Source organism: Saccostrea cucullata, unplaced genomic scaffold (assembly GCF_032062105.1).
Source record: "Saccostrea cucullata isolate Sc308-1 unplaced genomic scaffold, CSIRO_AGI_Scuc_v1 ctg908, whole genome shotgun sequence".
NCBI classification, from domain to species: domain Eukaryota; kingdom Metazoa; phylum Mollusca; class Bivalvia; order Ostreida; family Ostreidae; genus Saccostrea; species Saccostrea cuccullata.
This window is the reverse complement of record NW_026940973.1, coordinates 52051-124139: the sequence shown is the minus strand read 5'-3', so window position 1 is coordinate 124139 and position 72089 is coordinate 52051. Positions and strand designations below refer to the sequence as shown.

Genomic DNA, 72089 nt, shown 5'->3' with positions numbered 1-72089 from the left:
TGCATAAATAAATAGCCCAATGTAAAATGTACTTTTATCAAATTGTCAGTGGTCAGTTTTAAAATGTATTTATTTGTCAGTCGTACACAGCATGCTTTAAGTATTGAATAAACTTCAAAACATCATTTGTTGGTCTTAATTGAATATTATAATTTGTATGTAAGCCCATGTGTGAATCATCCGTTTAATTCTTTTGAGAGGATAAATAGTTCTCCCTTAGCTTTTCAATGCATGTATAACAGGTTAAGACCCCTCACACCAAAGGGAAAATAATAGCCTGTTTGGGATATTACATTCTAAAGATTTTCTTTTTAATTTTGGCAGTAAATATCACAAATCCGCATCAGTATACTTAACGGAATAACTTTTGGAAAGCATTTTTTTTCTGCAACCCTGAAGTTTGTAAGATTGATCCCCGAGAAGTAAAAGAACTTCCGAGGGATCAATCTCCTAAACAATGGGCATACAGAAAACCTTGTTCACTAAAACTTATTCCTTTATAAGTATCTCGATGCAGATTAATGATACTTATAGCCCTTTTTTATTTTTGCACTGTAAATTTATATCCTGTATGGAATATTATATCCCAATAAGGATAAATATATTCTATTAAGGCGAGTGGTCTCAATCTGTTTAAGTTAAGAAACGATAGGTCAATGATTTTTATGACAAAATATTGTTAAAATTTAAAATAAGATTATATCCCATTTGTCTAAAAAAATTGATATATTAAAAATTTTTCAGCTATATAATTGAGAAAAATGTTATTTGCAAATTTGATATTCCAGCAAATTGTCTAATGAATATCTCTTAACAAAATGTAAATAAACTGAACAAAAGAATAATTTCTAAATATTTTAATTATCTAGCACACGCTAATTTTTACTTATTTACAAACTGAAGAAAGTCAGAGAAATATACGTCTGTAATTATTAGAATTCGATTGTAACTGTTCAATAGGTGGCGAACGTATGGATCATTGGGAACTAATCGGGAATGCTTCCTTTATCCATTAGCAGAGCAATATTACCTATCACAGCAAATTGACGAAGATTACTTCTATTAGGTTTCACCACATATAAAATATTGATTAAAAATATTCCTATATCGGACTAACTTAATGAATAATTATCCCAATTCCTGAATCTTTATGAGATTCATCATGCCTTATTTCATCGGTATTCAGAAAGAGTTAATAAATACAAAAGTAGGAAGAATAATGACCATCTTATTCAAATTACCACTAAACCGAGAGAATATTAGTCAGAATCTTCAGGCGCTTGGTGATGGTTTACTAATTTTTTTTTTTCCATTATCGACACAACCTTTGAAAAGGAACACTGACCAATATTTCAAATATTTCATTTTCAAAAACATTGAGTTCTAAAATTGTTTAAATGCACAGCCAAAATTGTCTTAAGGACTGATACAAACAAAAAACGGATGCCTGGATTGGTAAATATTTTTTTTACCTTATTTCATAGCAAATGATGCAAATAATAAATTACTAGAATATAAAGAAATTGTAAACCTTCTGTCGTAATCAAAACTCTACTCGTCTGAAACCATCCTTATTATTCTATACAAATATTTTTTTCATTTCAAAGTCCATATTTATGCAACTTTGAATTAAAAATTAAAATATTGAAAACTTAAGTGAAACTTATTCATTTTATTCATTAAAACATGACCCAAATTGTTATTTTTAAAATTGTTGACAAAAGTTTGTTTATATGATCTGTACTTAATTATAATTACATGTAAAAACACACTATAGATATCTTCTGTTATAATTACATGTAAAACACACTATAGATATCTTCTATTTTATTCAAAGAAATGAAAAAAAAGTTGGAAGTTCTATGTATCCATTTCAATGCATACATAAACTTACTTTGCAGTTCAAAATGCGCTTGTTTTAGTGTAATATCCAATGCCTCAAATTATTCATGAAGAATTGTTATTGTATATGTAAGTATCAATACGATCTTTAATTTAAACAAGTCGAAGACAATAATAAATTACTGCTCTTATACTTCTGTATGTTCAAGTCAAATCAAAGTTTTATATCAAACATTCATTTGATCACACTCAATCTCGAAATAATAAACTAACTTGCATCCAAGACTGATGAAATTAACCATTATACAGATTCATTGATTCATAAGAGGTAAAAGACAAAAAAATTCTGACTTTTATATTCGAATGTTATTAAAAGATTGTGAATAAACCCAGTAAAATTACCGTTGGAGGTCCTGAAAATCATATAAATTCCAATCCTCCTCTTGTTTCTGTAAGAATGGTACTTTACTGTACTTATAATAAAAATGAACGTCGAAGCAACAGATATCACAGATAGCGGGAATCTTTATGATATATAAGCTGAAAATCCGCGCCATTTTAAGACTCGCCGAAGACTGACTGTTTATCGCGTTTTATTGTTGTTTGATGAGCAATTCTTATTCATGAGATAATGAAAATGATAGTATCGTCAGTGTTAGGTATTTATCATTCAATATTTTATTACTTATTAATCCTGGCTTAAAGCAAGTTGCAACGCCAGCACACTATTTTATGACCTTATTCCGCTCCGCATGAAATCTAGGTAACTATATTTATAATTTAATCAAAGCTCTATAATATTTTTTTATCTCTTCCTCCATTTTTCAAACAAAAAAACTAATTAAAAGCAAAAATCAATAAAATGTTTTGTTGTGTTGTAAGGGTTTAATTAAAAACTTTGAACAACCTGTGTATTGAAAGCATTCTACATAACACATTGCTAAAGTGAAAAGATTAGAAGAAATGGTTTATTCTCAAAAATAAGGTCTTTCTTTAATTTGATATTACCTCTACGCAAACAACATTTCTCTACTCGAACGCACATTTCTCTAAGTCATTTCAAGAGGAAAATCTTCGTTGTGATTTTCTCATGAACACCTTCATTGTGAAACTTACAAATCTCTTTCTCTTTCTGATAAATACTTCTGCAAAAGTAACTTTCATTTAAATAAATGTCACAAAGTTTAGGATAGAAAGTCTACACTTAAAGTGATTAAATGCTCAAAGTCCATCCGTGTTATGATCAGAAAGTTATTAATTGATAAATTAAATTTACATGTATATGAATTAAAGATCAAAACCTGAATAATATTCCTTAAACAACTCTAAATGCTGTTGACAATTCAGAAAAAAATATCCTTCAGAGATAAAGATTTATTTGCAAAGAAATTCTGGCTTCTTTCAGAAATCGTGACAATTTTTTAAGCTATGCATATGTTGAAAGTGTGATGTTCTCCATCCGTCTTTTCAGAATACTTTACATAAATCAATCAAACAACGTTCCCTCTCATCCACTTAACATATTCTCTTTTCAGATGATGTGAGCTCTATACGTACACGCTGGAACCTTATTGTTCAAGACCCCTGTATCAGAAGGAAAGGAACTACTTCTAAGTAGCTGACAAGCATTGTAAAGAGAAACTTGTTTCTTTATTGTTTTAGAAACACTGAAATAGACATAAATTGCCTATCAATGACAGTAGTCATCCAAAGAGACGGGTGTTATTATCTACGGAGAGTCAGTTGTCAAAGAGCAAGCCATCTCTCTTCCTCGAGTCATAAAATGGTTTTAATTTGGAGCATCAATTAGTTTTTATGAAGGCAGGGAAAGTAATGGGGGTATCAAAATTAATCGGCGTCAAATTCACTGATCTGACGTTGAAGGATAGAATTGAAAGAAAGGTATTTACAGAACAATACGATACAAAAATGTATCAAAGCGCCAAGTATAAATCAATAAACCAGTGTATCTATTTCAAATATAAAGTGCTGTTCTCTCTTTCTATCTCTCTTGCTCTCTCTCTCTCTCTCTCTCTGAAAAATGCTGTAAAATCTCATACTTTCGTGGGTAAAAATTTTCGAGGTTTAAGGAAAAAATATTGTTTTGTGAGGACTAGATTTCGTGGTTGGAGAATATATAGTAGTATTGCATATACTTATACATATGGGTCTCTCCATGTTTCTAAAACAGCAAAAATAACCCCTCTCGTGATTTCACAGCATCTGAGGTAACCTGGTAACCCTTACAAAACATTCCTTATAGTGAAGTATCACTTAAAATTAAGTTTATTATTTTTTTTATAATACCAAAGCGATTTTTTACCAAGTGAAAAAAAAATCAAGGCCAAATTAATATTATATAAAATTTTATTAACCTCCTACGTTCAACAGAGAAAAAAATGAAATGAAGATAAGAAATCAATAATTTCTATTAAGAGTTAACTCTTTTTTTCCGGTAAAGGACACGGTTATAAAGATCTAATAAGATTGTAGAATTTATATGGCACTAGGTGATAGATTAAACAACAAAAAGCATACAGACATGTCAAGAGCATTTGAAAGTATTACTGCATGTAAAATAAATATATGTATTGAAATATAATACTTGTTATACAAATGTGACACACGGATGGAAATTTTAATGCGCTTTTGCTCATTAATCATTTTTAGCGTTTCATTGAACTGGATATTTTAAGTCTATAAATGATGCTTACTTGTAAAATATTGCTGCATTAAAAAGAGTGTCTGCTTAAACGTATGTATTAAATTTACATATATTGAAATCATTCACTTATAAGATGTAGATATTAAAATTTCTCTCAAAATTTTATTTGGGGGGATGGTGGTGAATGAGGGTTATATCTTTGTTTGTTTTTTGTTCATTGAAAATAAAAATGTTTTCATAGAACATTTAACTGATATTTTTTATGAAAATGTTTGGCAAGTAAAGATTTTGAAAAAAAAAAATCTTTAAGTATGGTGGTTATCCACAAAAGTGTAGTTCTCTTGAAGGACCTAAACGTAAGACATAATTTCTGGCGTGAAAAGACACTTTAGTTATTAAACAATGTAATTGAAATTCGGTATATCGGTAAATTATGATCAACTCAGAACTTCGGGAACATATGTAAAAAAGTATCCTTACAGCTTAGGAAATAGTATAATTGTATGAAGGTAGAGATTTATTAGGATGGGAGTACACAGCACTATAATCCATATACTAATAACTCAAATATATATTTTAACAACCATATAAAAAATGCCGAAAAGATATTATTTTGATTGAATGACACAGTTTTAATCTGTTATCTAAAATAATAAAATGTGCAGAGGTTGTACTTGATGTAAACATTTATTCTATGAGTTTGGTGGACAAATTAAAAAAAAATTGATTTTAAAATAAATGTGTTGGGAAAAAAGTAGGATCTTTGGAGAAAGCTATTATGAATTCCAACTTTGAAGAATAAGTGTAAAGAATCTAAAGAGAATACAATCTACATAAAGTTAACTTCTAACAGCTGGTTTTTCCTGTTATTGTTGTAATATTTGCGTCCTCTCATCATGGCTAAAACTTTATTTAATTAAAAGCAGGTGTTTAAAAAGGTGCTGATCAAATTAAAGCATGGTCATGAATTTGACAATAGTATATTTAAACGTTAACATAATCAAAATGTCTAAGATGTGCAGAAAAATACAAACATCGATATTTCGAATGCTTCAAGCACAATATCATATAATGTTATGACAAAGTTTTTAAAAAGAGTTTGACTGAAAATATTTTATTTTCTCACCTTCTTTGAAACCTCATTGTTGTTATGTAGTATAAATAAATCCCTCACAAAATATTTTATGTGGTTTTAAATACTGCAACAACAACCAATAAATTCCCTGTCGATTTGAAATCTGATTTGTTCTACAGGCAATGATAACCATTCTAAATATAATTTCCAGAGGTAAGTCACGTGACTTGGCGGGTGTCAGTTCCCGCTTATTCTCTCAATAGAAATATATTATGTATTACCTGAAAGCATATTATGCACGAATATTATGATGAGTTAAGGAACAATACAGTTTTTAAAGCCAAAAAATAATAACAATAGTAAATATTCGAGACTGAGTCAAACAAAAGAGATATAAATTATTCAATATTAAGTAATTAAATTTCACTGTTATCCACCTGCACACAAATGAACTAGATTTAAAAGCATTTCCAAATATAACTTCATATTTTTTAATTTCCCGACTCAAAAAAATAATCAGGTAAGAAAGATAACAATTTCTAGAATATAAAGAAATTGTAAACCTTCTGTAATGTTTAAAAGTCTACCCTTCTGAAACCATCCTTATTAATCTATACAAATATTTTTCACTTTAAATTCCATTTTTGTCGAAATTTGAGTAAAAAATTAAAAACTGCGCGGGGAAAGTTATTCATTTTATTTATTTAAACATGACCCAAGTTGTTATTTTCAAATTATTTGACAAAAGTTTGTTTGTGTCATCTGTCCTTAAGCATCCCTATTATAGATTCCTTTATGTTGCGTGCTTTTTCAATCAATGAATTATATACAATGACGATCATCAAGGTAAAACAATACTTAACATACCGAAACATTTTTAATGATTTTCATACAAACCTTAATAAAAACAATAAAATGTTCTTTTATTTAAAGTATCAGAATTGTTTTAATATAAGTTGCGGAAGAAAAAAAAACCCTACATTGCATACATGATTCATATCTGGTAATTTATTCCCCATAAAATAACTCAGGATTTTCCGCAACTTTAAACGTCTTATTATAACTTGAAGGTAGGTTGTGGTGATCTTAAAAACAAAGCAATTTTCTTCGCTAATGTAATTGCTTGAATTAACCATCTTTCCCTTTGTTGGAGGGGGTGTGAGCAGATGAACAAGATAACTAATTTTTTATCAATAAAATGCATTGTAAAAATCATGTCTAGCAATTCAATGCTTTAATGAACGTTAAAGCTGCACGCAAAATCTGCCAGAGAGAGAGAGAGAGAGCGAGAGAGAGAGAGAGAGAAGGCTTGTACACTGTGGAGATTCAGAGGTTTTTTCTCCATCTGACAAACCACCTGACTGTGTGTTCCGTGATAAGACTTCATAATAGCATAAAATACTGTGGAGTCAATGTTTGAGGGGATTCAATGTTCGTGAAATTCATGGACCACCCTTCTACAAAAATTACATGATCTACACGAACAATTGATTGTTGGACCACCCTTATCCACGAACAATTGATTGTACGCATATTAATTAATTTCATTTTCTATATAACTGAATTACCCACGAAATATTGTGCCCCCCCCCCCGCGTATCAAGAAAACTTTGCTTGTCCACGAACGTTGACCCTCACTTATTAAAATGATTCCACAATAGATACGAGGGTTTTCTGGTAAAATCATGGACAAAGGGTTTTTCTCGGAAAACAAGGATAACGTTTGCTCTGCTTTCAGAAAAATTTCAGAAAACAGAAAGGAAATTTTATAAAGTATAATATGTTATATCTAAAATTGTTCTAAATGGATAAAATAACCAAGTTTTAACTCAAGATCAATTTAAAAATTTAATATTTTATAATTTGAAGAAAATACAGGAACAAAATTCGATAAATGGTAATGCATAGGAAATTTGGACGAAATTTTTAATTATTCATTTTTGTTCAAAACTTTTTATTTCTTGCAATATCGATTACAATGTAAAGGTAGAATGTATCTTTCAACACCATTTTACAAATATTACATGTGTTAAAAGTCATGAATTATTTCTAATAATTAAATGCTATGAAACATAATTCAAAAATATGAGCAGTAACCATTCTAGAAAACATATTTCAATAATTTGATCATTGACCTTACATAATATCAATACCATTAGAATAAGGGCAACAAAAGTACCCGAGGCTATAAATACATGTAATTTAGAGTTCTTATCTTTCAGATTTTTGTAATATTCAATTAAAAATGGGAAAAAATAGAAAACTGACAGAGGAAAATCGGACTTAAATAATTATTAAAAAGGAAGATAATAGTCCAATATTTCAATAAGCGCCTTTGTAATAGATACTTAGCACAAACGTCTTCCTAGATGTCTTGCTCTTATAACAAAGATACCCGACACAAAATTTACAATGAATTACAATATTTTTTTACCTTTGTATTAGGCAGGAATTTTTAATAACAAAAGATTCTTCTGAATCAATATTTGTTCCATATAAGCAATTAATGGTTTTATGACACATCACAAAGAAATTTTGTGGTTAAAAATAGACTGTAAATTTAACTACAATTAAATTATACAATGAAATTGCTGATGAGACAATTACCATCAGTGATTGAAACATTAATTGTTCCTCTCATGGCCGAATGTTTTTGCTGTTAGCTTTTAGTTTTGAATCGGTCTGAAAAACTTAAAAACCAAAGGTAACGAAGTACTTTTTTATTCTATACTGTTTAGCTTCATATTTTACAATATAAATCCAAGCAAGATGGCAGACCATTCTGGAGAGTATTATTTTATGAAGCATATTTGACCTTTCTGTCGTGAAAAAAGCTAATTTACCCTTTTCTTTTTAAATTAAAAATAAGAATCTATACATGTACTGGTACTAAAGATAAATTAATGAAGGAAAAGATCAGCTTAATAATCTAACAAAAAGTTCTTAATGATATTTTATTTCTGCAAAAAATTTTGGATAATCCGAAGTGATGAAGATGGATGATAATGTGTTTTTAAAGATAGTTACCTGTTATTTCCCTAATAACAACTTCCTTCCTTGGAACACATTTCAGGAGTGTTTCTTTCTGTAGTTTTCGTGAATCATTTTGGTCTTCCTGTCAATCATGAGAATTGAAATTATTTTTTTCATTCTTATTTGCATATTATCCATTAAAAGGAGAAAAAAAACTAACAAGTGGAAAATAGTACCTTTATATCTGTCATCTTTTCTTTTAAAAAATATCTTTCTTGGTCTATTTTTTATCCAGGACTGACTTTGAGTCAGCTAATTAGTAAAATTCAAGTCGTATAAGCCAATGAAATTTTTGGATAAAATGGACATATGACAATACATCGACAGGAAAATAGGTTTGGTTATTGGGGGATTCACGGACTATAGAATCAGGACTATTTTGCCTGGAGGATACTTACATCAGACTTGGCTGTCAGTTTCACTCTAAGTAGCAGAATTAGCTAGTTAAAACATAGGTGGCGGATAGTTACATTGTCAAAAATGATTGATGCCAGGAAATTACCCTGTAAGGTTTTAAAAGAACGAAATCTTTCAAAGTCGAAAGATAGATCAAAACATTTCCCATGTCCGTCACGTAAACTGTTCTAACTAGATATCTAGTACGAAAGCCCAGAAGGCTCATTCCGAAATACGAGATTCAAAATTCGAGATAAAATTCTTTCGAAATTCAAGATCCAAACTAACCAATCGAAAGCGGGTTCAACTTTTGATTACTTCCCTTTGTTACGTTTTTACTATTACGAAATCGTTGAATATATTTATAACAAATGGATCATTTGCTAAAATGATAATGCAAGAAAAAATGTTTTATGTATTAAAACAAAATAAAAATAAAATTTGGATTACATTTTGAAAAATACATCAATAATCTTATTTTTCTAATTTAACAAAGTAGTAAATACGTATATATATGGAATATTATATGATCTTATCGTTGATTTGATGAAAATGTAGGTCAACTAATTTAATTATATCAGATCATTGCTGATGGAGAATGTTGCATTTAATTATTAGATATGAAATATTATGAATCGTATCTACACTGCACAATAATTTAAGGGTATATATTTCATTACATTTATAAATGGTACATTTGTGCAGTGAGACTTGACTTCTGTATCGAACTGTTGCGTTATATAAGGTTTTAAAAGAGTATAATTTAGTCTTTGGCCATAAAGCTTTGGCCAGAGACTAAAATATATAACACCATAACGCTATATAGTTCTGCATCTAATTTAGACTCATCTACTATTTGATATAAGATAAAATAAATGCCGCATTTATTTCAATTCATATCGCCAAGCTGTGTTGTAGATATAATTTTAATTAATTCAAGAAATCAAAGCCTTAGATGAAGATAAGTAATTAAATACTTAATTTTTATGTAGTTCCTCTATCAGGAAAACGAACGGGATTTTTCTTTATTAATACTACGTCGTCTTTCAAGTTTCAATCCTTTCAGTGTGATTGGAAAAATGGGCAGGCGGAGTGAGTAGGGGTGGGGTTATTGTTAACCTTTAGACACTTGCCACGTATTCATAACTTTATTTATGTGTCATCAACCCCGTAAACAAAGTAGACAATACAAAAATATATATATTCCTGATATATGTATTTTATTTAATATTTAAGAAGCTATAACATAAATTGAAGTATATCTTGCTGATCAAAAACCCAATGATTATTTAAATTTCCTTCTTATATAAATAAAACTCTTTCTTGCATTGTAATTTTATTAAATGACTTATTTATCATTTATATATTAAACGATTTCTTGATAGTAAAATCATAATAAAGGGGAGTTATCAAATCTTGAACCCGCTTCTGATTGGTTAATCTGGATCTTCCTACTTCGAATTTTGTATTAACCTTGAATCTTGAATGAGCCTTTTGGGAATTGGTTAATCATCTTGAATCTCGATAATTTCGAATTCGAATTTCAATCTCGTATTCCGAACCTTGAATCTCGAATGAGCCTTCTGGGCTTTCGTAATCTAGCTTTTAAGTTTCGATAATTTTTTGGCATAATTTTGCTTTAAAAACACAAACGTGAAACACACTGTATGCTAATGACAAAAGATGCAATAGTTCAAAAAGGTAGTTGTACTAAGTCTTCTGTTTTTCAGGGTGATTTAGTTCTGTACGATTAATACAATTGTTCGCACCATTGTGGAGGCTCTACTTTTAATAGAAAAATACCTATTAGACTGTGTAGATGATAACTGTGAATAAATTCAAACAAGCTTTAAGTCCCTAAACTCGTACTGTAAATCATTCGAGTTATATCAAGCACATATCCCAAAGGTGCAACATATATACAAATTAAATCATTATCACGATTAGCCTTCCTACTTTTTTGTATTAAAATAGAAATAACAGGATATGAATTATTCATACTCAACAATCCCAGCCTTGTCTTGAACAATGATAGCTGAACTTACCCTTTATCTTTGCATCAGGTTCGACATCATGCACGAGTCTTGTGACATTGTCACCCGAATATTTTTTTCCTCATCTCGCTTCATATCATGATCATTTATTTTAATAACGCTTGCCACCTCAATTTAAGTTTAACTAACAATACAGTTATCCCATTTTTTTATGAGTCATAAACGTAGAGGTAATAGAAAAGTATAAATTTTATTGCCTTTTTACGACTTAATTCTATAGAAGAGATTGCGTGATGTCTACTGGCATCGTTAGGAACTGTGCTAATCTGGCATAGTCCAAAAAATAAAAATAAAATCAGACATCGGACTCTTCTGAATCTGAAAATCTGGATGATAATACAAAGTTCTTGTAGATAGAGAGAACAATATGCAAAATAATTGTTAATCGTTTGTTACAAATGTGGCAAACTTCCTGGTGACAAAAATGTATACCTAGGAATTCGACATTTTCTTTACAGCTGATACTTACACTGAAGAAAACATACTAGCATTTAACAACTTAATGGTAAAACAACTTAGAAAATTATGTAAATGGGAAACACAAATTGTTGACATTTTGGAGATAATAAACATTAATCAAGCTCAAAAACAAATTTGGAGCAAAGCAATCAAAGACCACTAAAATATCAGAGTAGGATCAGATACCAATAGGGAGTAAGCACCCCCTTTCGAACCGTCACAATCGCATTGAACTCCCTGTCATGATCAGTCATTCGGAAAAATCCGCCAACATTTAAATCTTTAAATAGTGACCTAACAGTGTATATGAAAACTGCCATTCAGCATTCGACTAAATGATAGATTGAATTTTCTGACAACGTCATTGAATGGAGCAAAGAATTTTTCCTTCAGTTGACTTTGAAAAGACTGTTGATATCCTCAACTTATTTGTCAATAATTGGTCTTGCTTAAGAAATTGCTCTTATGTAGGACATGTTCTTGAGTATCAAAACAATCAGGAAACATTAACCTCATAGATGAGAAAGTTATATTGCAATATCTGTATGGAAAGTTGATGATAGAAAAGATGAAATCATCACGTTTATAATTAACTTTTATTTTTAAGTTAAGATTTACGTCTTTTCCTGGTAACATATATATTATATTTCAAAGTATGCTCTCCACGCCATGTAATATATTTCTGTTTTACCTCAGACGTGAATAAAAGTATATATATATATATATATATATATATATATATATATATATATATATATATATATATATATATATATATATATATATATATATATATATATATATATATATATATATATATATATATATATATATATACTATTTATTCTGTTTTTAACCTTTTTAGCGCGCATTGAATATAATTGGAAAATATAAAACATTGATATCAACCTTATCTGCATCATACTTAAAAACATTTGTGAAAAGAAAAAGTGCCTTGGTAATTTATTCTTTAGTAATACAGTAGCTGTATTTTAAAAACACGTCAACTATTAATGCTTAATGTATTTTGCCTATTTGTTTATTTTGCGTTTAATGGAAAAGAGCGGAAAGAGATGTAAATAAAAACAATGTCAATACTTTACAAATCATTAATCTATGAACTTCTCTCTAATAATCTTACTATAAATATTATTTAAAGAGATATTTGAAGTATGCTGATTACTTTAATAGTTACCTACAGCAAATACGTGCATAAAGAATGCTATTATACTCAGCCAATCGTTTTTTAATTGCTTCGCAGTTAAATAAACATGAAACTTAAGTGAAATTGAAATAAGCATGCAGTTTATGCATGAATTCTTTGTTAAAAAAATCTGTACTTGCATAAAAAGCAAATGTATTTATATGTATATTTTTTTAATTAAAGGTCAAATATCAAGGAAATAGATACACTGTATACTTGTATATAATATATGTTGTAAACAATGGTTAAAAAGAAGGAATTACAAATTTCGTTTAATCTTAAACCTCGTTGTTTTCTTTATTTACCTGTTCAATTATCGCTAAAAATAACGTTCATCAATAAAGTTACTTCCCCTTTTTGTGACGTCATTAGAGACACTCGACAAAATCTAGTTACATAAGTATAGTAAAAAGTGCTCGTGATTCAGATTATCTAAAATTATGGCAAATTTTGGGGAACAGAAATGTTGATATATCAGAGTTATGCGTAGATATGTCTGTTAAGAATAGGCTTTGTATATTTGAGTCAAGAAAGTACGCAAATTGATTATTCTTCTTCGACCAATTCTGTTTCGTCCGAAGCAGGTAAGCATGGTAAGGGTGAAAGTGGAAATTAAAATAACACAACTGACAAGGGATCATCGCAGAAGCTAACGAATGTACATACATTTCATTTGTATTTAATGCCTTTTACTGAGTGTGCTCAATATTTCCGCAAAAAATATTTAACTGCGGAAAATTGATTTTATGTGTTGTTTCTTATCCATCATATAGGACCAGAACTTTTACATAGTGAAAAAGTATACAATTCTTTTTTTTACATTGCATAGCCGTTTGAACCGGGCACACGGCGATTATTTATGTTCAGTATACTATAATGAACAATGAACAGAACAACAGAAATTATGTCATCGTCGGATATATATCATCTGTGGGAATCCGAAGATGTAGCTATCACAGGTGCTTGGAACCCCCCCCCCCCCTCCTCGGTAATACCCCAGTGGGTTTTTTTACTCAAAATAATATTTTTCTATGATATATTCATTAAGTATTACAACCGAAAAATCCAAAATTTAAGGGGAAAGAAGGCTAGTTTAAGCCTTTTATAAATTCATACCCTCTGATACTAAAACAGAACGTTCTGTTTTAGTATCAGAGGGTATGAATTTTCCCCCGTCCCTAAGCACCTGTGGTAACTAAACATTTGTCTGGAACCGTTTTAATTTATGTGTAACAAGTAATTTTTATTTGCCCCCCCTCCCGAAGTAACATTTTGTTGTCCCCCTCAACGGATATCAATTGCTTCATACAGGTCTGAAAATCTTTGTCACATAGCGCTTTCACTCTAAAAATATTTTAATATGAATTATTTCACCCTAACTTAGTTTAGAAAAAAGAAAACAAAATTATTTTAAGCATACATTCTGATTTCATATGCTCTTGTTGTAACTATGTCAAGACGCCAGCACACGAGAAAATAAGTGCTGGAGGAAAACAAAACTGCGGGCAGAAAATTGAGGATCAATCACTTGCGTGAATGAACACTGAGGTTTTATTGTTTGAATAAATATGTAATGGGAACAATTTTAATATAAAAATTTTCTAGAAAAGGGACAACTGGAAGTAAATGAACGCATTCTTGAGTAAGTATTTTCTGAGGCGAATTTAGAGGGGGGGGGGGGGGGGGGGGGTCGGGACATACCGCATTCCAACTGAGATTTTTTATTAGACACGATATAACTTGGCAGATAATCAATTCCTTGTCTTTAATACCACACCCTCCGTTTTTTGTCAGTCAAGTTTTAGAGATTGTTCCTTCACAGTAGCCTATATGAAAATTGCTAGTATTTTTTTTACTCCAGCATGTTAGAGGTTTACGCCGAAATGCATGTACTTTTGACTTGGCGCCGCGTAATGTTCAGTCATGTATATATACAGAGTGCATGCTCTAATGTAAATCATTGGTGGATCCAGAGAGGGGGTACCGGGGGTTGGAACCCCCCTTTATTTTTTACCAAATGGAGAAAGAGAGAAAGAAGGGGGATAAAACGTTTCCCGAGAATAAGTATTTGTACGTCTAACTTAAATATGTATTGAACAGATAGATTCTCACACATTTAGTTTTTCCATTCACCTTCACTATTACTTTTTATGAGTGAATGGTAGAAAATATTCTACTTATTTTTATATATATCTAATATATGATATGTAACATGCGAGGTTAAATTTGATATTAGATTCCCGCAATCTTAATTTGGCTGTGTTGGCTATATACAAGAAGGTGCCGTTTTTTTTTTAAATAAATCTTATGCAGGAACTAAAATTTAATTCATTGTTTTATACCCAACCCAAAAAGGATTTTCAATTTCTTTAAGAAAATTCATTCTACTCTTCGGAAATGCTGCAAATCCATTCAATTTTAAGGCTTCAGTAGTTTTTTTAAATGTGTTAATTTTTTTTTTATACGGACTGGGGGTACCTTTTCAAAGAAAAAAGGACGTAGAACAAAGATATTATTTTTCACAATCTTATATTTTTCCATACATGTGTGTGTGAATCTTTGCCTGAGAGTGTGTAAGGGGGGGGGTTAGAGGGACACACCCCTGGAACCCCCCCCCCCCCCTTTCAAAAATTGCTGGATCTGCCCCTGTAAATGGCCAATCTCTAAAACTTGACAAAAGCGGAAAATATAAAATATCGAAGTATTAATTATTGGTATGACGGACAAAGAATTCATGTATATTTTGCTTAGTTTTATTTTCAGTAGGGGGGAAGGGGCAAAGTACATGAACCAATCGTCAGGTACTTGTGATCTTGTTGAGTACTGTAACTGAAATAAAAAAAAACTTTCCCTCAAAACAGTATTGCAGATATAAATACCTAAACTGTCAAATTGAAAAATGCAATTTAAATTTGAAATAAAACCGAGAAATTCGTGAGATAATTTATAATTAACTAAAATGTAGCCTAAACTGGTCTATGTAAAATGTCGCATATATTTATAACGTTTCGTGTTTATTGGGCTCAAAACCATCTCTTTTTAAATTGAATGTCCATATTTCCCTCAATTTCAGGTGCGTAAGAATTTAAATATATACTCATGTCTTGTTCCTATTTATTGGTGCAGTTAAAAGCCCACATGCACTTCCTAACTTCCTATTTCACGCTGTCTCTGATGACGTCACGCAACAAGGGAGATAAGCGATTTACAATAAATGATGCACTTGTCACACAGGTAAGTTTGAACGACTATTAGTGATGGAAATTGGTGACAAAAAAATAAATAGACCTCAGAATGTCATTCATATTGCTCCAGAGGCTGAAAATAATGAATAATTATGAATTTTCACAAAAATATTATACTTGACCTTTAATGATTTTACTTGAAAAAGACGTTAATGGTAACCTAACAGTTATATGATAAACGTGACGACTTTAACTTTTCTATCGTCAACTTTTCTTTACTTATGCAGCAATTAACCTTCATCACCTACATACAGAGTGTATATATCTCAGTTGATTCGATACGCAAGAGCATGCTCTACGTATGAGCAATTTCTGAATCGAGGTAAATTACTGACAAACAAGTTGATGAAACAAGAGTGTCAACAGTCTCGTTTAGAGTCATCATTTCGCAAGTTCTATGGTCGATACAATAACCTTGTCAGCAAATACAATTTATCATTGAGTCATTTGAAGACTGACGTTTTTCATACCAATTGTTAGTCCATTATTTATACCCTGAATTGACGACAGATTTTCCGTTATTTCACGATCATGACAATGAGCACACGGCGGGTGTGACCGGTCAGCAGGGGATGCTCACTCCTCCATGGCACCTGATCCCACCTCTGTTGTTTTAAGTCCGTGTTTGCTCTGATCCTATTTTGTATTGTTTTATGGGCGAATATTGTTCGTTATCCCCATGTTTCATTACCGGTCACGGTAGCATAGTGGTAGAGCGTTCGCTTCGTGGTCGGGAGGCACGGGTTCGATACTTGTTCGCAGTGCTGCGTTATACCTAAGACGTAAACATAGGTAGTGACTGTTCCTCTCCAAGCGCTCGGCACTAGAATTAAGTGAAAGTCACCGGTCTTTCGGATATGACCTTAAAAACGTAGGTTCCGTGTCACGGTAGGCGTTGGCACGATAAAGAACCCTCACTGCTCAATGGCCCTGAGTGCCGAGTATAGGTCTAAATTTTAAGCCCTTCACCAGCATACGGTGATGTCTCCATATGAATGAAAAATTCTCGAGAGGGACGTTAAACAATATATAGTCAATCAATCCTTGTTTCATGCTGATTATATTTCACGTTACGTCATAAATCTTCTTCATTGTTTTATTTCATTTCAGTTGTATAATGAAGATTATACTTAAGCATTAAATCTTTTTTAGCAAAACATAGTCTCAACTAAAATAGTGTTTCCAAACAAATTGAATAACATGCGTTTGCGTGTTTTAAAAATTTGTTTGCACACACACGTGCACCGTAGCGGTTATTAAACTTAAACGTAGGCTTTTTCATTTGCTGATACGTTGTCTTTATATTATATGATACTTCTTCCTAACATTATGATACTCTGACATTATATGATTATATATGCTCCTTCATAAAACTGATGCATTTTTCATTATATGCCGATACGTTTTTATTACATGAAGATAAATAATCATAATGAACATTATGTGATGATGCTTCGCTATTATACTGATTAGTCTTAAGTTTATGCTGATACTTTGACATTATATGTTGGAGTTTCTGTATTATTACCACAAAATAATATCAGTATACAATACACAAAAGCCAATACATCTTGAAAGCTTATATTGTCAAACTATCAGGGTAAAAAAGGGGGGTCAGCAATTTATATCAAAATATCTACATATCTACATACAATAAAAAAAAAAAAACAAAACAAAAAAACAAAACAAAACAAAACATTGTATTGGCGTTCATAAACAAAATGTCATTATGTTAAGAAAAAATACACTGTATCAACAGAAAAAAAGCAAATAATGAAGATGTATCAACAAAAAATAAAGAACAGTCCATGAAAATAAGAATATAGCATGTAATGAAGAAGAATCAGCATGAATTTAAGTAATTATATCTTGTGATCAGCGGATAATGAAGAATTTTAACATGGAATGAAGTTTATAATCTATAATATGGATATAAAGAATGAAAGGGTAAAATATATAATACTCGAATAGTATAGGTAACTTCTGTCTACAATACTACTTGGTAAAGCCTATTCATAAATTGCTTATGAGATGCATTTCTAGATTCGTTTGTCCTCACACAACTCATTGAAACTGGCAGCACATAGATATCCCAAGAGACCGAAGGTTTTGTCATATTTGTAAATCATGCACAGATATAGATTGATTGATTGTATATTGTTTAACGTCCCCCTTGAGAATTTTTCACTCATATGGAGACGCCACCACTTGCCGGTGGAGAGCTGCAAATTTTGTCCTATACTCGGCACTCAGGACAGGGAGGGATCTTTTTCGTGCCAACACCTACTGTTACACGGGACCTTGGTTTATACAGTATCATCCGAAGGACCGGTCTCCACGTCCCACAGTGGGATTCGAACCTGATTAACTCCTTACTTTGCGACTCTAGAGCAGACGCTCTAACCACTGCGCCACGCGGGCGACCGTACAGATATAGAGAAAACATGAAATCATTTTAAATACATAATTTATCTCTTAAATATTTTTAAATATTATTGGAGCAACCCCTCATATTGTATTTGTTACATTAGTAAAACTATATATTGTGCATTATTACTGTTGTATTTTTCCACATCCTCATTTTTTTCTTTACATGGCCTGGATATCGAATATCTGAAACTTAATCCTCCGTCATGTTCATGTTCTTCCTCAACCTATATCTATAGTCCTGCTGGATAAGTATAATTACTTGTGACATAAAATTAATATCGGTAATAATGGGGACCTTTGATCACTAATTTGAAAAGGTCCTAATAAATATATGGAACCCCAATCGTTCAACTGGTGTCGGAATTTCATAAAACATTATGGATACTGTAGAAGATTACGCCAGGTGATGGGCCATGTATAAAAAAGAAGACGTTGACACTTTGTCAGAATGGATTAAATGTTTCAGATCTATGTTACAATCGCGCATTAAAAGATCGAGGGGCAATATGAAAGCCATCTATCCCTCTGTATTCAATAATCCAGAAGTGAAAAAAGTCTCATTATATAAATTGTATTTAAGAAGAACTTGGATTTAATTCTACAAGTGGTAATCCAACTTTTACCTATAGTTCCCCTTCTAAGAAAGAAATTCTTCAAAACCACATGTCAGTTTTGAATTGATTTTACATTTCAAACAAACAAAATAAATTTAAATTATAATATCTATAACGTAATGGATTCCAAAACCACATAAAAATCCCTACAATGATACATGTATATAGCCAGTTCCAAATATTCAACCATTAGTACTCATATAACTTCTCACGAAGATATACACAGAAGTGAAGGAGAAACTTCAAGAGTACTGTGTAACAGTATATTAGAAAAATTATGTAAATAAGATGTGAGTACTTCAAAATTCCAAAGAAGTTTTGGATAACTTAAAATTAAAAAGTTTTACAAAATCAACAGATTAAAAACTTACGACTTTTCAACTTTATACACAATCATTCTTTACGATAAAATAAAGTCCATGCTTTTTGAAGTTATTGACAGCTGCTTTCTTTTCAATAAAAATGGAACTTGTAACTTACTTACCTTATCATTAAGCATTTTCAAAATCATTCTGATTGCACACACAAGTACTCTGAATTTATCAAAAAGATGCTTGAGTTTCTGATTGAAAATACCTATGTAGTTTTTGAAGACCATGTCCTCCAAAAATCTATTGGAATTTCCCTTTGGTACCAATTGCACACCGCTATTAGCAGACCTATTTTTGTACTCATATGAAGCAGAATTTATTCAAAATCTTCTACATGTAAGTGAGAAGAAGAAAACCCATGCTGTGTCCTTTTACTTGTGACGATATTTAGATATAATCAAATAATTTAATTTTGTTTGTATTCTCGCCTCTCAGTGGTTGATTTCCAAAAAGGAACGCAAAACATTTTGTATAATCTGGTTTGGTATGGGAACACACCCCCTTGACGACCAGCTTAATCGTCATATCCAATTTGCAATTCCCTCATTTCCAGTTTGAAAAATCCATGGAAAATTCCAGATTTAATTTTTAAATGTACCTTCAACTTTAAACAATTATTCGTTCTTACCTTATGTAAACAAACATCATGGCTGCTAGATCTATGTATCAGTTATTACCTCCCCTCGCTTTTTGACAAATCACTTCCGTTGCATAAAAATGTATTACTCACATGGAAAGAAATATAAAAAGCAACACAATTTTACTTTTGTGAAAAGTTGTTTAATTATCTTAAAATTAAATTATGCACAGAACGGTGGTTTTCAAAATCTTGGCCAGGACAAATTTAAAATATAATCAACATTAAAACCAAATATTGTTTCTTTTATGGAAGTAATTCAATTAGTTCGCGAACTTTTTGATCACCCCTCGTATTTTTGTACTCATATGAAGCAGAATTTATCCAAAATCTTATATGTGAGAAGATGAAAACCCGTGCTGTGTCCTTTTACGCTACATTTAGATATATGGACGACGTATTGTCAATCAACCATGGTTATTTCCATGCATTCTAATGTCGATACGATATATACCGGTGAGTTTGAGATAAAAGATATCACAGAGTCAGACACATCTGTTTCCTATTTGAATACTAGTATTAAATGTTAAATTTCTAAAACGAGGTACAGTTTTGACAAACAAGTTGATGAAAGAAGAATATCAGCAGTCTCGTTTAAAGTCATCATTTCGTAAGTTCTTTGGTCGATACAATGACCTTGTCATCGAAAATATACAATTAATTTATCATTGAATCAATTGATGACTGACGTTTTTCATACTAGTTGTATGGCTATTATTTCCACACTGAATTGACAACAGATTTTCCGTTAATTCCCGATCATGACAAAAAGCACACGGCAGTTGTGAGCGGTCGGCAGGGGATGCTCACTCCTCCATGGCAATCTGACCTCAACTTCTGATGTTTTAAAAGTCCGTGTTTGCTATGCTTCTATTTTGTATTGTTTTATTAACTTTTGAAGTTTGTTTTCTCCATATATTACACTTCATATACTAAGTATTTCATTTCATTACTTAAAAAATATATGTTATTCGTATGTAAATATATTTGTAAAGTTTGTAATATGCAATAGGATGTTTATCCTGAAAATAAATAAATTACAAATTACATGTATTGCTTTCTTTAAGAGCAAAGCTTTCGGATGAGATGACATTTTATAGGTCTAACAAAAGTTAATACTAGTAATTCAAGATCTGACAGAAAATGTACACAGGCACTAGAGAGAGTCCCGTCATCGCGAATATTTCTCGCTGCGAACCGGTCATTAAAGTCTCTGTGTCTATTAAATCAAGATCCAAAAAGGCGAAAATTAATCGTCGCAAACTAGTTAATCCCCGGTAAATCGCGAAAAAAGTCATCCTGAATAAAAGTTGGTTTACAGTATGTATGAATGAGTATCAGCGGAAAAGGTTACCCAGAATTTAAGTTATCGGTAAAAAGTCTCAGTCTTTCTAGTCGTTTAAAGTTGTTTTATTCTAAATCAGCTGATACAAAAAAGACAATGACTTGTTTTGGGGAATCGTAAGAGAAAACTGTCAAAATGTGAAAGAGGATTAATCTTATTTTAAAAATTTCTTTCCTAGAAAAATCATTGAGTATTTACCTTATTCAAACAGTTGATCACCTGACTTGGTTTAAAATGCGTTTGAGGCAAAATGGGTGTTGCTCATAAGAAGCTTTTAATAAATTATATTAAGACATTTCTTCTTCAGTGAATAACTCCGAGTTTCTGCGATTGATAAAAGGAATCTTTCCAGATGTGTATTTGTTTAAACAATTTTCTTGTAGATATTGGCACATTAATTCACAAATTCAGACAGGCAATAAAAAACAAAATTTATGACTAGGATATTAGTTTTGGTGTAAGTTTATGTTCGTCAGCAAATCATTAACTTGCTAAAGTCAGCTTTCTTATCATGAGTTCTGTGTAAACAATCGTACCAAAACATGTTCTTCTTAATATTACCACAAAGATCACTTAGAGACTTAATTAAATCGCTTTAAAAAACATGCTTTTTATTTTTCCAATCACATGTATTTGTAATTGCTCGCATGTCATAGCAGCGGATCTTAGTTTTGTTGAAATAGTTATTCGTCTTGGAGGTAGGCTAAAAATAACCCATAAGATTAGAACATTATTCTGGAAATTCTTGCAGGGAAATATGGAGATCGAGTCTATGTTTTTTTAAAAGAAACAACAATCTTTAAAGCTGTCTTCAAAAGATTGTTTAGGTAAAGATTATAAAAGGCAAAACAATTTTGCATTCTGTACATATATATACATGTAAATATTTAATTTAAAGTAAGACATGGTTAATAAATATAAAAAAACGTTGTTTTTTTAAAATTTCAACACTCAGTTGTTTACCCTGCTTATATGCATACATGTATAATGAAATAAAGGAATACTTTTGATGCAATCAAAAGTGAAAGAGTTCTTAGCATGTTAATTACACTCACTTCAATATATACTGCATACTGAAGGAACAAAATTATATGTATTTATAACATCTGGTGAAGGGTAATATACAAGGAATTGCACTTCTACTGTATCAAAGAGAGGTGGTATACTTATCAATTTTATCAAATCGTTAAGTAAAATTAATAAAAATACGCGTACGTAATACATGTATTTAAGTAATAACGCTATTTTTTTAATTTAAAATTTCAGTAAAATTTATACGTATTCCAACTCCTGTGCTACAATGTATATTCATTATGCTATTACCTTCATTTGCTTCACTTGAGGGATTCCCACACGCTTTTTTTCATTTTTTCTTTTAAAATTTAGGATCGATACAACTTTTTCCTGTGTTTAATTCTAATATGCACAATAATGCAACTCTTTTGTCTTTTAAAGCTGTTTTTGATATATTTAATGACTTTACCAAGCAATTTTTATTGATACAATATTTTAAAAATTCTTTTTTAAGCCACTTGCAATAGTTTACAATTTTTTTAAAACAAGGTAATGGAAAAATTTTGTTGATCCCAGAAAGAAAAGGTTAGAAGTTAAAAAAAGATAGTATTTCCATTGAAAGACCGATTCAAAAAGAAAAAAAAGAGAGAGAGTAAAGGGGTCTTTAATTATGCTATTTAACAGTATACTGATAAATGTTGCGTCTTCCAGATCAATATCGCTGGGCTCACGGCGGGTGTGACCAGTCGACAGGAGTAGTTACTCATCCTAGAACCTCTTATGCTACCTCTGGAATTTCCAGTGTATGTGTTTAATGCCCAGTTTACCTGTTCACATATTTACTCAGTATTATTTTGGAGTTTTTTTTCTGATATCAATAACTTTTCGTTATCTTCACCTATTTCATGTTACCTATCACTTGTTTCCCCCAAACAGTATACATGTACATGTGCAAGTGAAATTACATACATGCATGAATGTTCCCTTCTTTAGAATCCAATTCACATGAAAAACATAAACAAGTTGTAGTCTTACTTGTACATGTAAAAAAAAAAATATAATGCAAAAAAAATAAATTTCAGTACAAAAATATATATGTAGTAATGTTTTATTTATTTTTTTCAAAGAATATAAATAGTTCTAAAAGAACTAGATTTCCAAAACAATTATCTAAATCATAAATCTAATCACTTTTATTTAACACTTGACATATATTACTTTAAAGACAATGTATATAGTTCTGACCGAATTATTTGGGGCGTTGGGAGGAAAAATCAATGAAAGTTCCTCAATCTGACAGACAAAATGGATCATCATTGTATAGTTTGTCTTTTCAAATGGTGCCTGTAAATTTTGAAAGGCGAGGATTATAGTTTGATTTTTTATATTTACATCCGTTAATTAAGTATATTAAGGTTTTGCATTCTATTAAGAAAATAAGGATATCTATATGGATATTTTATGAAAGCTTAAAATAAATTATGATAACAAATTAATCATATTTAAAAGTTTTTTTTTAATTAACATCAATTAGAAAAAAAAAAGAAATAAAATTTATTGCAGAACAGTAAAAGAAACGCCATAGCTTAAAATGATTTATTAAATTGACCTAATACATTAGAAACCTTATACTTGTACTTTTCTTTATAAAAACACTCTAAAATGAAGCAAGCTAGTACTTTGGCCTTGCTTGCCTTTATTTATAGAAGACATCAGGTGTTAAGTTAGACTTTAAATTAATTTCAATTAAAAGACGTTTGAAGGAAGATCCTTTGAAAAGCTCCTTTTTCTTGTGTAACAGATATTATAATCTCAATCTCTCTCTCTGCGAAAGAAGTAAGTTTTGATGTACCAATTTACAACATTTGCATTCTACGTGCACAATTTGAGCATTATTAAAAAAACCATAAATGACATGCATTTACTTTAAATTATTTTGAAAGCTATGAATGTCACATAAACATGTGCGGAATGAGAATTTTCAACTCATTATCAAACGCAAATGTGTTTTTGCATTTATTGCCAAGAACATCAATGTTGAAGTTGTTTTCTTTGAATCTCAATGCTTGATTGCTTTAGTCAAAATAAACATGTTTTTTGCATACTCGAAAACGAGAAAAAAATATTATTAATTGAACCATGCTGATTTTCCCTCAACCACAGCGAAACGAGAGATAGATAAAAATTCTCTTTGACTAGAGAGGAAAGTATTATTTTCATAGCATATCCATTTTACTTAATTTTAGCTTAAAGTTTTACTAACTCGGTCGTTAAATGTAACCACGTTTAGTATCAACACAAAAAAGTTATTGTCAGAACCGATTAATTTAGTCGCTAGCTTCCGCAAACAATGGCAGTTGAGTATAATTTTTAGAGTTTTTATTGTTTGTTTATTTCTGTTACGTGTTAACTATTTATTACTCATTTCAATTAAAGATGCACCGATGAAAGGAGATAAAATATAAAACAACACAGACATTATATTGATTGTTATGGCTAACAGCGCATGTTTTTCATCCCAAACGGCAGATGCATGAACAGTTCGTTACTGAAAAGTCAAAATTCTATGAAACGAACATTTTAACGTTTCCATGATTGACTCCATGTTAAAGATTCTCTTCTCTTCATGGCATTCTATTTTTCATTTTTAGTTTAAATTAATAATATTTTGGATGAATGCTTTTTAATAGGTGTACTGATAAATATTGTAATGTAAAAGACTTTTAAATAAAAATATATGTTTTGTTCATTTAATTAATCAATTATTCAATCTTTAGAAAATGTTGACAAGGGCAATAACTCCTTCTCAAAGAGACTCAAATTTTATGTTTTTAAGGAAGTATTAAGGAACATTCAGCATTAGAAGTATGCATTTTAACCAGTTTTTAAAATATTTCATATGATACTGTTTGCAAAAAAATGTGCAATTTTTCTTTGTCTTATTATTTATGTCTAAATATAATAATTTTTTGAAAATTTATATTAAATGAAAATAAATACAGTTTTTGATTTTCATTTTCTCTTTCACCTTTTTAATAACAATTATCCTTTTATTTATCAATTATATTTTTCTATACAAGATCCACATTTGACGTCAAAACAATGTTCTCTCATTAGCACCATACTTCTTTCAAAACAACCAACCAAACAAGATTTGCCTCCATGTACGTATATGGTTAAAGATTCTCAAATAAAAGTTAAACTCAAGGGTCAAGAGATCAAAAATGTTGTTTCCAACGGAAAGGACTTGTCCCTATGAATAAACATGTGGAATATGAAAGCCCAAATGTTCAAAAGTTATGGCCAAGGTCAAGGGTTATGATCAATGATACTTAGGGGAGGAACTTGCCACAAGGAAAACAACCCAATTTTCATTCTTTTCTTGACGTACATTTACGAACTCGTAACTATGAATAGTCTTTCCTTTACCTATGTAATCCCATACTTTCCTATACCACATTCCTAAAACTTATGACAATGCTTTTTGTAAAAAAAAAAAAAAATCCAAGAGAGTTTAGTTTATCTAATTCTTTCAATTTTGAATCCAGAATAATATTTATTTATAACAATTTTGTAAACTGTTTTCTTTAGATGAGATAAAGTTAAAATCCTTTGTAAATTTGCTACAGTGAAGAAAGAAATGTTCTTCATTTACATGTGTTTTGAGAAGATATAAAAAAGTGTTAATATCTGTACAAAAAAGTCTTCTTTCATATTTTTCTTAATTAAGAAAAAGAGTTGTTAGCTAATGATTACAAATAAATATACTAGAAAAAAAATTTACTGGCAGCGGTGGGATTCGAACCCACGCCTCATTGAGACTGGTGCCTAAAACCAGCGCCTTAGACCGCTCGGCCACGCTACCTTACACTTATAAATTATTAATACTGTACAGAACAGTACAAAAATTTATTACAATGTTGAATGTGATATAATGCAGAAAAATTAATAAAACTCTCATTACTGTAAGTAATAATTAAACAACTAATGTAATGATGGAATTCATTTTTAAAATACCTTGTTCTTATTTAGTTGTTCGCCTTCTTTTGCGACTAACAAAAGAAAGACAACTCCAGGAGAATTTTTGTGTTGGCAGTGTATAGAGCTTCCTAACTGTGTAAAACTAAAATACTCACATTAAAAAAAATAATTATACATTCATTAGTTTAATTTATAATCAGATAATTATTTGAAATGTTAAAATTAGAAATTGTTAGCCATATTGATTATTTATAACTCGTATGATTTAGTTTTAATGATATTATCACTACAATAATATTTACATTTCCAATTTGTCTTTAATTAAGATAGATTCTTGAAAATATAAGGAAAATGCTCATGAACTAAGTACTGTGGGATGAGTAACAATACTTCCTTTGCGATGTAAATAAAGCTGATAAAAATTGTACAATCTTTTTTTTTTTTCAAAAAAATTGATGAATGACAAAAATATTCGACAAGTCATCTGAAAAATAATTTAAATAAATGAAGTGAATTTAGTTATTTATTTATTTATTTTTTTTTTTTTTTGTGAAAATTTGAGGTATGTAAATTTCAACGCTGCATATTTTTCAAGAAGCAGTACATGTATGATGCGCTTCATTAAATATGCAGGCGAAAATTAAGCGTTGAAGTTCATCCCTTCATGAATTCTCAAAAATTAGATCTAAATTCATTTCTTATAAATAAGGAAAAATATGCCAATGAATTAGTAAACGACATTGCTCATTTCAACAATAATCTTTCAAGCATAGGCCTAATCATGCATATTAGAAAAAAATTAATACGTCATCACATTCATAAACTTAATTGTAAATATCAAAACCCTTTCCTCTATTATAAACAGTAAACTGCAAAATATTGCGCAGCATGTTTGTAATCAGTATAACTTATATAAGTATATGAATATAACATTACAGAAAATACATCAAGAATCCATCCCCACATTTAAAAAAAAATACAAATAAATACTCAATTGCTCCAGAGATTAGGCTAATTAAAATATTTTTATTAAAAAATTCTTTTTAAATTAATTTAAAGTAAGTGTTAGTATATATAAAGATTTTCCCTGCCTTCAGGATATTCAAGTTTTGAATTACGTACATGTACGTGATATACACAAAGTGTATTCGAACCAATACATAGGACTTTTTTTCAAGGATCATTCTGTTGACGTAATAACACAATGCAATTATTTATTACATTTTCAATGGTGAAATACTTAAACATTTATTGAATAAAAGTAAATAATATCATGGAAAATGTAATATCTCTCAGTGTGAGAAAATACTATAGTATTTTAGTTTGGCTAAACTCTCGACTTTCGTACCTTCCATTCCAACGAATCGGACACTTGGCTATAGCGAAGATGCCTTGAAGTTCCTTCACATTAGAGATTCTTGCTGCTGTTCATTAAAGGTTGATATAGCTACACTATGAACTATTTTATTAATTTTGTAAACGGTTCATTTTGCATGAAAATTATTATGTGTTATGTTAAGGAGAGGAACGTAGTCTTGTTTATTGATAGAACTTGTTATTTTTATTTGGCAAAAAATGTTTTCAAAACTTGAAGCTAGTATACATGTACATTGCATGTTTCTGTAATAAAGGCTATAATTATGATAAATTATATAGTCACTAAAAGAAACTGTCAAGGATTATCATTGTATCATCATCGTAATAAATTGGCTGTTATACACTACTGTCATTTAATATATAAATTTTCTTTGTTTCCGAATTTCAATAGATATAATCGTACATTGAAGTAGAAGAAAGAAATAGAAATATACAAGAAGACATCGGGCCACCACCTTTTAGCTATAAATATTATTTTTATGTATTTGTATGCACATATATCATTTTTGTATGAACGGTTGACAAAATAAAGACCACCATGTAAGTAACCTAATCTATTGAAGTTTCATGTACTTAAAGACCCTTTTGACCCATCCATCCCCTCCTCCAGCTAAATTTCCCGACTTTTTTTTTTTTAAAACAGACCCTTCTTTGTTGCGAGTATTTCATATAAATGCTAACATCTAAACATTTAAACACAGGAATATAAGTGTACGTAATACTAATATAATTTCATTTTTTTTAATGCTTTATTTCCGTGCTTTCAATACAATCACATGTAAATACATTTATCAAAATTGCACAGAAAATTTTTCACACCCACTCATTTCATAACTATTAACACAAGATGTTCTTGTGAAACACTGATGTCCCCTTATATAGGACAGCTTTTAGGGAGGTTTGAAAGTTCTCTGATGCAATTGACACTCCAAGGTCAAGGAAAAAAGTCACAATCGTCGGTATCCAAAGGTCTTCTCACAAGGAACACACCAGTCTGTGAAATATGAAAGTCCTAGATATAGTGCTAACTGTTCAAAAATATGGCTAAGGTTAAAGATTTTACAAAATAGGTAAAACACTAATGTAAAAGTCAAAAGGTCAATAACACTGAATATATATATACCCTTTGAAGGACTTGTCACAATTCATACACATGAGAAGTATGAAAGCCCCAACACTAATTGTGTAAAGTTATGACCAAGGTTATTAAAGTTTGGTAATTTTTATTGGAAAAGTGGGTCAAACCCAAGATCAAGGTAAAGAGGTCAAATTTAGTGGTACCATAAGAAAAATCGTGTCACAGGAAATAGACCTGTGAAATATGAAAGCCATATATCTACTCACTCAAAAGTTTTGGGCAAGGTTATAGATTTTTATTGACGAACAGACGAACAGACAGCTACAAACACGGACAGACAGGGTAAAAACTATAATACCCCCCCCCCCCGAAACTTCGATTGAGGTGGCCTAAAAATCTATTTAGACGTCAGTTTATGGTTAATTGCTGATCTGTCATGATCTATTTTAAAAAACAAAACAAATTTGAACCTTTTACATTGTACTCAGGGTAGCGAGGGCTCTTCATCGTGCCAACACTTGCCATGACACGGGGCTTCGGTTTTTAAGCTTACTTTCACTTCAAAGTCCCAAGTGGCGAAGGATCAGTTACCTCCTATTTTTTTTTATAAATCAATTCTGGCCAGTCGCTACCGAGATTTGAACTCACGACCTTCCTAACAAGGAGCAAGCGACCTACATGTACCAACTCAGACACCGTGACGGTTCAGGATGCTTAAAATGAAATATACGGAGATAACAAAGAGCTAGTTTTCAAGCTCAAAAACCCATTCAAACAATACAATTCTAAAGCAGAGCAAACACCAGAAGTGGAATCAGATGCCTTGGAAGAGTATGTATCCCCTGCTGACCGGGCAATTCGACGTGTGCTTCTTGTCACAATCGGGAAATAACGGAAATCCATCGCAAATTAAGTGTGTATATAGTGACCTAGCAATCAGTTTCAAAAACGTCAGTCAGGATTTGAATTTGCTGACAACGTCATTATATCCATCATAGAACTAACGAAATAATGACTTTAAGGACTAATTGCCCTCTGCTCTAAATTTCACAATTTATTTTTAGACTGCAGATATTTTTGTTTTAAAAATGTTACCTCATTTTAGAAATTGTTCATACGTAGACATGTTCATGTTGAGCATGCTCTTGCGTATCAAATCAACTGAGAGATATAAACCTCATACGCAGTTGATGAGGGTAAATCGCTGCATAAGTAATGGAAGTTGACTATAAAAAAAATTGAGTTACCACGTTTATCATAAAGCTACCTTATACCATTAACGCCTTTTTCTAGTAATATATCAAGATATGAGAAACAGCTGTCTCAGTCTCAGTGGTATCTTTAATTTCAAGCTCACTTGGATATATAATGTGGATAATAATACGTCGTCGATAAAATCTAAATATCGATTCGTATGCCACGGGAAATGTTTTCTCTCCTTCTCATTTCAAAGATTTTAACTATTTATTAATAAAACCCTTTCGAAACACCATTATTAAAAGGACTTGATACATGACACTAAACACAATCAGTTTCGTATGATTCTGTAAACACAATGAAATATGTGATGATAACGAACAGTATTCAAGCTCAAAAGTCCATTAAACAATCCCAGTTTAAGAGAAGAGCAAACACATCAGAGGTGGGATCAGGTGCTCCACAAATGTTCCACAAAGAAATTTACCAGAAAGAATTAAATCGTGGGATCCCACTAAATCGAATGAATTCTGTAATAACATAAGTGCACTAGAACTGCTGAATATTGAGCAAACTGTAGACAACAAAAAATCAGACCCTGATAATATTCATAAAAGCGATGTAGATCTTCTGTTTAATTGCACGGCTGATCTATTACTATCCTCGGCAAAAACTACATTTGGTACATTTTTACCGCGCACTTTTGATACAAATAGAAACAAGAGATCTAAACAATGGTTTAACGATGACTGTTACAAGGCAAGGAAATTTTGTAGAAAAACTAAGCGTAGATACAAATTATATGGATCTAATATTTTCAAACAACAATTGGAAGATGCCCAAAGAAAATATAAATCTACTCTAAATAAAGCATACAAAGATCATAGAGCTAAATTGCAACGTAAAATTAAAAAACTAAGAAGTTCAAACCCAAAAGAATATTGGAATATTGTAAATGGTAAAGGACCTAAAGAGCACCACAACATAAATATTGTAGATTTTTATAATTATTTTAAGAATGTTAATGAAAATGAACACGAATCAGAAGGTTCAGATGACGAACTATACAATCATATTGTGGAATCGTTTGCTGATAGTTCCTTTATTAATGACCCTATTACCCCAGATGAAATTCTGAATGTGGTGAAGACAATTAAAAACAATAAATCTCCAGGACCTGATACTGTTATAAATGAGTACATTAAGGGGGGACCTATGTCCGGAAAGTCTTTGTGTGAAATTTTCAAAACTTTGACATTTCTTTCATGGCCACTAGGTCTTAATTTTTAGGTATTAAAAACAATACCTTTATATGCTTATTTTTACACAGGAGCACGTGCAAAAACAGTGTGAAATGCTAAAAATAGATTATTTTCAGACATTACTGTTCTGCCCCAAATATGCGCTAAAAAGAATCAAAAATGTCAAATCACATTTTAAATCAACAGGTATATTAATTATTTGACTTGTATCTTTAAAATAAAGGTAAATTAATTGTAAGTAATCTCGCATGAAACATTATAATGGAGCACAATGTATGTATTACCTCATTTTTCTTCTCGTATTTTTTACAATTCCGACATGCATAATAGGTAATATCTTAAAAAGTCTTTGTGTGAAAATGTTGTAACTCATATTTTTTAAAAGAAATGAATTACCGCTTTATTTTAACAAAGAAAAAAGTATACCTTTATGATAAAATGAATGAGAAATATGAAGTTTTCTTTTATTTTCGTACTCTTGTGTCATAAATTTGACCTTTCTGCACTAAGGCAAAGGTAAGGAAGCACAGGCAAATATCTGAATATAAAACTCTTTTGCGGAAAACAAGTATTTTGATTTGATTATTAACAATTTAGACTGATTTAATCTGTTCTTTTTCATTCCAATCATTCTGTTTCTCAGCACCCCCCCCCCTCTTCCCCGTCAACAACCACCACCCCTCAGAACCAGGAATGACTTTATACAATTAAATCTAAATGTACTAATCAATAACCAAATATAGGTACAAGTACATTTCTTACTTTTTCTTAGTTTTATCGAGAGAATACAATTAATGGTAAACATAAAATTAAACATATTTCCCTGATTTAAGCCGCTTTCTTTGCTGAATTTTATCTTATCTTTTTGTAATTATATTAGCATATTATTGAGGTATCTTTTCATAACTAAAATTGCTATAAATTATCAACCAAAGGAAGAGAATTCTAATATTAACAAACTTCATACTTCAAATAAAACTGCTATTAATGATGTATAAATTTTCTTTTTGTAAATTGTGTACGTTATTGATATGTTAAGCCTATATCACAATTGCAAAAGTCAACAGGTAAAAACTATAACGTTGCTATTATGACGTCACATAACGCTGCTTTGACGTAGAACGACATAGGTCCCCCCTTAAGTCATCTATTAACGTTATGGTGTCATTGTATGTAAAATTGTTTAATCTAGTATTTGATACAGGTATTGTCCCAGAGGCATGGTTAGCTGGAAATATAAAACCAATCTATAAGAAAAAAGGTAGTTGTACTGATCCACAAAACTATCGTCCTATAACGTTGTTAAGTTGTCTTGGAAAAGTTTTTACATCTGTATTGTGTAGAAATGACCACATATGCAGATAATATTGACCTTATTAAGGAAAACCAGAGCGGCTTTAGGGCAAATTATTCTACCATTGATAACATGTTTGTACTTCATTCATTGATAGAACTGACATTATTTAAGAAAAAGAAATTATATTGTGCCTTTATTGATTTTAAAGCTGCATTTGATAAAGTATGGCGAGTAGGACTGTGGAAAAAGCTTGTTAAATATCATATAACGGGAAATGCTTTAAAGTTATTTTTAATATGTATAATGATTGTAAGTTTAGAATATCTTATAACAATGATTTTTCTGAATATTTTCCTTGTCGAAACGGAGTTCGCCAGGGTGAAAATTTGTCTCCTTTTCTCTTTGCATTGTATCTAAATGACTTAGAAGAATTCTTAATAGAGAAAAATGTTATTGGATTGAAAAATCTGTCTGAAGAAATTGAACAAAAGCTAGATGTATACTTAAGAATTATGATTATGCTGTATGCAGATGATACTGTATTGATGTCTGAAACTTAAAGGAAGATCTCCAATATCAACTCAATTGTTTTCAAAAATATTGTGAAAAATGGAAATTACAAGTGAATGTTGATAAAACAAAAATTTTAATTTTTGGTAAGGGCAGACAATCTTCTAATGTAGTATTTACTTACAATAATAATGAGATTGAAATTGTAAAAGAATTTAAATATTTAGGAGTTTTTTTTTCAAGAACTGGATCATTTTATAGTACTAGAAAATATACTGTGCAAAGAGCAACAAGAGTTATGTACGCCATAATAAAAAAAAAAGCACGAGAATTTAATTTGTCCATTGATTGTCAAATTGATATGTTTGATAAAATGGTTATCCCTATCCTTCTTTATGGTTTTGAGATATGGGGATTTGAAAATGTAAACATTATTGAGAAACTTCAACTAAAATTTTGTAAACTTATACTTCATCTTAAGACATCTACCCCAAATTATATGGTTTATGGCGAGCTTGGTAGATATCCATTGAGTGTAAATATTAAAATGAGTATTATAAAATTTTGGGTAAAACTGTTGAAATGTAAAGAAACAAAATTATGTCACATTTTATATAGTTTTCTATACAGTTCATCAATGTACAACAATGTTAATTGTAGTTCTAAATGGATTGAATGTATACAAAATATTTTACAAGAATGTGGTTTGAACTATGTCTGGATGTCTCAAAATATAGAAAATGAAAAATGGTTGTTAAATATAATTAAGCAAACACTCATTGATCAATTCATACAAAATTGGAATTCAAATTGTGATGCATCGAGTAAAGGCAAAATTTATAAATTGTTCACTAATAGTAATTTTACATCTAGGCAGTATTTAAATATCAATGTGTCAACTAATATTATAATTACATTAGCAAGATTTAGAACCAGTAATCATAAATTATCCATAGAAATAGGCCGATGGAGTAATATACCCTCAAACCAAAGACTATGTACTCTATGTAATAATGATATTGCATACGAATTCCATTATATTATGTCGTGTCCAGCTCTAAATGATAGTAGAAAATTGTTAATCCCATCAACATATACAACTCGACCAAGTGCTTTCAAGTTTTCAAATTTATTTTCATGTAAAAAAGTATCCGTTATCAATAACCTTTGTAAATTCATTACTATAGTTAATAAGAGAGTTACCCCTCCAGGTTAATGTATACCATACAAATACTAAAGTTTTGAGTCCGAACATTATTTAATCTAAACAATAAAATTTAAATAGTTATACTATGTAAATCTATTGGGTCTATTATTGAGAGAGTTGGTTGCTTAATTTACGAAACTGTCATTTTTCATTGTAGGCTTTATTTTTCTCACGCATGCTGTATTATATGTATTGTACATCATTTATGTTTGTATTTTCTCTATACTGTTGTACAGTTTAAGAGAATAAACTATTGAATTGAATTGAATTGAATTGGTGCCATTGGGGGGGGGGGGGGGGTAAGCAACCCCTGCCAACCGATCATATACGCCATGTGCTCTTTGTCACGACCGGGAAATAGCGGAAAAAATTCCCTCAACAATTTACATGTATTTTGAAAATAATGAACTAATAATAAGTATGAAAAACATCAATCAGTATTAGACCAAATGATAAAATGTGCTTCCTGTCAAGATCGTTGTATCTACCATAAGAATGACTTTAAACGAAACAGATGATATTTTTTTAATTATGAACTTGTTCGTCAAAAACCTACCTCGTTTTAGAAATTATTCATACCTAGATTTTGGTCTTGCGTATTTTATAAAGTTGACAATTGAAAAGTTAAAATCATCGCGTTTATCACAAAGCTTCGTCGTTAGATTACAACTAACGTCTTTTTCTAGAAATTTCTGTTATAATTCATACAACATCTCAACTGCATTATCTGGAAAGCATTATACATTTTATATGCCAATACTTTAACATTATATGCTGATACTTTACTGATTGATTGTTTGATGCTTAACGTGCCTCTCGAGAACTTTTCTCTCATTTGGAGACGCGCCGGTAGAGTACTACAAATTTTGACCTATACTCGTCACTTACGGACTTTTCGCAGTGAGGGATCGTTATCGTGCCTGCACCTACTGCGACATATGTATAGAGTCTCATCCGAAAAACCGGTCGCAACGTCCCTAAAGTATCAGTCACATTATCAAGCGATGGGGTATACGATAAGAAACCGATGCGTTTTTTGATGAAAATGGCGTGGTTGCCGTTTGGACACCATTAGCGATCGGACGGTGACTGAGGCCATTTTGCGAATCGGTTGGGTCATCGGTAGGAAATAATTCGTAGTTAAAATTCAGCGATGTCTCCAACGATGCCTCACATTGCTCCTCATCGACAACCCATCATTAACACATCTTTCAAGGATCGGCTGATGTATGGCCGAGCGTCGACCAATATCCGTTGAATCTGAGGTCATCGGGGGGTTGAGTAGTGTTCAATAGATGACGGCCGATCATCGGTCGATGTTCGACCAAACATTGGCCCGTAGTCGACCGATGTACGATCGATGTTCACCAATGTATGAGCGATGTAATATACATCAGCCGATTATCCTGGAACATCGTTTTATGATTAGCAATGCATCGCTGGGCCTTTGTAAGTCCGACCCAACAACCACGCCATTTTTATGATAAAACGCATTGGTTCCCCCTCGTAAACCCAGCGCTGGATAATGTGACTGATACTTTAAGGACTACTAGGCCGATGTGGACCGATGTTAGGGCATCGTTAACACCACGGATTACCACCGATTACCACCGGTCTACGGCTACCGGCCGGGAAATGTGACCTAGGCATAGTATGATTCAAACCCGCGATGTAAGGATCAATTCCTTACTCCGCGACTCTAGAGCAGAACTTTGATGTTATATACTGATACTTCCTCGTTATATCGTGTTACTTCAACAAAATAACGCTCATACATTGTCCTTAATATACTGAAGCTTCAACATTATAGTTTGATATCTTAACATTATACTAGTATGTTGATAGTTTGTCAGCATGTATTGATTCTTTCACATTGTATGCATAAGGTGACATTACTGAATGCCTCTACTCTTTTACGAGGAAAAATCCATTATGTGCTGATACTTTGAAGTTTTATGCTGATATTCCAACGTTATGCTGATACTTTAATTTAATGTTACTACTTTAAACTTATGCTGATACTTTGTCATTTTATGCTAATATTTTTTTCATTATAATCTGATAATTTGTCATTATGTTGGAATATGCCGATGTTCTACATGTATTATTGTAAGCTAATATGACGATATTTTGTCATTATAATGTTGATATTTCAATATTGTAAGCTGATACTTTCACATTATATGCTGATTCTTTGAGATTTCATGCATATTCCATAGTTCGACATTAGCATGCATAATATACAATTCTCTATTGTACATATATCCCCAGTATGAAATGCATGTACGTAAAATAAACCGAAAATATACAGAAATTGGTTATAAATGATTGTGTTCAGTTGTATACTGTAAAAACAAACGAAAACAAGGTTCTTGCTATAAATCAGATATAATTCTTCTGTACATATATTTTTTTTTACGATTCATGTATATATCTCTTTTTGTTCAATAGTTCTGATATGCCGAGGTATATATACTGCCTTAGTAAATTATGAATTATTATCTAAATCCAGATACCGGTTGTTGCCGACTTACCATCGTATCTCTTCAGTGACAGTGTAGGATATCTCCTTTACTGTGAAAAAATAGAACACCACATTTTTGCGGCGGTAAACTTGTGGTTTAAGTGGTCAACCTTGTCCGACGCACACGAATGGATATAGGCACATGCCTTTTTTACTTACAATACAACCTTTAGGAACCTATAGAATACAAATGGAAAAGATCGATCAATGGGACATTTGAAATGCCATATTGCTTAAAAAATAATCAGAACATTACCTAACTGACCTATTTAAAACAGGTGTTTATCTTCAAAGCTCTCATATTTATATAAATACATGTACATGTATTAAAATAGTTAACAGGAACTATTTCCAAGTGCTCACGTTAGTTGTTCACGACAAAATTTCTTATCAAGATTTTTTATTCTAGCTTTATTCTTTTTTATTCGAAGAAAAAAGTTGAAATAGATTATTGAGAGCTCTCTGTGATAAGAAGATTTAAAATTAAAATATAAATGCAATTCTTTCATTGAATTTTTTTCGGGGATAAAAAAGAGTAAAATTCATTTTTCCCCACATACCACAGAGTCTGACACATTTGTTTCATAATTGGACATTTAACTTGAAAAAAGCGTTAATGGTAATCCAACAACAAAGTTCTATGATAAACGTGATGACTTTTACTTTTTCTCTCGTCAACTTCCCTTACTTATGCAGCATTATACCTTCATCACCTGCATACGGCGTTTATATATCTCAGTTGATTCGATACGCAAGAGCATGCTCTACGTATGAACAATTTCTAAAACGATGCAAATTATTGACAAACAAGTTGATTAAACAAGAATATCAGCAGTCTGGTTTAAAGTCATCATTTCGTAAGTTCTTTGGTCGATACAATGACCATGTCTGCAAATACAATTTATCATTGAGTCTAATGCTGACTGACGTTTTTCATATTAATTGTTAGTCCATTATTGATACATTGAATTGACGACAGATTTTTCCGTTATTTCCCAATCATTACAAGGAGCACATGGCGGTAGTGACCGGTCAGCAGGGGATGCTCACTCCTCCATGGTACCTGATCCAACCTTTGATGTTTTAGAGGTCCGTGTTTACTCTGCTCCTATTTTGTATTGTTTTATGGACTTTGATATTGAATACTGTTCGTTATCTCCATATCCTTCACAGAATTGTAAAACCTATCTAATGATTTTTTTTTTTAAAAATAAAATGTTTGCATAATTTACGATGCAGATAAGTTAATGAGAGATGATACCGTAGTAAACCATTTACAAGTCAGTGTCAATATAATAAGCTCCGGGAATAGGCTTGTGCAGTAAAATAAAATCTCATTATAAAATTTTTATACAGTTCTGTATTCACGATGCAGCAATTTTTGTAGTTTTTTTTGTAAATTCCATATATGAAGGATATTCAGAGCGTATTCAGATATGACGGATATTAAATTGTCAAAAGCACGGTAGGATTTGTATAGCTTAAACCAAATGGAGTAATATACATGTAAAATACCATCATCTTCTTGTCACAAAGATGGAAATCTGGAATACAATGGAAAATTTCAAATGTGATTCATCGAGAAAATTAAAATAATAATAATAAAAAATATAGTGCATTCATATGACGACTTTACAACCAAATATTCAAATCATGTTTTGCGAATGGCAACTAATTTTACATAGTCGGTAGATTCATTTAGATGAAATACGGTTTCAAAATGCATTTTAACTGCATATTCTATTTGCAGCATGAAAGTTTCTGTATTAATAAATGCAAAGCTGATTTTGTGAATTTTATCTGTCACAAAACTTAATTTAAAATATATCATTCTATTCTTGTGTAAAATGACTACAAAGATATAAAAATGAAATTCTTTATATTAAGGAGTTGCCAGGATTAAAAAATATAAAGTTGCATAAGATTATTTTAATGATGTCGTCACAATTAACATCTCGTGCTTACTGTGTTTATTGTCAATTACAACACAATTTAATATAAAATAATTTTATGAGATTTCAGTTAACTATCAGTGAAATAAATACCGTCAAATAAATATCATATATAAGATTACAAAATAAATTGCTAAATCAGCAAATTAATACACGTCAATAGAACATTCGCTCGGGAAGGTAGAGCGTTCGAATCTCATCCACGGCTGATCCAGGTCGATAAAAATTTAGGTAGCAACTGTTCCTCAGCCATATGGGTTTGGCACTTTGAGTTAAAGTTGTACGTCTTTTGGAAAAGACCTAAAAAAAACCTAGGTCCCGTATAAATTAGGCGTTGGCACGATGAAGAAGCCTTACTGCTCAATGGCCGTCAGTGCAAAGTATAGGTCTCAGTTTGAAGCCCTTCACCTGTACCTATGAATGTTGACGTCTTCATAGGAGTGAAAAATTCTCGAACCGCAAGACGGCATTCAATTAATCAATCATTCATTAAAAGAATCAAGATGGTGATCACAATGAAATATATGCAATCTAATCCAATATCAAAATGAAACAATATTATGAAAGCAAATTAAATGAATGTAATTTTAGATAAGTTTTAATGTTAGTCTAATAGTATTACTTTTAGGCTAAAGTTGATATATATTGCTTGAACATTAGAATAACACTATGCGTAACTATTTCATTTGTTGTTATTCAAAAATTAAACTAAATCCTGTACTTACTTTGAAGTAAAACCAATAATTGAAACATATCCTCAAAATAACGTACAAGAGAATTTTTGTTGCATGGCACATTCTAGTTATTCTAATTTGTGCATGCTTAACATTGTCGTTAACGTTTCAATTTAAGATTTGGGATTATCAGCATCAGAAAAAGAGTTTACTAACAAACATCTTTATTTTATCAAGCTCAATACTCATCTAAGAGAAAGAATTTTTAGTACCGTGTAAGAATCATACGCTGCTTAAAATAACTATAATGTTGAGGATGGAAGAGAAAAGAGACAAGGTGATAATCTTTATGTTAGGGTGTTTTCTTAAGACAGAAAAAACCATACTGTGAAAACTATTTCAAACGAAATCGAAAACCATCGAAGCGGAAGAGAAACTTTTTCATAAAGCAAGCAACTTAAGAAGAAACTGTAATCATATAGAGGAGTGATTGAACCGCCATATCTACAGCCTTGTCCGATAATCTGCTTATAGTGCAACAGCTGTAATTCCATATCTACCTTTGAGGGATGAACACAATTGCAAAATGATGACAAAACGAATGTATCCTAAGCTTTGTAATTATATTTTACAATTCTCTGCGAGAAGCTCTCTGTGGATTTCTTGTGACACATGGTGCACTTTCTGTGACACATGAAGCATGCATAAAGTTTATTAATTAACAGCTCCATCGGTCGGGCTACATTGTCTGATCTTCAAAGTTATTCAGCTGTGTCAATTTTTGTCACAGATTTCAGATTTTGTGGTTGATCATCAAGCGCTGTATGAGATAGATTATGATATTTCTCTCTTTCTGTAGTAAGTATGTGTTTGTCTCAATTTGTGTTGTTGAAGTTCTGTTATTATGTTTCAGGGAAGTTGTCTCAAATTCAAGTGAGTAAAACTTTGTATGCTTGTGAAATTCTGGTGATTAAATAGTATATTTAAACATTACATGTTTATCTTAGGTATAATGTATATATCATCTTCATGTGTTTATTATATTAAACTTAATCCTATGATCTACAAATATAGTACACATTGTTCCGGGAGCTACTCATTATTATGAAAGATCTTTAGAAAACAAAATAGATTCAAATTTATATATTCTTCGAAGTTTCAATTTGGTCTTAGCAATTATTTTTCCTAAAAGAAGAATATGAATTTTTATAATATAAATTTTCTAAAACTTCATTATTTCTGCATGAAATATGCTATCATTAAATTGAAAATCCCTTATTTAATTTAAGACAAAGAATAACTTAAACTTTGTTTAATCAATGAAGGAAAACGCCATTCTTCAATGTGTACAAACTCTTTGAATATCTTGGACTCGAGTCGTCCCGTTTAGACCCGTTCACAAAAAAATATGTATGTTAAATAAATAAATTGAGGTGAGATCCCTATCAATTTTGAAATATACAAATACATCAACATCACTACTTCTTAAACAAGTTTCTCATTAATGTAACTTCTAAACAATAAAAAGCATCCCAAGTTGTTTAAACTTATGAAAAGAAACACATTTTGCAACTGAACACTCACAAAAAGAAAAGATACACCTTATATGAAGTAAGTGCTCTGATTATATAATTAAGAATTGTCTTCCTCATGTTTTACGGTCACTGTAACTAGCCTAAGGTTTACATGCAATTTGGAATTGCAATTCTTCTGACGTCTATATATACTTGTATACAATGTATTTCTAAGGTAATTAATGTAACGTTTTTACTATTACTCAGGGCTAAACTGAAACAAATTTGACACAATGTGTACATGAATTTTGGGTCATTAGAGAATTTTTTTTAAAATTTATAACATTTATCAAGCGTAAAAATAAAGAACAGAAATCAGCCTTATAAGTCCTATTAAAAAATCTACCACTAGTTAACAGATCAAAAACGGGTCACTAAAAACAGAAAGGGGATCAGGTACCATGGGGAATTGAATACCCGTCTCTATAGATTGCATCTGATCGAATGTAAGCACGAAAATTAGCAGCGAGAAAACAATGTTCTAAAAATTTGTATGAGAGGTCAGGTGACAATGAATTTAATTATAAATTGTATTTTTCAAACAAAATCCTTGTATCGGCAATATAGAATTTGCAAAAGTTTGATTACATTCTAAACTGCATTCCAATTATCGCGTAACTATGAAGAGGTTATCATGATTTATTTAAAATCTTTCAAATTAAAAAAAAGTAAAGTCAAACAGAGTCAAGAAAAATTTACATGCAGACAAAACAAAAGAAAAAAAAAAGAGGCTACAAAATTTGTATTAACATGTATACAAGCATGTTTAAATCATGGCCCGAGGGGCCAGACTAAATCCAATGTTAATTATAAATAAATTAAGCAAAAATATAAAGAGAAAATTAATATATGGATATATTTAAATCTTTAAATTATTTGAATTTTATGGCATAAATAAAAAGTGAAATTAAAAAGGATTTCTTAAACCTTAAAATCCCAAACTGCGGGCAGATTGTTCATAATTATTTTCTTGCAGTCGCTGTTGATTTTTCTTCAAATGTTCATATATCCTTCTTGAAACTGCACATATAATAATATACTAGCTCATCACACAATCGATTAAAAAAGGCATAATTTCCTAGGACAAACGGCTCGGTCTCATTTATTTTATAAACATCGTAGATAACATTTTCATTATTTATGATGATACAGTATCTAAGGACCTAAACCTGTTTTTACATAATTTTCTTTGTGTTTCCTGTTGCAGACTTTTATTAAATGTCGTATGATTAAAGTAAAGCTGACTTTCAATTCTTTATTATTATCTGGATTATGCATAAGTACAAGAGGGTATTGTGTATAAATCAGTAACGGATTACACCTTTTATGTTAGATTTAAATCAATACATGTTTGTGATAAGATAACAAGCTGTTCGTTTGCCTTTGTTGCAATTTATTCCAATAATAAAAAATTATGGTACAGAAATTTGATTGTTTTGTATTGTCACATGCACTTTGAATTACTTTCCTTGCCAGAAACCTATAATATCAAAAAAGTTAGGCTATACTGAACTTCTGAACTTCTTCAAACATCAAACAGTTTTTATATTTCTTTTCAATGACTTTCCACCAATAACTTCCATTTCCATTTCGACATGGTAGCAAATGTATATAAGTATAATCACAAACAGACTTCCTATTTTGATAATAAACATATTGACCACGAACTGTTTCTTAAAGGAATGACCATATATCTTGGTAAACTGACCACGGACCTCCTCAACACCTGGTACAAGTGGACACTACCTTGCACGTGCATCACAAGCGCACTTTTAATGGAATCGGTTGTTATGAGCGATAACGCGCGCTCTAGTCTAAAATGTACATGGGATCTTAATTCATACTCTTATTTTCTAATTTGACGCTCGTTGAATGTTTATTCCATATTCGAAGGTAAGTTTGTGCAATTACATAATTCTGTTAAAGTAAAGAATACTGCAAGTGTATTTCTGAAGAAAGCAATTCCTCGGTTATGGATTCTTATAATTAGCAAATTGCCACAAATAGAATATAAAGCGCACTGGTCTCCTTATTTGTGTATAATCTGTCGCTTGGATTTTTTTTCCTGGGGCATTTTATATTGTAGTGTTATTATTTCGTGACTTTATTTGTGTGACGTGTAATTAAATTTTGTAATTAACCATTGGAAATTAGCACAATTTGCGGTATTCTTTTGTCGGTTTTGCCTATTTACCATAGAGAGTTCACATTATTACTGAGAGAATAAAACTGAGATGCAATATTTACCTCTTGATACTATTTTTTGCACTCAGGTGCTGTGTAAAAAACTTCTTATTGATTCGTTGTTTTCTATAACAGTACTCTTCCATTTTTTTAACTCTCGTTTTCTAGGGTGTTGTTTATGTCTGTTTTAATTGTCGATTTGTAAAAGAATTTGTTTTTTAATTCTTCTTTCTCCTTTTCTTTTAATAAAATAATCTTTTATGGGAAGGATAATGAGCAAGATTCAATAAATCTTCAATAAAATAACAAAAACACTAATCATAAATATCTGATTTACATCTTTGGTTTGTGAAAAAATGTTTATAATCTACGTATTCCTCAGAGATGTGGGTCAAATTTACACATCTCTCCTAGACATTGGAGCAAGAGATAACATAAAGTAACAACTTAAGCTTTATTCCCCTTGGCTTATTTTGCAGAGACCTTAAACCATTCAAGATATGCTTTTATTCACCTTAAAAACAACATCTGTTCATATATTTTATGAATCAAATAATCGATTCTCAATGTAGCAAATGTGTTTCATCCAGTTTGTATCTATTTGTTAACGATTTTACTTGTATCTTTTAAAAAAAATCAAGAAAGCCTAAATTCTACGTAGTAGGTCCTTAATCTGCAATGGATCTCTACAAAGCCATTTGATAAGTCATATTATAGTCATAGGTTTAATCGATTTACAATTTATAACACTAGCTTGCATTTTATTGCACTTTACTCGGTCAAAACGATGTATTTTGTATATAATTTACGTCATCTACATCATCAGACAAAAGTTCAAATTAAGAAGTACATTTTATTTTTACTATTACGAAAGCTGTAACATTCCTTGTTTAAATCAGTCAAGGCCTTGGTTTATATATATATATATATATATATATATATAAAAACGTCATCAAACTGGACTACATCAAACTTTAAAAAGGTTGCTTCATGCCGTGGCCTACATGACCCACATTTTCTTCAAGAGGGGATAATAAAATGAGAAACTTTTCAAAATTTATTTCCTTAACAAATTATGCATGAATGTATGATTGGCCAATATAACATTTTAAAAGGTGCGAAGAAGAATTAAAAAAGTGAAGAAGTGATATATAACAAGAATAATTGAAAGTGCTTTTCAATTACAGTGGTCTTTTTATGTGTTTCAGAATATTTAATAAGACTGCATATCACCACACTATATAGTTCTTCGAATTAAATATTTCATCTCTGAAATACAGTTAAAAACTTCTAACATAGACCAGCTCCTGTGAAGAAATAAACTTTTTAAAAAGATCGGTGTTACAGAACTACCAAGCAAAATTGAATCTTATTATATAACGAATTTCGAAAGTATTTATATTCATGTATTCACATTCCTGATGGACTTTTAATTCCAGTGTGCACATGTACATGTAATTGATCCTCTTTCATGCAAGAAAAACATTCCCAATACATCTATATTTTATGCTACATGAATTAAATTTTTGCATAAGAATCCTGAAAATGAGAACAACAAACAATCTTTCAATTTCAAGTATGAGATATATTTCCAAAGCAGTTTTGTAGAAATCTTCTTAACTTATTTTATCCTTTTTATTTAAATATTTCTGTCAAACAGTGCTCAGGAAAGAAAAAACAAAGTGGAAAAAGTGATACGCTTTTCATTAGTATTGATTCGTCTAACTGTTCCGTCGTTCCTTGCTGCAGTGAACTGTTAAACAGATAGAGATGAGAGAATGATTACTTATATAGAAAATTTCACGCTTCTTGCCATATGTGTGTACCCTGGGACCGGTACTACGGAGTCTGCTACATGGTCATAAAAGCAGGCTCCACTCTAGTGGCTTAGAGCCAGTGGCTTATACGTTAATATCAGATTACAATGTAATTGTATCTCCTTCTATTGTAGATGAATTGCTGTAGATGCCGTTTCTTTTGCTTCTTATAAGCCACACAACAAGGTAAGATATCCTTTTGATATATTAGCCCATCTGGGGGAAGGGAGGGAGAGAGCGAATTCGAGCATTTTGAACTGTAATGCTGAAGGGTTATGAATTTTACCCTATCAAAAATTGCCTCTCGATCATCGTAATTAAGGTTTGATGCATCGATTAAATATTAAGTGTTTTTATGAATTGAAGTAATAACATGGATAAGTTACAACATTCTATAGTCTCTCTACTGTGAACAAGATAATTGAACACATTTGTTTTTGCAAGGAGGAAATAGTCGTTTGACATTTTGAACATTTTATGCAAATATCTCAAATGTTTATGATGATCGTTAACTCCTGGCAAATCTCTGAAAATTTGACAATTTAATGCCACACCATAGTTTAGTATATTGGTCATGTAATTAATCTTTCAATTTTTATTATTGTTGAAAGTTTTCCCCTATCTCTTATTTCATTTTCACCATTTTTATTAATTTATATATTGAACAAAATAATTGAACACATTTGTTTTCTTTGATTCATGTTTTAAGCCAGATGCTATATGACATTCACAATTTTGAAAGTTGATCATCATAACAATACACTTAGCAGTTGCTGACATTTTGAACATTTTATGTTATGATAAATCATTTTCAATATATCTCCAATGTTTATGATGATTTTCGTTAACTCCTGGCAAATCTAATTTTAAAAGAAAATTTGACAATATATAATGCCACCCTGGGATAAAATTCACAATTTTGCACCATAGTTTAGTATATTGGTCATGTAATTTTTAATATATAATCAATTTTTATTATTGTTGAAAGTTTTCACTTAGTTGGTTTATTTAATACCTATCTTCTTATTTTCATATATAATCACCATTTTTATTAATTTATATATTGAATAAAAATGTAAATAATACATATATATATATCAATAGGGCCCCACCCTAACGCCAGAACCCCTGACCCTGGGGCCATAAAATTCACAAATTTGGTAGAGGCACTCATGCTCATCATAACTATGCACTAAGTTAGTATATTTAATACCCAGGGGCAGAGAAGAAGATTTTCAAAGAAATCATGTATTTTCACTATATATTATCAATAGAGCCCCGCCCTCCAGAGCCCCTTGGGGCCATAAAATTCACAATTTGGTAGAGGCACTCTTGCTCATCATAACTATGTACTTAGTTGGTTTATTCATAAAAACAGAAATAATGTATTTTCTATTACTGATTTAGCCTTTCAAATTAAATACTGGAGATATGTACATATCAAACGTCAGATTTAAAGTTATTTCTTTCTGTGATCAAACATGCTCAATCAAACTAAATGCCTATTCAAATGAAATACTAAGCAATAAAAAAAATAAAACAGATTGCTTTATGACCTTTCAAATTAAATACTGAGATAAGTTTGCTGAAATTAATTTCATCAATTTTATTAGAAAGCAAAATTGATAAGATAGACATGAGAGAATGTAAAGGTGTTTAAACATTTATGAAAGCCTGGCTATAAAACTAATTCGCTTTCATTAGCTTCCCTTGTGTATTATAATTATCGTTACATTGAATGAACGGATGGCACAGAGGAATTTTTATTGATCTCTTGATATTTTAACGAAATATCGACATGCAGGAGATGACTAACATTTCTGTTACATGAGTCTATGCAGTTGAATAGAAAATATATGCTAAATGAAATTTAAACTATTTCCTTTCTTAATTTTGGTACCTTTCAATGCTTTCCTAGTTGCACTTGGTAGTCTGTTACAATATGTTTATTCATATCAATAGCTGTGACAATGCACTATCTAAATAAAAAAAAATTATATGCTATAAAAAATGTAATAATAGCATAACTTACTTTATAAGCAGCTCTCTGATAATTAGAATGAAAAATATTATTCTACAACGAAAGTTTATCATAAAGACGGTCCTGTACATAAAATTCAAAAAATGCCTGGTTATGTATCACAAATCATTAAAAAATAAACTTCATATCAAAATACCGTGAATAAGACAAGTGTTCCACATGATTTTGAAAGATTCTGAGATTTGAGAGAGAGAGAGAGGGATTTGATAATTTAGGACACAAACCTAACTGGGAATGTGACAAACTTTTGTTTTTTTGAATTTCCTCGAGAATTGTCACTTATATTGAGATGGCATCATTTGCCGGTTGAGGAAAAACCGGCAAAACTAGACCTGTCTTTGGCACTTATGGCCTTTGAGTGGAAAGGGATTTGTTGGTATGTGTAACAGGTTCCTCTTCGATACGGAACCTCGATTTATACCGTTATATCCGATGGACAGGTCTCCAAGTCGCGCAGTCAGATTCGAATATTCGAGCAAACGCTCTAACCACTGTGCCACGCGGGCGAAATTTGACCAAAAAAAGTGGAGATATCGATCAGACTTTAAAACTTATAAAAGCTGAACTCTAAAATGTGAAATGTATAGATCCTATATGACAGTCCAGCTAGTTTTAAGCCCTCGTCATTGAACAGGAATATGCAATATTATGTAGTTATATTTAAAAAAAAACTATGGTCTTCTTTGATTCATCATTTAAAGGCGATGGATTTATACGTTCATAAAATTTATTAGAATTCAAATACCAGAAAGTACAGAGATAAAATGAAATATGTAAAGATAACGAACATTATTCGAGCTCGGAAGTCCATTAAAAATTACAAAATAGGAGCGGAGCAAACACAGACCTCCAAAACATCAGAGGTGGGATCAGGTGCCATGGAGGAGTGAGCATACTCTGCTGACCGGTCACACCCGCCTGTGTTTGTTTTCTTTTCATTGAGTGGAAATCCCAGGAACAACTCACCTTTGATTAAGTGTTCCTATCTTAAAGCAAAACATGTGACAATTTTCACAACAAGGAGCCTATAGACAAGATTACTTTCTTGTCCTTGGCACCCCATTCCACCTCTTATGGTTTGCTGTGTCTGTATTTGTCCTACCACAAATCTTGTATCGTTTTAATGACTTAATTACTGTTTGTTATCCACATATATCATGTAAAACAAATTAGCTCCAATATTTGGCAGAACAGCTAGATATGATTTTAAAAAGTCTCACAACAAATCATGATCACCGTTTACTAGATGAAAATGGGGGTCGACGATAGGATTGCTGCAAAGTATTTGTATGCTTTTAAGGTAGAAAACTCAAAGACCCAATGTTTTAGAAGCTATAGAACTAATGTAAAATCAAAAAGAGAAAATTTTCCCGGAAAATACAAATAGTTTTTTTAAGTGATGCTTGTCCTCGGTTTCTTTTGTCCGTGTATTAATTATCAAAAACTGGACATTGTATTTTTATAATATATTATCTTTACAACTGAATCTTACATAACCATATATTTGTTTGATTGAAATAACTAAATTTGAACTTGTTACTACTTCATTTTCAAAACTATTTTTGATGAAAACTATTACGCTCTGAATATCTTACAATAAGTTAAATTACAGGGAACTATGTGATCAATCTGTAAAAACAACGCATCCAATTAGTCTGCATCAAATTAAAAACTGTTAATCCATCATTACTACGGCTGGGCGTGTATGATTTATACAGGGCTTAAACTTTGGTCTTAAAGTGAGAAGTCCTTTTACGGCTGTCATTTGGCGGGTCATGAGAATTAAGTGGGTCCGTGAAACATCGTCTTGTGAAGGGAACTAGAACCTTGTCATTGCGCCGGTGCTTCTTCACTCAGAGTGATGCCTTTTATATCCTGTTTATGTGTAAATCAGACATTTACGATGGGAAAATTATTTTACTAAATAGTGGCGGTTTGAAGAAAGTCGGATGTCTTTGTTTTGGAATACTGAGCATTTTAGCTTCATATTCAAAAAGTGTGATATTCGGATTAAAAAGAGTTGTGTTTGAGTCATGGCGATTTCTTCTTTTGCTTTTTCTTTCAAAAGGAAAGAGTTATATGTTCGAGAATGAAAGTTACAAATCATGTTTGACATATCGGTATGTACATGTACAGTTATATTGGGTTTTAGTGAAAGTTGTTAATAAAAAAAAAATGCAAGTCTTATTTAAATTGTTATTATCCATGAATTGTTTAGATTTTTTTTATCAATTTATATCCCAAATGATGTATAGAAAATATAAATAAGTAAATAAATACTTTGCAAAGATTAAATAGACTAAAAATATGTTTATTATATATGATGTGTGTGTGTTGTATTTCTTTTAAGGCTAATATATATATATGCTGCACAACCTGGGTTGGAACACTCAGATGTTTATAAACCAGACAGCAATTTATTAAATCGGTCTTCCAGGGTTACACAAGTATAACTTGGGTACCGTTTAAATTCATCATAATTTATTTTCCCATTATTAGGTGAACAAAGCAAACAAAAAGAACTTTCCTTCAGAAATGACTTCATAGTCAATCTGATTTGTATATTTTTTTTAAATAAATGTATTTATGGCGTAAAACATAGTTATACGATAAATAGTTCGTGTAAAATAGTTTTTCTATCCAACTAAATTAAAAGTCACAACTAAAATTTTATCATGGGTGCATATACGTTAATTCTCATTTGTGTGTTGAAGAAAGAAATAAACATTCCCAATAATATATAAAAGTTGACATACAATTTAAAGCATCTGATTACACAAACATTAATAAATGCACAGTACTTTTCTGACAATCCAAAACGTAGTCTACATTAAAAGGAGAATAAAAAATGCTTAACTTACACTTATGCTTTTCTTCCATATAATGAAACCAAAGATTCTGTGATTTTGCGATTATCATTCAAACATATCTATTTCAAAAACCCACATCAGAAGTCACACTTCTTTAAAGCCAGCTAATCTTCAATTCAAAAAATATCTTGAAACAGAAAATTTTATGAGGCTGGTAAATATGTAAATTTCTGTTCATTGTAAACTAAAACATATATCATATCAAGTAATTTGAATTTTCATGAATTGCGAGGTCGGTTATTATGTACAGCCTTTTGCCTCTAACGTCTACATTTTTGAGTATTGTTTTATACATGCGCTTTTTGTCAACCAAATTGGATACTTTTTCATGTACGTGTTCTATACGTGTAATATATTCCAAAATGACGTGTCTCATTAATTATTTAATTATTTCCTTATGTATTTTATAATTAGAATTAAATGAGATTTTCACAGAGATTAGGTATGTAAGTGATAAAGTGTTTTATAAAACATGTTTATACATTTATTTTATATTCATTAGTCAAAAAGCCTTATATGCACAACATCTGTTCAAACGGACTCGTATGTCAATTAACATAATACATGAACATATTAACGAAATATTTGGAGATAACGAACAGTATCCAAGCTTAAAAGTCCATCAAACAATGCACATTTGTAGCAGAGCAATCATGGACCTCAGAAATTACAAATATGTTTTCTTTTTTTTCTTTGCCTAATATTATAGGCAATGTATGTCAAACTCGGTTTACCGTGGTAAAAAATCAAATGCTATTCAATGACAGATGATATAAACAAAACATGGATGCCTGGATTGGTACATATTTTTTGATCTAATTTTATTACAAATGATGCAAATAATAAATTTGTAGAATATAAAGAAATTGCAAACCTTCTGTGATGTTCAAAACTCTACCCTTCTGAAACCATCCTTATTATTCTATACAAATTTTTTCACTTCAAATTCCATTTTTGTGCAAATTTGAATAAACAATTAAACCCTAGGTGAAACTTATTCATTTTATTCATTAAAACATGACTCAAATTGTTATTTTCAAATTTTTTGACAAAAGTTTGTTTGTATCATCTGCCCTTGAAGATTTAAATAGATCAATCTTTGTTAAAAAAAAATTGAAATTCCAACATATAAGCAATATATTCGTATATCAACAGTTTCTATACCGATTATAGTTTATAGAAAATGAACTCATCCTCTTCTACAAAATAAAAAAGTCAAATTTAAAGGCTTTTTAACATTCTGTTGCATTTATTAATAGACTTAATAAATAAATGTGTCAATATATTTAAGACAATTTTTCTTCTCGATTTAGTCTCCTATTTATTTTTCTCATTGACATTTTATTTTTGTTTATGTATGCTAGATATTTAACGTTACTGAGGGAGACTATTTTTATAATATGTTAATTAATGTATCTAAGAGTGACCCCATTCATCTTTATGTCTTACAGATGATAAAGAAACGATGGAAGCGTGTGCTCCTTACATTAGGGCTAATTATCGCCACTGCACACCTGTATTTAACACTATTTGCAGGTGAGAAGTCAGCAATATGCAAGGAAGCCTTAGCACTGTCACGAGATACACTCGAAATATGTTACTGGCAATTTATCCTGGTCACCAATGAAACCCAGGGAAGATAAATTATATTCAATGACATTGAAAAAGCCAGATTATGCAAATTTGTTTATATATATTCATGTTGTCCCACTTTTAGTGATATTCAACTGTATCACATAAAAAATGCTGGGGTAAAATATCTAGATAAGGGGTATTAATAATTGAAATATAAATTATGTTTTCAGTGCAGGAGAGGTCATATATACGGGAGGGTCGACATCTAGATTCCTACGTCATACAAGGAACAACGGCTGGGCAGACGTTCAACTTGAACAAGGTCACACCAAAAGTCACAAGAGTTGTTGCAATGGACAATGACAAAAACATTTTTTACAAATTAAACCAAAAACAATTAACAACAAGAAATCCAAATATTACAACAACCTCAGTCGATGTCTCTTCAAACACGTCTAGCACACAAGACACGACACAGATTGTAAATATGGTCCCTGAAATCAGTTACAATGTTACTCACATACTAATTGTAGCCTATATTAGGAGTGGTTCGTCTTTGACGGGCGATATTCTTCAGCAGGACCCAGATTCTTTTTATGTGTATGAACCTCTACACTTTACAGAGAAGATGGGAAAGAAGCTTCAGTCCGTGCAACTTTTAAATGGCAAATATGTGTGAGTTGTGTTCAGATACCATTTTTATTACGTTTACATGTCTAGTGTATTGCACAAAAATCCTTTCCTAACAAATACTTCTACTTGTAATGATTTACGATTGTGAGATTTAGTATTTGAATAATATTAAAATAGAGAACATACTTTTATAAAATAAGACAAGGAACTTTCATTTACAACGAAAATATATATTTTTTGAAGATGTCTAAATTATCTTATTCAGATTAATAAATGTCAATTAAGAACTTTACTGACATCCGTATATACAATTAATCTTTTTTTTTTTTTTTTAAAAATTCCATTGAGATTGATGAGTTATGAAGACCTGAATTTCAAAGTAAAAATTTCACTGAGATACTTTATGCAGATACTTTGATTTTTATGATAAAAAAATTCGAAGATGTTCATTTACTCTTACAGGACTTTTGTTAGCATACTTTTATATCGCATTACTTGTACATATAATGTCTCTTAGATTTGTATTAACAAACCGTAAGGCTCCAAACCTATTTCGTGATGGCAAGAAAATATGTTTTGGTTCTCTCAAAGTAGAGTTTATTTTTAGTTCAATTTTGATATTCTCTTTCACACAACTTGCAGTTGCAACTTAATTGACATAAAATTCCTCTTCTTATGAAGTATAATTAAGTTACTATGCTTCTGTTTACTATGTCTTCCAATATTTAGTGATGCAGTGATACATTTTGTTTTATTTTTGCAGAAATATTGAAAGGAAACTATTCTTCAATCGAGCATTTACAATCATCAACTCATACTTCGACTGTAATTTTTCTAATCTTGACTTTGGAACATTAGTTCACGGATTTCAGACATTTGGAAATAAAACCAATAAATTTATTAAGTGCTATGTGAAGAAATTAGGACAAAAGATAAATAAAAAACTAGCAACACAAATGTGTGCGGTAGAACTAGAAAAAATGTGCCAAAATTCTAGGTTTCGAACTATTAAAACAATAAGGATACCTATGCAGTATGCTGAGGTCTACCTGAAGAGGTACCCCAGTCTTAAAGTCATTCATCTTGTCCGAGACCCCAGGGCTCAGGTGAATTCTATAGGTAAGCCAAATAAATATATTTACATTTTATAAATTGTAATAGTATTTTAAGTTCTTCCTTTTGTTTCTTGTTTAATAAACTCTGGTTTCAAATGCTAGACCAGGTAAAAGGTCATGATTGCATGCTTATTTTACAGAAAGCAAATTTGGTCATACATGTGATGTTTCTTGAAAAAAATGAATTAAAAGAAAAATAAGTAAAGAATGTAAAACGTCATAATAGCTTATTTTACAGAAAGCGAATTTGGTCTTTTTTTTTCTTTTTTTCTTTTCTTTTTTTTTTTTTGAAAAATATCGAAATGATACATAAATTTTCTTTTTTCTAGTATTCATTTTCTCAAATATGTTTTAGCGAGAACCTGATGTATCATATGTACATTCGTAACTTGTTATTGATTGATTAAAGTACAAATTACTTCAAATGCAAATTTATCTTTAGATAAGAGTCAATATGGAAATATTTCTACGAAGTAATTCATCTTTTTAACAAACTGCCATTTGTTTTTGAAGTTCTCTTTGATTTGTAAATAATTGAAAACAATTTATATTAATCACGTTTTCGCTATTTTTGCACAAGTGCGCCAGAGGTCAGTCGACATAGGGCTTACCTGTTTTCGATGACAAACTAACATGATACATAGATTTTTTGGGACCTAGAAAAAAGCTTGTCAGGAAATTTGACAGATCTACTTGGTTTTTTTCTTAAATGACAAGAGTCTCGTAATGAATTAATTAGTATGTTTATCCCATGTCGACAATAAAATTGTTCTGATCTTAAATTTCATAACATTTCCGCTAGCCTTTTGAACTTTTGATATTCTTACGGCTTCAAATGTTTGATCATTAATTAATAAATAGTTGTTTAAGTAGAGTTTTGAAGACTTGATAATTTTTTCCACATCATTTGATAAATGATGTTCAAAACATAATTAACTCTGGTTTATTTTTACAATGAAAATCCAAATGAGATACAGAATAAATACAGAATTCAACATAAAAACACCCATATCGTGTAACTTTCAATGAGAACTTAAGAGAAGATTAAATTATTTCTGCAATCTTTGATTCTTTTTCCCCCAATATAACGTGTCAATCTGGTACAAAACACATGATTTATATCTAAAAAATCCGAGAACATTTGGTATTTTTTGGAATAATGTGCTTTTAATGTGCATTGATATATGACTTTGAAATCTTCCCACAAATCCAAAAAAGCATAGATTAATTGTTTACGAATCTAGCAGAGATTTAATATACAGTAAACTGCATTTTAAGGATTAGGATGGCTTTTATTTATTTTTTTTTTCAGTTTCATTGGCAAATACCACGAGATACAATGTAGGATTTGCAAAACAAAAGTGCAGAGCGATGGAGAGAGACCACTATTTTTCAGAGGTGTACCGCACCAAGTATCCGGGACGTATAAAGCGTCTTTATTACGAGGACCTAGCGTCTAGTCCCATAAAAACTTCTGAATCGCTTTATGAATTCACAGGCATGAACTTTACCTCCGTGGTCCGGGACTATATAACTGGTATCACCAGCGCAGGGCTGAGCAGTTGTGCCATTTGTAGCAAACGGGCGAACTCTTCTGAACATGTGGAAAAATGGCGCCTAAAACTAGCATTCAAGGATATACAGCTCATTGATAAAGAGTGTATGAGTGTTTATAAACATTATGGATTTCTACCTGTTCAAACAGAGAAGGATTTAAGTGACCTTTCTATACCTCTTAGGAAAACAATATGATAAAATTTTGTTATAAAATATTTGATCATAACATAAACTTCTGTCAGCAGAATGCCATCAAGTTCTATTTTGAATAATTCACATTGAATTATTTTAATGTCACTTATGTGAGTTCATTATCATTGCTGTAATTCATCAAAAAACTATTTAATTTATTTGAAAACTGTTACTGTTTTCCCTTTGCCAAACAATTTTATCCTTATAACAGACTAAAATCTAATTAACCATCCTAATCAAACTCCAGTGTTTCTGAATAAAAGACATTCATTGATTTATTACATTTTGTCACATTGTTATTATAGCTTACAGACATGAATCAGAAAAAGACATTACACATCTTTTGGAAACAATTTTACAATTTTTAATAATATTTCAAACCTGAAGTGCGTAGAAGTTGCTTAAACATATCAGGTTTCCTATCATGAAGCTATGCATTTAAAAATTTAATGATGAAACATATGGAGAAAACGAACAGCGTTCAAGATCAAAAGTCCATGAAGCAATACAAATTAGAAGCAGAGCAAACACGGACCTTTAAAACATTCAAACATTTAATATAAAGCACCCAAAAATGACCAAGGACATAAACAATAACACATTTTCAAATCTTAGGGGGCACCCTGTCCCTTTATCAGGAACAGAAGAAGTTAAAAAATCATAAAAACGCAATGAATACCAACAATAAATTTCTAAATTTAAAACTGTAACGAAAAAGAAACAGTAGTTTTTGCTGTAGTTTTAGGTGTTTTTGTTTTAATCTTTTTCGTTTTTCTTTTTGGTTTGATGAGCAGATTTGAATACTAGTATTCATATCTAAAACTAATTTTGACACATATTATTAAACTTTTGATTGGTTAACTTAATGATATAGAAGGGTAATTGTTAGTCCCATAATCTTCTTAATGATAAAAAGGTAAAAATAAAAGGAAGAATTGAATCTGTTATAAGTAAAAGAACCAACTTACAATTTAATCTTTAAAACGCAAGGACAATAAACTTTGCTCATGTCAAGATGAAATATTGCATCAAAACGTGTGTACATTAATTTCATTTTTCTCCGTTTTATTTTTTTTTTTATATTCTTTATCATAAATCCAATATTTTACAAAACAGAAAAGACCCGATTGTTACTTAAGCTCTGACAATAGTTTAAATAGAGCTTTAGACATGTAAAAATTTTACATTTGGTTTAAATGAAGACTCACGTGTTCACTTAAAAGGTTGTTAATTGGTGGTATTTAGAAGTTGTGTAGGACTAGGATTTTATTTTCAGGTATCAAATCAGAAAAAACAAAATACTGAACTAACTACTAAATAATGTTGTTATTGTTTCTTTTCGTTATAGATAACTTTAACACCCCAAAGAATACTTTTACCTCCCAATTATTTGTAAGCCCAAGATAGTAAAGTGTTGGCATGTCTAAACAGAAATATTGAAGAAAAAAATTATTCATGGAAATTAAATTTAAAATACCTTTTTTTTTTCTGTTGCAAAATGGTCTTTTAAATTTATGGGTTATTGGTTCTCTATTCATAGATTCTTGAAAAAATGTCAGAAAGCTGAAAAAAAAACAGATTCTTGATTGTAAATGATGAAGCAAATCAATTAATCCAAATTACAAGTAGAGGAAAGACGAACCTCTGAAAACAGAGGTATGATTAGTTGCCACAGAGTAGTAAGCATCTTTTATACTAACTGTTATCCTTGTACAGATTGTGAAAAATATAAAAAAAAATAAAAAGGACAGACAATTCAGTCTGAAAATAATGTATTTGCGTACAAGGTCAATGATTGACAAAAGAATTTACAAATTTCTGAAATTAAACTAGATTTGTTATATCTCTGTTACATCAGCTTATATATTATTATATAGATTTATAGTGCAAAAATAAAACAACTTCATTAACAACAAGAAGTTTGTCTAAAACAGGTCTTAAGTGTTTGTGGACTATCAGGAAATGAGGAATATGGGTCATTTAAATATATTTTAGTTTAAAAAAATTGGCAAATGTACGTGTTGAAGACAAAAATTCGTATTTTGAAATAAGCTTTTAAGATAGTCAAATATATGAGGCAATTTCTTAGACTTGCAGGAATTCCATGTGGAAAAAATTATTTTTCGGATACCTGTGTGGCCAGCTATTCATCAAGGTATGTAGATATATTATTTCTTATCAGATGTTTTTCATCACTAGTTTTATACTAAATAAACAAAGAAGGCTTTTGCAATATCAATCTACCTTGATTTAACTCAATCTCATAAAAACTCGCCACGACATCCATATCCCACAAACAATAAAACTGTACAAGCCGTACTCATGTGCACTTGCTAATGTTGTACTTTCTTTATTAAGTCGTCAAAAATAACATGGTTTGGATAGTGATTTAAAAACACTTTGACTGCATAAATAGAACAAATAAACATGGATTGAAAACAAGTTCTTTAGCTATCGATGTTTATAAAGAAACTTTGATATACAAATAACATTATTTTATGATTGAATATGTTTTATACATACAATCATTATATGTTAAATGTATAACTTATATATCAAAGTTCTAATTTATCTATCTAGAGTTCAAAATTAGAGTCGTATATAAATGTTTTAAAATGTCTTCTTCCACTCATGTGACACATTCTCAAAATTCAAAGTGCACAAACTGATACCCAGCTACAACACTTACTATGCATTAAAGCCCAAATGGAGGATACAATTTGCAAGATCTATGAATTTCTTTGATTATACCGGTATCTAATATTCGTCGGTCACTTTATCTAATATGTTTCACAATAATTGTGGATTACATTTATTTGAAAATACAAGTATATACGAGCCATGTAATAGCTTTCAAAATTAAGATCTTCTAACTTCCTTCACAAATTATACTAAAAACCTTTTATAGGAGTGTAAAATTAAACAGCTGAATGATGCACAGAGAACTATGATTTTATTGATCTTGGACAGCGAGGACAGCGATATAAACAAATATTTAAGAACTCATGTTCAACGATAAAAAATAAGGTGGTTGTTATATTTTACTTAATTAATACACTGTATGTAAGAAATAAAACATAAGGAGATAACGAACAGTATTCAAGATCAATTAATCATAAAACAATACAGTCGAAAAACTTCTAACAAGTAACCAACTACTATAGTGGACATTGAGAAAACACAATCAGAGATCGTGACTAAGAGCTATGAAACATAACATAATAAAAAAATAAATAAAACATCCCATGTGTAAATGTTATTTTTTCCTTGAAGATAAATTTGATATACAATTTTTAATGATAAAATACAGAGATTAACATTTCCTGTATTTTTCACTAAAGAGACGTCTTCCTTAACTCAAACAATCGTTCTTAGAACTAGTATATTTAGAATTATCAGTCAAGGCAAAACATGTTGGAAAATTTATCAGGTCATTGCCAGTTGTAGCAGATGATTACCGAATAGACCACCATTTCTGTCATTGACAACAGAAAACAGAATTTAACATTATAATGTAAGTATTTTGTTTTGATTTTTCGACCAATTATTAAAAATATCAATTAGTATGACCGTATGTACGTCCAACTTTCTAAATTCTGAACCCCTTGCAAAATGTAAAAAAATCTTTTCTTGCTTCAGGGCGTAACAATTCCTTTTAAAAAATGGGACCATTTTGGAAATATACATTCTTGACTTTTTTCTTCTGGGTAAGTATAACTGAACATAATTATTTGGTAACAAGAAGTTAATACTTTACGTGTGTTATTGAATTAATATCTTCATATGAGGTCAGTGCTTTAGATGATATATCATGATAGTAACTTAATTCTTGTATTATCAGATAAAATAGGTTCAATGGTGTGTAGGTAGATATAAATTTATTTCATGAGTGGAAAAAAATTTCCTAATGTATATAAAAACCAATGAAACCATGTCTTATAATATGTTTCAGAGAATTAAATTCCATATCAAACTACGACTATATCTGTTACAATATCAATTTCATTCAATGGCTAATAAAATTACATACACGTATTTCAAGATAAAATGAAACAAATATAAAAAGAATATTGACATGATATTTGCATTTTTTAATTAATGTTAGCATTGAGAAAATAAAATTGCATAACATAATTTTTTTTTATTTCAGACAAATTTTCTCATTTCTTCATATGTTGACAGTAGGTATTTAATCAATTTGAATAATTTGATGTAGAAATGATATCTAACTGATAAGTATATTTTATTTAGTTACAGAACATTTGTTTGAGTATCACGTGTCTGCAAATAAAGTTCGTCATCTAAATCTTGATATACATAGAGTATATACATATACTATTTTTTTTTTACAAAGGAAAGATGGATTTTGTCTTACTTCGATAATCATGTAGCCCTTTTCAACGGAAAAAAATCCTTAATTTAGAGGGGAAAAAGTGTTTTTATCATAAAATTACTGTAGCATATTTCTGACCCCTAAATTCAAGATGTCATCATGCAAGATGATTGTGTCAACATGCAAGAAAAATATGTTGTCATGCAAATTACCAATCATTTTAGAGAATCTTATTTAACATGGGTAGAATTTATTTAGTAACACCCGCATCTGACATCAGATATGCAAGATGCATCATTACTAAGTATTTTGTTGACGTGTGACTTATGTAATTTTGCGAGTTAAATATTTTAACCTGCAAGTTATTTAAGTCAACTTGGAAATTTATCATGTTAACATAGTAATAATGATGATAACAAGCAAGATAATAATAATAATCTACAACTTATCTAAAAAGCATCTACAGTTGATATGGAATCGGATAATGTAAAGGCAAGTCCTAGCATAGATAACATAATTATCTTACATATGCACAATAATAATGTACACGTTGTCACCTGATATAATTATGAAGATACGGTGCTTTTTAAGTCAACACTAAGTGCAGCACTGAAAAAATTTAAGGAAACATTCAATTTGATAGATTATTGAGTATAAATAGTTGCATACCAATATTTGGCACAGTGACATAAAATTTGTATGTTGACATAAATAAGTTGACATAATTAAATTAGTATGTTGAGAGAAATTTGTCGCATGTGAACATAAAGAGCAAGAGCCACGTTGGGCCTTATTTGGCCCTGAGAATTTCCGAAAAATCAAAACCGCTCTGTTTAGGTTGCAAATGCAGCATTTATCACTTGGAGTGTTGGTGACCACATATCTATTAATTGTGACGTAATTTTCCATCTGCTCAATGCATTATGACGTCAGAAAATGCGTCATTTTCCTCATATCGTGTAAATTCCTTTGAAAATGGACTAAAGTTGAAGCATTTTTTCAATATTTCATATAGAGCACAACCTCTGATCCAAAATATGCAAATACATAATGAAAGCTCTGTTTCTGAAGATCAAAAAACATTTTTATTTCTTGGATCGTGGGCTGTGCTCATATTTTAATTCTTTTCTGAAGGTAGTCAAATACGCATGTTTTCAGCAAATTTCAAGAACATTGCAATTTTTCAAACCTGTTTTCCAATATCTGAATTCTCAAAACGAAATTTTATTACAGAAAATGAAAGCACCAAGTGTTTACTTTATTTTGACATATAAAATGGGAAAGTGGGTGATAGTTAATTATTTGATATAAATACAGGGCCAATTTATGTATAAGATGGCTCTTGCTCTTTATTTAGTCTTCCATAAATAATGTATTCTGGCGTTAGTAATATACCAACTTTATATTAAGATTTTCTCTAAAACTAAGATTACTAGGTTGTATGTCGACATAATTATCTTGCACGCTGACATGTTTAATTTTACCTTACATGTAGGGGGCCAAAATATGACACCATAAGAACAATCAGTTTTAATAACACTTAAATTCTTTTTATTCTAAATGATTTTTTAATCAAGGGTAACAACCATTCAGTGTAATATGATATTAGCATATAAATATAAAACTAAAACGTCCCTTCTTATGTTTGTTACTAACCGTTTTGTTTCAAAGGTAAACACCTCTCTGGACAGAAAGAAGCACGAGACGTCGATCTTTGTAATGAGTGCACGTCCTGCATGTGTTTTCCACATCACACATTAGGTAAAAATTTTTTTTTGTTAATCCAAAACATTCATAAAAGGAATGCATATAACAACACTTACTGAATATAAGCACATAGACCCTCACGTTTTATTCATTCCAGCCAAGGCGTAATACTTTAACCGTTATTTTTATCATTCAAACACGAAATTTAGGATGTTTTGACTTGTAAACGTCATTTCAACAAATATATACATTTGTTTTACTTCTTTTGAGAATTAAAATGTTTGGAAAAAATAATTCTAAGAACCTTACCACCTCGGATTCACATTTCCTTTTTTACTTTAGATTTTTCCTGTGACGTCGTGATCAATTATGGACGAGATTTTTGTGAAAATTATATTTGTTTTCACAACATAACATGTCCAACAGGTATTTCTACCTCTTGATATTTATACGTGTATACAGGTATATAACAACATCATAGCATTTTTTCTCAAAACATCAAAAGTACATTGTACAAGAGGCAAGAAAATTTAATTTTGAAGCATGTAACTTGTAATATGAAAAAGTAGGATATCCTGATTTAACTCACCATCATCATTTTAGCAAGACGGTTAAAGAACAGTCAGAGAAACATTGCTATGGTACTTTTATGCCTCTGTCTTGAGATTATATACAGTCTTAACACTATTTTGCAAATACACGTTTATGTTTAATTAACTTAACCACAGTTTCCACTACGATCGAAACAACAACTGCTCCCCCTCTTCCGGTGACGTGTAATAAAACCTCTGTCATCACAGCAGTAGCTCTCAATAAGCCAATAGGAGACCCCTCGGCTAGCGCATGCCCAGATACCACTTACCAGTCTCCAGGATCTTTACTTACTCAATATTGTGGGATTCCACTCGTATCCAACTGGAAACAGGGTCGAAAGGTTAGTTTAGGGTTTATTTCCTATGATGTACAGATTGAAACAAGCAAAATCTGGGGCAAATAATTATAAGTGCAATGGTTGCTATCCCCTTTTAATACAAACTAATATAAGAAAAATAATATGAAAGTATATGAATATTTGTATTTCTCGTTTAATTTGCAAACTAAGAAACACATAAATGTACAACTATTCACGTTCAAATTAAGGGTCCTTAATGTTTTGTTTTTTTCGAAACAATAACAGTTTGAGAGGGAACAAGCTAAAATTTCTTTTCATAATAAATTTGTATCATAGTTCAATTTAAATCATTTAGAGAATGCAGAAAGATTGTTTTTAGAAATGTTCAAGTGAATTTCAATATTCCCAAGCATATTCGTTGCATGTGGTGAATTAAGACTACTCTCAAGTTTCATGTTTTATTCAGAATGAAATAGTGTTTCAATGGAGGACTAACATTAAATGAACTTTCGGCATTTACTCTGCATAGAAATGTTAAATAAAGCTGTTTTAAGTATACATGTATATGTATATTAGATTTGTACATTTAGGCTGCTTACTTATCTTTTTGATTTGTTTTTAGGTTATTGATGAGTGTCATTCAAATCCAAATAATACACTATCGTACACACCTGTGTCAACTTTTGCGCATGGTCATCATGGTGTCATGTCCGGTATTTTTATCCGTTGTATAAATGGAGGATTTTCGGTAAATCGTTGTCTCTGTCTTTAGATTTTCTCTCAAACATCCAACATCTTGCAATTTGACATTGCTTATATCACATATTTAAAAAAAATACTGGTCCTGAATATCTTATGCTTTTTTCAGATTATTGCTCAGACCTGCACAACGACACCTAGCGTCGTAAATATTACCCATGGTTCTCTATATCATTTGACGGATTTTCATTTTGTTCTTTTGTGATATACCGTATGTACATGTACCTGTGAAAGAATACCCTAATGCAACAATGATATTGTTTTTATTTCTATATTATTTTCTCAGTCAGTAGTGTATACTTGTCAAATGTCCTACATTTATTTCAAACTTGAAAGATTTTTGAAAAAGATATTCAGTATCAATTTTACTAAAGTTGTTTTATTTTAGGCAAGTATAAAAATTAAGTAAAAAATTTTGCACACGTTAATTGCATCTGTATAATTCATATTAAAGCATAATATAACATTTTTAGTAACCTTTCTATTTCTTTCTTTACTATATAAAATGATAGACTTACATGTTTATATCTTTCTTTCATACAAGTACGTCTCTAACTAGTTTTAACTTACATTATGCAGTTGAATCTTGCTAACACGGTCAATCCATTCCCAGTCAAAAATCATCCAGATAAGTGAACAGTCAAAATGTATGAATAGCCGTAGTATCAGCTACAAGTATACGGCCTTTCATGTCAATAGCAAATTATAATTATGTCACTTCCGTTTCAAACAAGGACAAACTAGAACACAAACACACGCTCACAAGAACATTGCTATATGCTTTTCAACTCAGTTGCTAGGTGATGATAATTTAAATCAAAGTACTGGAAGTACTCATGGGAGTTGAACATGGTGTAAAATAAAATAAAATAAACACCCTAGCATACTTAACACTTAGAAAAACTCGGTGAATTCCGGATAGTTCAGAACTTTCAGTGCCGGGAAATTTAAGCTGTCACTGGTAGTGCCATCAAGAGATCAGTGTGCAAGTAGGTTCAGTGAATTTTCTTTTGAATATATATCACATGATTTAAATATGAAATAATTGTAATATTCATTATAATTTATTCCTAATTAATTCATAAAAAATTAAATTATTATCAGTTTAAAATGTTCGAAATTAAAAGACATTATTTTTTCACACTCTTTTAATTTCGGACACCCATTACATGAATGAGATACTAATTAGATATTTCAAATTTACGATTTTTTCCAAAAATGTATTGTTATTTTACATTTGATTTAAATTTCTATTTCATAATATCTAAGTATTATAATGAAAATCTCCTTATTTAATCATTTTAGGTTAACTTTGAAAATTTTGTTAATAAAACACATTATTTTGTCCTTTCAAAAGTATTCATTAAAACATTCAGTTCCACGCCCCCACTCTGTTTTGTAAGTAATTAAAAAAATAAACAAATAAGGATTGATTTTAAATTGTGAATTTATCAGAATGCCAAAGAAAAAGCAGAGAGGTTTATATAAAAGGCACTCGGAGGAGGTCTTACAAGAAGCTATTGAAGCTGTAAGAACTGAAATGTCTGTGAGAAAAGCGGCGGACAAATTTCAAATTCCAAAGTCAACACTTTCCAATAAAATGACGGGAAAAACTGAAATTGAAGCTTGGAGTGGTATGAAGCCATTATACCTTAGCCCCGATATTGAAAAGGACCTTGTTGACAAAGTTACTAAAGCGACATCAATGGGGTTTGGAACATCCAGGAGACATTTTTTTGTCAAAGTTGGCACACTTTGCCAAAAAACAGGTGTTGCTAGATTTAAAATAGTACCCACGGAAAAGACTGGTATTATGGTTTCACTAAGAGACACCAAGAATTGTCGCTGAGAAAGCCAGAAAAATTAGGAAATGTAAGAGCAAGAATGCTCAACCCTGCAGTTGTTGAAAAAAACTTTGATGTTTTGGAGGAAATAATCAACACTCTTGAATTAAAAAATCACCCTGAAAGAATATGGAATGCGGACGAATGTGGGAAACAATTCGAACACCCCCCCGTAAAGGTACTATTTCAACGAGGTGTGCGATGCGTAATTGGACGTACGAGTGACGATCGTACGAACACAACCATTATGGCATGCGGTAATGCCGTTGGCAAGGTCATGCCACCCATGTTGATCGTAAAGGGAAAAACGAGTAAATCCCTTCATGGCTTTAACATCGCTGACTCCCCGGAGGGCACAGTGTGGACGTTTCAAGAAAACGGTTGGCTAAACGAAGACATAGCACTCCAATGGTTTGAGAATGTTTTCTTAGATGAGCATGGCTCACACGAATCTGCAAACCTGTTACAGGTTGCGATAGCAAACAATATAACTTTATTTTCCTTAACCCCACACACAACACACTATTTACAACCTCTTGACTTTTTCTTATCACAACATGTTTCTTTTCGGACTTCTCGTGATTTTTCGTCCACTCATAACTTACAGAACACGGGAGAAACGGCTGTACAGTGCGGTGACGATAGTTTATGTAACAAAAGGCTCTAAACTTCCGATAGGTACCAAACTGTCCGAAATTCGGCGAAGTTCCCCGAATAAATTCATTTAAACCAAGAAAATGTTCATGAAAAGTTTGAATTAATTTTGTGCACCGGTAAAAAAGAAATTGCTAAAAAACAAAAATCCGGGACCGTCGGGAGTCGGGCGTCGGGAAGACTAGATTTACCGATTGCCGTCAGTATGTAAAGTTGTCGTTCGTATCTATTTCAGTGTTTATAGATTACGCTACACTAAAAATGAGTTCCATTACGAAAAACTTTTGAGGTTCTTTGTAATTTAGTTTTACTTTGAACGAAATCTATTATTCAAAATAAGATTACTTTATCAGAACATTTACTTACATTTCAAATTATAAAAATTAGATCAATTCAGGAGAAAAATGACATGAACTATTTGTGGCGGATGTTTATGCATGTTTTCTGTTGAATGTCATCGGAGTAAATCGGTCGGCACAGTAGCCTCGCTTTCGGCTCTATATGATCAATACAAATTACTGCGCATGTTAAATGCGTGATGACCAAGGGAGATTGAACATAGTTCAACTCCCAAAAATGATGCGCAGACCATGTTAATTATGTTTTATATTGTGTTGAAAGTTTACCATAGTTCAAAGACCAGATTAAAACTATTCCGAAAGGATTCTAAACATTTCGTTAAAAATGTATATCTCGTTTAATTTACACCGTTTCATCAGGAATTCTTCGATATTTTTCTCTTATGAAAAGATTACATTATGTTGAATTTGTGTTGAGTGTAAATGCTCTTTGATTTATTTCGTGTAAGTTCCTTTACATTTTGTCTCAGAGCGCAGTCTTGCCCATATAATCCGGCTACATAATGCATTGATAATTATCTACCTTTAAATGTGTACTATTAAACACAATTTAAATCTACATGCCTTGTTCCCGGTAACTTAGTATTCAATAATCTCGTGTCCAAAACATTGTTTCTAATCTACTTTGCAAATACATGTACATTGCATTGTGTAATTATGATAAGAAGAGATGCATTCTATACCAAAAAATTAATATTTTGGACAGATGCATGTTTCGTCATGAATAAAATGTATCAGGAATCCTTGAAAAATTCAAGTAAACAAACCCGGCAAATCGGCATATATTTAACAGACATTTTTAAATGCCCGAAATCGATGTGTTATCGGAATGGCGTTCATGGCAATGTTAACATACTAAATAAACAAGACATAAAACACGTTCGTTAGCTTGTTCAAAATGGACTACTAACATCCAGGGCTCCCTTTTAAAAAAAATTGTATCCTTTTTAAGAGTGTTAAACTTATTAAATGCAATATAAAAATCCACGAATTCCAGGATGTGTTCCATTACAACTTAGGTCAAACTGGTAAGTGTTATTCATATTTATGTTTATACCGGAAATGGTGAAAAAATTTCTTCAATTATCAGATTATTTGTTTTAAGATTGAAATCAGAAGTTAAGGTGTTCAACATATCAAAGACTTGAACAGTTAAAAGTATATTTCACAAAATGAATATTCAAGCTGAATTTAGTTTCGATTTCACGTACAGCCGTGGATTGGTAGTGACTTACAATGGCCATTGGGTATAAATATATGAGTCTGGCTAAGAAATAATAGATGATATCTATCTTTCTCCCTTTGAAATAAATACGTTTTAAATTTATTGATAAACGCAATACAGTCATGTAAATTCTCATAGAGATTTTGATAGTTAAAGGAGTAATAGCTTGCTTATTTACATTATTTTCATACATGTATGTATATATGAGACAAATTAATGCTATAAGATTAACAAAAAGTGAAATTTCCAAAGTATGATAGTAAATAATAATTTATGCAATTCTTAAAGCAAAGTATTTAAACATTTAGTATAATTTTAATGGCTTTACCATTATTACATGTTACATGACTTTATTTGATTAATGAAATCATAATTATGCTGATTTGGTAACATTTTATTCGTTTTCAGAATTAAATAAAGCAACTTTAGGAGACAATAAACATGTTTGCAGCAAAGGTACCCAAGGAGCCGTCTACTCCTTCTTCAGTTGTAGCAACTGAGAAGCAGGCACTGATAGATGAGAAGCAGGCACTGATAGATCGTATGATTGAAGACTCTAACAAATGGTTATCAGAGATTCGACAAAGCAGATCTAAAGGCAAGACACTGGACAGTCCGGAGGTGTCTAATGCTATAAAGAATTTGTCTGGTGGGATAGGGTGCATCATGGTAGTTGGTTTAAAGCTGTCTGAGAAATTCCAGCTCGGAAATAAAATTTGTGCTCAGGTCTGTTGTGAGGGGAATTTGTTGGACGACATGATTGCTTTTTGTCCCAAAAACCGAAAAAATCTTCCAAACATATCGCAAGAAGAACTGAATGTGTGGGAATTTTTCATGAACGCAACTATATTTTCCCCCGATGTTTGTAAGAAGTTGTCAGCTGCTAAAGACCTTCTTTTATACGCAAAGGATGTTTTAGATATTTTATATGATTCTTACACAACCTCAAAGATAAATGTGAGTACTTCCTGTATTATTTCCTGATTTTAATGATCTGATAGATTTCTCTGCCTTGAAGTACTAGTACTTTTCAAACTTTTGCACAACTGAATGTTATGATCTATGCATTTAATGATATACATGTAAAATCGAAATTCAAAGTAAACACTTTCAGCACATGTTTGTATATCTTGAACACATTTTCAAATAAAATTCGTTGCCTATTAATACACAAAGTCTGTAAATGTACAGGTAAATTAAACGCCATATTTCAGTGAAATAAACAACAAGATTGAATTTCTTTTTTTTTTACCCTAGAATGCTCAAAGGACAGCAATAGCGTATATAGGTGCTACAACTCATAACATGTGCACTTTCTGTGACGTCACAACCACCAGCGTACGGGCAGCAGGTTTCCTTCCCGTCTACCTAAAATATCTGGAAAGTGACGTCGTAAAAAATGACCTCTTAAAGAGTGTTCCCCTTTTAGCAGCAGCAAGTGACATAATGAACGAAAATGACGCAAGCATGGCGGGAAGTCGTGCTGACGTAGAGTTTATGATGTGTGGGATAGAGGAGTCCATTCAGTGTCAATCAGGACAGTTCAATGGATGGTTCGCATTTGAGTTAGCAAAAAGTTAGTATAGATACAAAATTATACCACAAGTACGTTATACATGTTATATGATTAAAAATATGTTATCTTTTAAATCATCAATTAATAAATGTTTTAATTCACAGTTATAGGAAATCTTGCAATATTTGATTCCAACAAAAAGATTTTAGTTGAGTACGGTGTATTACGTCCGCTCAACAAACTAGCGAAACAAACCGAGGAAATAGAGCAACTAAGTAAGTTTTAAAGTATTTTATTACTTTAATGATATTCAACACATTCACAATCTTTTATTTTTTCGTCTTTTTTATGATTTTGCAAACTCTTTGATTAGGATCTTTCCTATTCATTTCTCTGTTATTTGGCATAACTATAATAAGTAAAAATTGTTCTGAAATCAAGAATTAATCGTTAGAATACGTTCATCTATCAACGACTTGTACGTTTTCTGATTCACAGCCGCAACAAAAACATTGGCACACCTTGCATTCAATGATGACAACAAACAAACTTTTATATCGGATGAAAAGACAGACATTGTGACCACTCTGTTTAATCTGGCCAAATCGCCCTCATTTCCCTCAGTCCGAGAATCAGCAAGAGGTGTTCTATGGACATTATCAGAACAACTTCATTCCTCAAAGAAATACGCAGAAATAGGTATACTTGCAATGTAGCAATGGTCAAGCATTCTTCATGCTGAAGAAAATTAAAATAGTTCTACTCACCAACCATTTGATCAGAGTTTAAAATATTAACTGAATAGACCATATTGGTAAAATTTTTAGCTGGAGAATTCTTCCAGAAGAAATCAAAAGGTCACGTGATGATCAGTTATTCCCGAGAACAGCGCCCCCTGTTGCTACGAATAAAAGATGAAATAACGAAGGCAGGGTTTACTGTGTGGATGGACATTGAACAAATGCGAGACAATGTGTACGATAGAATGGCAGAAGCCATTCAGAACGCCTCTGTTGTTTTGATTTCTATGTCCTTTAGCTACCAAAGAAGTGAATACTGCAGAAGAGGTAAATGAAATGCTTATCAGTATTTTATTGTTTCGCTTCAGTGGAAGTATACATGTAAATTGGTTTTAAGAACTTTGTCTTTTCCCAAAGTGCAGATAAAGAATGATTTTTTAAAAAAGCAAATATATATAAACTTTAATGCATGTTTCATTTTTGTTCTATTTTATCCAGAGGCTGCATATGCATCATCATTAAAAAGGGCGCGAATCCCACTGTTGGTGGACCCGGAGTACGTAGCTGAGGGCTGGCTTGCTCTCATGACTGCCGGAGATTATCATTATGACTTCGTGAAAAAACCATTTGAAATGAAAATAGAGGAGTTGATTCGAGAACTTGGAAGAAAATGTTTAAAAGATCAAGAAGATTCAACAGATGGAAGCGATAAGGATATTATAACTCCCCAACAAACGCTAGTTACTTCTTTCCACGGACAGCCCAGCTACACCCTTCCGCGGCCATCATCTCACGGTCAGCCGACTTATAGTATACCACCAATAAAAGAAAAGGACTCAGTTCAAAACAAGAAAAGCGGGAAAAGATGGAAGGTATTATTAGTAAAATAAAGGTCAGAGGTCAGCTCAGCATTTTATCGGCTACTATTTGATTAGTTTTCCGTGATTCATTGTACACCAAGATTATTCTTGATATTGCAGAAATTTGCTAAACTGAACAAAGAACAAGTTATAACTTGGTTGGATAAGCATCAATTGCCCAGGTAATTGTACTTTATCGATGTTTTTAAACTTTTTTTTCCTTAAAATTGAGCAATCATGTTGTATGTAGTAATTATTATTTTCTTTTGAATAGCATAAAAGTATTGTAAGAGGTTATCTGCAATACATTTAACTGTTTTTTTTTCAATGCTTTTTTTCATCATTTTCTTTTTCAGAGAAGTGTTCGAAAGTTACAGAGCTAAAGACATTGTCTTTTTAGCACAAATGAAGGAAGAGGTGCGCTCAACTTTCAGAAATATTAAAATAATAATCTTAATTGAATAAATAATAATCTTAATTAAACTGATTACAAAAATTGACTGCTGAAAATACGGACGAACAAGAGAGAAATTTGCACTGACTTACTGTGTGACAAATATGAATAACTTTTATACATTTGAAAGCTATATTAAGCATTTAGTGTACGTCTTATTCATCCCCTTCTTTTATTAAGGCGTTATAAGCATCCCTTTCTCATTTCTTTATTACAGGCGCCAGAGGTCTTCTATAAACACGTGATGAAGATTTCAAAAACTAAAAACAAGTTAGAAGCCCTTCAGTTAGCAACGGATTTTACAAGAGCCCTTGACCATTTAAAGATTTCGGATGATGGAAAATAAACAAAGCAAATGCATAGAACTTTACGTATCTTTTTAATATAATAATTACAAATGTTAACATGATTCAAGCAGTAAATCAAAAATATTTTCCTTCTCTGTTTTATTCATTCTGTGTTGTTAAACACAACCAACAATGCTGTTATACAAACCTTGCAGAATGTGACAAATCTTTCTTTGGACACCTATAATATGATCTTTTAACCATAGCTTTGAAGTTTGACTTACTTTTACAAAATTGTACTAAATTTTGACCCTACTTTTGAGGGGTTAATGCAATGTCAAGAACTTTCATACTTCACGGTTTTATTTTTTGACAATTCCTTCCCTAGAGTATCAACAAAGAACAAAATACGATTGTTACCACTATCGGCCTAGTAAATTCGTCAAAAAGAAACAATGATATCTTCAGAAATAAAGTGTTGATATATTTTGTACACAATCAGGTCTATCTGATCACGGATGTAAAATGGCGCCTAAACGTCACACAAACGCTACGTAAATTTCAAAACCATACCATGTGTCAATATATTCTCCAAAAATGGCAGTTTTTATATCTTTGATCGCAAAATTCACATTGGCCGCAATGAACGCGATTCATGAAACTTACATATATTTTTTATAACGCAACAATGTTTCGATTTAACAACATCTCGTGAATCGCGTTTGCTGCGGCCAATGTTGAAATTGAGTTTATATGTCTTTTTTGTTATTCCGGATTTCAAGTTGAGAAATCTAATGTGAACTTATTTTTCAATTAAAGGCACCGTAAAAGCTGTTAAATTTTTTAGAAAGTTACAAAATGAGTAAATTAGTCTAATCATTATCATTAAGAACATAGACTGAACAATAAATTAGGTAGACAATATATTTTATCCACCCTCCAGGTGAAAATTACCGATAGGGATAACGTTAGATCAGCATGCTTAACGATTGAAGTTAAAGTGTTCCTCTGACCCCCCCCCCCAAAAAAAAAAAAAATTAAAGAGAAAGATTGTAAAAGTACGCAGATAAGAAAATGTTTAAATAATCAAGATTTTTAGCACTTTTTATGTTTGTTTTGCAACTGATATAATTGTTTAATTCTCGCCTGGAAATGATTATGAATATTACGAATATGAATATTACGCAATAAACTCATAGATGACGTCACAATAGATCGTGTAAAAAAATACTTTTTTTCAATTCTTTCTAAGTTGCTGTTGATAATATTTTTAGAACATCAAAATTCCTCAGAAAAGGTAATTTGAAAGATATATGACAATTTATAATTGTGAAGAGATCCTGAGATTATGTGGACGAGAAAAGTAAACTGTTTTCACCATTAATATGGAGGGGTTTTTTTGTTCAAGTAAATTCAATCGATATAGGCCTACTTATTTAAAATAAAAAAAAATGTTCG

The 72089-nt window shown here is 31.0% G+C and overlaps 3 protein-coding genes and 1 non-coding gene across 6 annotated transcripts; 3 read left to right on the top strand and 1 right to left on the bottom strand.

The window, feature by feature from the left end:
- Positions 1 to 26168: 26168 nt before the first annotated feature.
- Positions 26169 to 26249, bottom strand: Trnal-uag (transfer RNA leucine (anticodon UAG)). Its single transcript has one exon. It is a non-coding gene; the product is annotated as a tRNA-Leu (tRNA).
- A 13953-nt stretch (positions 26250 to 40202) lies between these two features.
- On the top strand, positions 40203 to 55224 carry LOC134256740 (carbohydrate sulfotransferase 3-like). 3 transcript variants are annotated; one of them, XM_062739417.1, is made up of 6 exons: positions 40203 to 40301; positions 45153 to 45204; positions 51381 to 51465; positions 51735 to 52179; positions 52901 to 53256; positions 54565 to 55223. In XM_062739417.1, exons 3-6 carry the CDS (start codon positions 51381 to 51383, stop codon positions 55002 to 55004), a joined length of 1326 nt encoding a protein of 441 aa, XP_062595401.1. In that variant the 5' UTR covers positions 40203 to 40301; positions 45153 to 45204; the 3' UTR covers positions 55005 to 55223. The 3 variants fall into 3 exon arrangements, with proteins under 3 accessions (XP_062595401.1, XP_062595400.1, XP_062595399.1); XM_062739416.1 differs by having other exon boundaries at positions 40294 to 40376; XM_062739415.1 differs by lacking the exons at positions 40203 to 40301; positions 45153 to 45204 and adding an exon at positions 48748 to 49179 and having other exon boundaries at positions 54565 to 55224.
- A 3426-nt stretch (positions 55225 to 58650) lies between these two features.
- On the top strand, positions 58651 to 62956 carry LOC134256743 (uncharacterized). The gene is made up of 7 exons (XM_062739419.1): positions 58651 to 58708; positions 59152 to 59182; positions 61006 to 61095; positions 61384 to 61467; positions 61770 to 61975; positions 62556 to 62681; positions 62802 to 62956. Exons 1-7 carry the CDS (start codon positions 58664 to 58666, stop codon positions 62895 to 62897), a joined length of 678 nt encoding a protein of 225 aa, XP_062595403.1. The 5' UTR covers positions 58651 to 58663; the 3' UTR covers positions 62898 to 62956.
- A 4259-nt stretch (positions 62957 to 67215) lies between these two features.
- Positions 67216 to 70752, top strand: LOC134256745 (uncharacterized). The gene is made up of 9 exons (XM_062739421.1): positions 67216 to 67731; positions 68032 to 68350; positions 68455 to 68565; positions 68789 to 68989; positions 69118 to 69357; positions 69529 to 69902; positions 70011 to 70072; positions 70247 to 70307; positions 70562 to 70752. Exons 1-9 carry the CDS (start codon positions 67216 to 67218, stop codon positions 70688 to 70690), a joined length of 2013 nt encoding a protein of 670 aa, XP_062595405.1. The 3' UTR covers positions 70691 to 70752.
- Positions 70753 to 72089: the final 1337 nt, after the last annotated feature.

What these genes read in the sequence shown, in the direction of transcription:
- LOC134256743 (XM_062739419.1), top strand. Translation starts at nt 58,664, where the DNA reads ATGGGACCATTTTGGAAATATACATTCTTGACTTTTTTCTTCTGG. An exon ending in CATTTCTTCATATGTTGACA is followed by an intron (nt 59,183 to 61,005) that starts GTAGGTATTTAA and finishes TTTGTTTCAAAG; the next exon opens with GTAAACACCTCTCTGGACAG. An exon ending in GTATAAATGGAGGATTTTCG is followed by an intron (nt 62,682 to 62,801) that starts GTAAATCGTTGT and finishes TGCTTTTTTCAG; the next exon opens with ATTATTGCTCAGACCTGCAC.
- LOC134256745 (XM_062739421.1), top strand. Translation starts at nt 67,216, where the DNA reads ATGTTTGCAGCAAAGGTACCCAAGGAGCCGTCTACTCCTTCTTCAGTT. An exon ending in AAAGAAATACGCAGAAATAG is followed by an intron (nt 68,990 to 69,117) that starts GTATACTTGCAA and finishes TAAAATTTTTAG; the next exon opens with CTGGAGAATTCTTCCAGAAG. An exon ending in AAAGCGGGAAAAGATGGAAG is followed by an intron (nt 69,903 to 70,010) that starts GTATTATTAGTA and finishes TTGATATTGCAG; the next exon opens with AAATTTGCTAAACTGAACAA.
- LOC134256740 (XM_062739415.1), top strand. An exon ending in GTATTTAACACTATTTGCAG is followed by an intron (nt 51,466 to 51,734) that starts GTGAGAAGTCAG and finishes TTATGTTTTCAG; the next exon opens with TGCAGGAGAGGTCATATATA. An exon ending in CTTTTAAATGGCAAATATGT is followed by an intron (nt 52,180 to 52,900) that starts GTGAGTTGTGTT and finishes TTATTTTTGCAG; the next exon opens with AAATATTGAAAGGAAACTAT.